The sequence below is a fragment of the Papaver somniferum genome, unplaced genomic scaffold (genome assembly GCF_003573695.1).
Source record: "Papaver somniferum cultivar HN1 unplaced genomic scaffold, ASM357369v1 unplaced-scaffold_33, whole genome shotgun sequence".
Lineage (NCBI taxonomy): Eukaryota > Viridiplantae > Streptophyta > Magnoliopsida > Ranunculales > Papaveraceae > Papaver > Papaver somniferum.
The window spans coordinates 7,886,043-7,958,131 of NW_020644373.1; the positions used below are offsets into that span (position 1 = coordinate 7,886,043).

General features: G+C 32.0%; 3 protein-coding genes across 3 annotated transcripts; all 3 read left to right on the top strand.

The window, feature by feature from the left end:
• Window positions 1-45,740: 45,740 nt before the first annotated feature.
• On the top strand, window positions 45,741-46,781 carry LOC113342068. Its single transcript, XM_026586726.1, has one exon. It carries the CDS (start codon window positions 45,741-45,743, stop codon window positions 46,779-46,781), a length of 1,041 nt encoding a protein of 346 aa, XP_026442511.1.
• Window positions 46,782-47,178: 397 nt separating this feature from the next.
• LOC113342069 lies at window positions 47,179-48,125 on the top strand. The gene is made up of 2 exons (XM_026586727.1): window positions 47,179-47,341; window positions 47,497-48,125. The coding sequence occupies exons 1-2, from the start codon at window positions 47,179-47,181 to the stop codon at window positions 48,123-48,125; spliced, it is 792 nt and encodes a 263-aa protein (XP_026442512.1).
• Window positions 48,126-50,083, top strand: LOC113342071. The gene is made up of 4 exons (XM_026586728.1): window positions 48,126-48,425; window positions 48,570-48,686; window positions 48,775-48,952; window positions 49,005-50,083. Exons 1-4 carry the CDS (start codon window positions 48,126-48,128, stop codon window positions 50,081-50,083), a joined length of 1,674 nt encoding a protein of 557 aa, XP_026442513.1.
• Window positions 50,084-72,089: the final 22,006 nt, after the last annotated feature.

Sequence of the window (72,089 nt, forward strand, 5' to 3'; positions counted from 1 at the left end):
AGACTAAATTGTAAACTAGATAAACTCATCTTTAACAGAAAAGTTTGAAAAATGTATTGTAATAAGAATTAATATGTTCTAAGGCAATACATCTAGTAAAAATTGCATTTCTATTTACGTTGATTCAAGAAAATATGAAGGAAGTCAAATTTCACAATAGAATAAGGTTGAAAGACAAAGCCAACACATAAGGAAAGAGTTCATAAAATTGTTAAATTTTGTATATGTTAACTGAAAAATTCTACACACTTCGTTATAAGTCGGAAGTTGATTTCTGAGACTAAATTGTAAACTAGATAAATTCATCTTTAACAGAAAAGTTTGACAAATATATTGTAATTACAATTAATATGTTCTAAGGTAATACCTCTAATAAAAATTTCATTTCTATGTACATTGATCAAGAAAATATCAAGGAAGTCAAATTTCACAATAGAAAAAGTTGAAAGACCAAGTAGAACTAATCCAAATCCTAACAAATTTCATCTATCTTGAATCAGATAGAAAGACAAAGCCAATACAAAAATAAAGAGTTCATAAATATGTTGAATTTTATATACGTTAACCCAAAATAGTCTCCACACTTCGTTATAAGTCGGAAGTTGATTTCTGAGACTAAATTGTAAACTAGATAAATTCATCTTTAACAGAAAAGTTTGAAAAATATATTGTAATTACAATTAATATGTTCTAAGGTAATACCTCTAATAAAAATTTCATTTCTATGTACATTGATCCAAGAAAATATCAAGGAAGTCAAATTTCACAATAGAAGAAAGTTGAAAGACCAAGTAGAACTAATCCAAATCCTAATAAATTTCATCTATCTTGAATCAGATAGAAAGACAAAGCCAATACAAAAATAAAGAGTTCATAAATATGTTGAATTTTATATACGTTAACCCAAAATAGTCTACACACTTCGTTATAAGTCGGAAGTTGATTTCTGAGACTAAATTGTAAATTAGATAAATTCATCTTTAACAGAAAAAGTTAGAAAAATATATTGTAATTACAATTAATATGTTCTAAGGTAATACCTCTAATAAAAATTTTATTTCTATGTACGTTGATTCAAGAAAATATGAAGGAAGTCAAATTTCACATTAGAAGGACGAAAGACCATGCAGAACTAATTCAAATCCTAACAAATTTCATCTATATTGAATCAAATAGAAAGACAAAGCCAACATAAAAAGAAAGAGTTCATAAGAATGTTGTTTTTTATATACGTTAACTCAAAAAAGTCTACATATTTCGTTATAAGTCGGAAATTGATTTCTGAGACTAAAATTTGAAACTTGATAAACTCATCTTTAACAGAAAAAGTTTGAAAATGTATTGTAATTACAATTAATATGTTCTAAGGCAATACGTCTAGTAAAAATTGCATTTCTGTGTACGTTGATTCAAGAAAATATGAAGGAAGTCAAATTTCACAATAGAAGAAAGATGAAAGACCATGCAGAACTAATCCAAATCCTAACAAATTTCATCTATCTTGAATCAGATAGAAAGACAAACCCAATACAAAAAGAAAGAGTTCATAAAAATGTTAAATTTTATATACGTTAACTCAAAAAAGTCTACACACTTCGTTATAAGTCGGAAGCTGATTTCTGAGACTAAATTGTAAACTATATAAACTCATCCTTAACAGAAAAAGTTTGAAAAATGTATTGTAATTACAATTAATATGTTCTAAGGCAATACGTCTAGTAAAAATTGCATTTCTATGTACGTTGATTCAAGAAAATATGAAGGAAGTCAAATTTCACAATAGAAGAAAGATGAAAGATCATGCAGAACTAATCCAAATCCTAACAAATACCATCTATCTTGAATCACATAGAAAGACAAAGCCAACATAAAAAGAAAGAGCTCATATAAATGTTGAATTTTATATACGTTAACTCAAAAAAGTCTACACATTTCGTTATAAGTCGGAAATTGATTTCTGAGACTAAAATGTAAACTAGATAAACTCATCTTTAACATAAAAAGTTTGAAAAATGTATAGTAATTACAATTAATATGTTCTAAGGCAATACGACTAGTAAAAATTGCATTTCTATGTACGTTGATTCAAGAAAATATGAAGGAACTCAAATTTCACAATAGAAGAAGGATGAAAGACCATGAAGAACTAAACCAAATCCTAATATATTTCATATATCTTGAATCAAATAGAAAGACAAAGCCAACACAAAAAGAAAGAGTTCATAAAAATGTTGAATTTAATATACGTTAACTCAAAAAAGTCTACACACTTCATTATAATTCGGAAATTGATTTCTGAGACTAAATTGTAAACTAGATAAACTCATGTTTAACAGAAAAAGTATGAAAAATGTATTGTAAGTACAATAATATGTCCTAAGGCAATACGTCTAGTAAAAATTGCATTTCTATGTACGTTGATTCAAGAAAATATGAAGGAAGTCAAATTTCACAATAGAAGAAAGATGAAAGATCATGCAGAACTAATCCAAATCCTAACAAATTTCATAAATCTTGAATCACATAGAAAGACAAAGCCAACATAAAAAGAAAGAGTTCATATAAATGTTGAATTTTATATACGTTAACTCAAAAAAGTCTACACATTTCGTTATAAGTTGGAAATTGATTTCTGAGACTAATTTGTAAACTAGATAAACTCATCTTTAACATAAAAAGTTTGAAAAATGTATAGTAATTACAATTAATATGTTCTAAGGCAATACGACTAGTAAAAATTGCATTTCTATGTACGTTGATTCAAGAAAATATGAAGGAAGCCAAATTTCACAATAGAAGAAGGATGAAAGACCATGCAGAACTAATCCAAATTCTAACAAATTTCATCGATCTTGAATCAAATAGAAATACAAAGCCAACACAAAAAGAACGAGTTCATAAAAATGTTGATTTTATATACTTTAACTCAAAAAAGTCTACACATTTCGTTATAAGTCGGAAGCTGATTTCTGAGACTAAATTGTAAACTATATAAACTCATTTTTAACAGAAAAAGTTTGAAAATTGTATTGTAATTACAATTAATATGTTCTAAGCCAATATGTCTAGTAAAAATTGCATTTCTATGTACGTTGATTCAAGAAAATATGAAGGAAGTCAAATTTCACAATAGAACAAGGATGAAAGACCATGCATAACTAATCCAAATCCTAACAAATTTCATCTATCTTGAATCAAATAGAAAGACAAAAGCTAACACAAGAAGAAAGAGTTCATAAAAATGTTGAATTTTATATATGTTAACTTAAAAAAGTCTACACACTTCTTTATAAGTCGTAAATTGATTTCTGAGACTAAATTGTAAACTAGATAAACTCATCTTTAACAGAAAAGTTTGAAAAATGTATTGTAATCAGAATTAATATGTTCTAAGGCAATACATCTAGTAAATATTGCATTTCTATTTACGTTGATTCAAGAAAATATGAAGGAAGTCAAATTTCACAATAGAATAAGGTTGAAAGACAAAGCCAACACATAAGGAAAGAGTTCATAAAATTGTTAAATTTTGTATATGTTAACTGAAAAAATTCTACACACTTCGTTATAAGTCGGAAGTTGATTTCTGAGACTAAATTGTAAACTAGATAAATTCATCTTTAACAGAAAAGTTTGAAAAATATATTGTAATTACAATTAATATGTTCTAAGGTAATACCTCTAATAAAAATTTCATTTCTATGTACATTGATCCAAGAAAATATCAAGGAAGTCAAATTTCACAATAGAAGAAAGTTGAAAGACCAAGTAGAACTAATCCAAATACTAACAAATTTCATCTATCTTGAATCAGATAGAAAGACAAAGCCAATACAAAAATAAAGAGTTCATAAATATGTTGAATTTTATATACGTTAACCCAAAATAGTCTACACACTTCGTTATAAGTCGGAAGTTGATTTCTGAGACTAAATTGTAAACTAGATAAATTCATCTTTAACAGAAAAGTTTGAAAAATATATTGTAATTACAATTAATATGTTCTAAGGTAATACCTCTAATAAAAATTTCATTTCTATGTACATTGATCCAAGAAAATATCAAGGAAGTCAAATTTCACAATAGAAGAAAGTTGAAAGACCAAGTAGAACTAATCCAAATCCTAACAAATTTCATCTATCTTGATTTTTTTTTTGCTAAGTCAAGAAAATATATTGATAAAAAAGATATTTACAAGATAGGTGAAGGAGAAAAGGGATCAGAGAAACCCCTAAAAAACTCCTAAAACCTATTTAAAACGATAATAAATTACATTTGGAAACTCAATAGAACTTAAAAAAACTGGTCGACCTTCAAAGTGAAAACCAACCCCGTCCTCTAGTAAACAACCACGCTTTGCCATTGCATCAGCTGCAAAATTTGCCTCTCTAAAAGAATGTTCAAAACGAATTGAACCATATAAACCTTTAACTTCCATCCATCTTTGCCTAGCAAACCAAGGAACGTTTTCTTCTTCCAAAGCTTTCAACACACTTGTAGAATCTGATCTAATAACAATGCAAGCATATACCCACTGAACTGCCCACTCCATACCCACAATAATACCATACAATTCAGCCAAATAATTAGAAGTAACTCCCAAACCAATACACATTGCACCTACCACTTCAGAATGTGCATTCCTTGCAACAACACCAGCTCCCGCCACCCCAGGATTACCTCTTGAGGCGCCATCCGTGCACAAAAGCAATTCATTATCATTAGGTGGAAACCAAAAACACTCCTTGGGATCAGTAAACTTCACCTTTCTATGTCGAACCCTAAAAAACTCCAGAATTCTCAAGTCATCCATAGAATTATGCATATAACTCTTCATACGAACTGAATAATCTTGCATCAAACTAAAAACACGTTTTTGAAATAAAGACCAACAAGGGTTCTTCTTTTCATACACTTTTTTGTTCCTAGCGAACCATAATTCTGAACGCACAACCAAATTCACTACCAACCACAAATCCTTAACAATACCACTATGGTTTTTTGCCTTTTGGTAAGAAGTAATGATATCATAATTAGGTTTAATTTTGAAAATACCTTCAATCCACTCCCAAGCTTGACGTGAAAAATTACAGCTCCAAAGAATATGTTGGAGAGACTCCTCCTCAATCTGACACACACTACATTTAGATGCAAGTTGAATTTTAAATCTGCTACGTACCTTATCAAGAGTAGCACACGCACCACGAATAAACTTCCAGTTCTGAGCCGCCAATGAAGGATGCACCACCCTCTTCCATAACAACCCCGCCTCCTTCGAAATATGATATTTCTTCCTAATCAATTCCCTAGCTGACTTGACAGAAAATTTACCTTGTAAATCAGGCATCCAAAAACGCCTATCCACTCCCATATGAATTTTTGGTAAATCCTGTTACACCACACCAGCACTTAAAAGGAGTTGCGAATGAACTCCATGAATCTGCCAATCACCTTGCACAATAATATCACAAACACGAGCTGATCTGTCTAAATCCATGCGATTTAAAACACTAGCTAAGGTTGTATTTCCATAAATCTTGAATCAGATAGAAAGACAAAGCCAATACAAAAATAAAGAGTTCATAAATATGTTGAATTTTATATACGTTAACCCAAAATAGTCTACACACTTCGTTATAAGTCGGAAGTTGATTTCTGAGACTAAATTGTAAACTAGATAAATTCATCTTTAACACAAAAAGTTAGAAAAATATATTGTAATTACAATTAATATGTTCTAAGGTAATACCTCTAATAAAAAATTTATTTCTATGTACGTTGATTCAAGAAAATATGAAGGAAGTTAAATTTCACATTAGAAGAAGGACGAAAGACCATGCAGAACTAATTCAAATCCTAACAAATTTCATCTATATTGAATCAAATAGAAAGACAAATCCAACATAAAAAGAAAGAGTTCATAAGAATGTTGTTTTTTATATACGTTAACTCAAAAAAGTCTACACATTTCGTTATAAGTCGGAAATTGATTTCTGAGACTAAATTGGAAACTTGATAAACTCATCTTTAACAGAAAAAGTTTGAAAATGTATTGTAATTACAATTAATATGTTCTAAGGCAATACGTCTAGTAAAAATTGCATTTCTGTGTACGTTGATTCAAGAAAATATGAAGGAAGTCAAATTTCACAATAGAAGAAAGATGAAAGACCATGCAGAACTAATCCAAATCCTAAAAAATTTCATCTATCTTGAATCAGATAGAAAGACAAACCCAAACAAAAAGAAAGAGTTCATAAAAATGTTGAATTTTATATACGTTAACTCAAAAAAGTCTACACTTCGTTATAAGTCGGAAATTGATTTCTGAGACTAAATTGTAAACTATATAAACTCATCTTTAACAGAAAAAGTTTGAAAAATGTATTGTAATTACAATTAATATGTTCTAAGGCAATACGTCTAGTAAAAATTGCATTTCTATGTACGTTGATTCAAGAAAATATGAAGGAAGTCAAATTTCACAATAGAAGAAGATGAAAGACCATGCAGAACTAATCCAAATCCTAACAAATTTCATCTATCTTGAATCAAATAGAAAGACAAAGCCAACAAAAAGAAAGAGTTCATAAAATGTTGAATTTTATATACGTTAACTCAAAAAGTCTACACACTTCGTTATAAGTCGGAAATTGATTTCTGAGACTAAATTGTAAACTAGATAAACTCATTTTAACAGAAAAAGTTTGAAAAATGTATTGTAATTACAATTAATATGTTCTAAGGCAATACTCTATAAAAATTGCATTTCTATGTACGTTGATTCAAGAAAATATCAAGGAAGTCAAATTTCACAATAGAAGAAGGATGAAAGACCAGCAGAACTAATCCAAATCCTAACAAATTTCATCTATCTTGAATCAATAGAAAGACAAAGCCAACACAAAAAGAAAGAGTTCATAAAAATGTTGAATTTATATACGTTAACTCAAAAAAGTCTACACACTTCGTTATAAGTCGGAAATTGATTTCTGAGACTAAATTGTAAACTAGATAAACTCATTTAACAGAAAAAGTTTGAAAAATATTGTAATTACAATTAATATGTTCTAAGGCAATACTCTAGTAAAAATTGCATTTCTATGTACGTTGATTCAAGAAAATATGAAGGAAGTCAAATTTCACAATAGAAGAAGGATGAAAGACCAGCAGAACTAATCCAAATCCTAACAAATTTCATATCTTGAATCAAATAGAAAGACAAAGCCAACACAAAAAGAAAGAGTTCATAAAAATGTTGAATTTATATACGTTAACTCAAAAAAGTCTACACTTCGTTATAAGTCGGAAATTGATTTCTGAGACTAAATTGTAAACTAGATAAACTCATCTTTAACAGAAAAAGTTTGAAAAATATATTGTAATTACAATTAATATGTTCTAAGGCAATACTCTATAAAAATTGCATTTCTATGTACGTTGATTCAAGAAAAATAAGGAAGTCAAATTTCACAATAGAAAAGGATGAAAGACCATGCAGAACTAATCCAAATCCTAACAAATTTCATCTATCTTGAATCAATAGAAAGACAAAGCCAAACAAAAAGAAAGAGTTCATAAAAATGTTGAATTTTATATACGTTAACTCAAAAAAGTCTACACACTTCGTTATAAGTCGGAAATTGATTTCTGAGACTAAATTGTAAACTAGATAAACTCATCTTAACAGAAAAAGTTTGAAAAATATATTGTAATTACAATTAATATGTTCTAAGGCAATACGTCTAGTAAAAATTGCATTTCTATGTACGTTGATTCAAGAAAATATGAAGGAAGTCAAATTTCACAATAGAAGAAGATGAAAGACCATGCAGAACTAATCCAAATCCTAACAAATTTCATCTATCTTGAATCAATAGAAAGACAAAGCCAACATAAAAAGAAAGAGTTCATAAAATGTTGAATTTTATATACGTTAACTCAAAAAAGTCTACACATTTCGTTATAAGTCGGAAATTGATTTCTGAGACTAAATTGTAAACTAGATAAACTCATCTTTAACAAAAAAGTTTGAAAAATGTATTGTAATTACAATTAATATGTTCTAAGGCAATACGTCTAGTAAAAATTGCATTTCTATGTACGTTGATTCAAGAAAATATGAAGGAAGTCAAATTTCACAATAGAAGAAGGATGAAAGACCATGAAGAACTAATCCAAATCCCAAATTTCATCTATCTTGAATCAAATAGAAAGACAAAGCCAACACAAAAAGAAAGAGTTCATAAAAATGTTGAATTTATATACGTTAACTCAAAAAGTCTACACACTTCGTTATAAGTCGGAAATTGATTTCTGAGACTAAATTGTAAACTAGATAAACTCATCTTTAACAGAAAAAGTTTGAAAAATGTATTGTAATTACAATTAATATGTTCTAAGGCAATACTCTAAAAATTGCATTTCTATGTACGTTGATTCAAGAAAATATGAAGGAAGTCAAATTTCACAATAGAAGAAGGATGAAAGACCATGCAGAACTAATCCAAATCCTAACAAATTTCATCTATCTTGAATCAAATAGAAAGACAAAGCCAACACAAAAAGAAAGAGTTCATAAAAATGTTGAATTTATATACGTTAACTCAAAAAAGTCTACACACTTCGTTATAAGTCGGAAATTGATTTCTGAGACTAAATTGTAAACTAGATAACTCATCTTTAACAGAAAAAGTTTGAAAAATATTTGTAATTACAATTAATATGTTCTAAGGCAATATCTAGTAAAAATTCATTTCTATGTACGTTGATTCAAGAAAATATGAAGGAAGTCAAATTTCACAGAAAAAAGATGAAAGACCATGCAGAACTAATCCAAATCCTAACAAATTTCATCTATCTTGAATCAAATAGAAAGACAAAGCCAACAAAAAGAAAGAGTTCATAAAAATGTTGAATTTTATATACGTTAACTCAAAAAAGTCTACACATTTCGTTATAAGTCGGAAATTGATTTCTGAGACTAAATTGTAAACTAGATAAACTCATCTTTAACAGAAAAAGTTTGAAAAATGTATTGTAATTACAATTAATATGTTCTAAGGCAATACGTCTAGTAAAAATTGCATTTCTATGTACGTTGATTCAAGAAAATATGAAGGAAGTCAAATTTCACAATAGAAGAAGGATGAAAGACCATGCAGAACTAATCCAAATCCTAAAAATTTCATCTATCTTGAATCAAATAGAAAGACAAAGCCAACACAAAAAAAGAGTTCATAAAAATGTTGAATTTATATACGTTAACTCAAAAAAGTCTACACACTTCGTTATAAGTCGGAAATTGATTTCTGAGACTAAATTGTAAACTAGATAAACTCATCTTTAACAGAAAAAGTTTGAAAAATATTGTAATTACAATTAATATGTTCTAAGGCAATACTCTATAAAAATTGCATTTCTATGTACGTTGATTCAAGAAAATATGAAGGAAGTCAAATTTCACAATAGAAGAAGGATGAAAGACCAGCAGAACTAATCCAAATCCTAACAAATTTCATCTATCTTGAATCAAATAGAAAGACAAAGCCAAACAAAAAGAAAGAGTTCATAAAAATGTTGAATTTATATACGTTAACTCAAAAAAGTCTACACACTTCGTTATAAGTCGGAAATTGATTTCTGAGACTAAATTGTAAACTAGATAAACTCATCTTTAACAGAAAAAGTTTGAAAAATTATTGTAATTACAATTAATATGTTCTAAGGCAATACTCTAGTAAAAATTGCATTTCTATGTACGTTGATTCAAGAAAATATGAAGGAAGTCAAATTTCACAATAGAAAAGGATGAAAGACCATGCAGAACTAATCCAAATCCTAACAAATTTCATCTATCTTGAATCAATAGAAAGACAAAGCCAACATAAAAAGAAAGAGTTCATAAAAATGTTGAATTTTATATACGTTAACTCAAAAAAGTCTACACATTTCGTTATAAGTCGGAAATTGATTTCTGAGACTAAATTGTAAACTAGATAAACTCATCTTTAACAGAAAAAGTTTGAAAAATGTATTGTAATTACAATTAATATGTTCTAAGGCAATACGTCTAGTAAAAATTGCATTTCTATGTACGTTGATTCAAGAAAATATGAAGGAAGTCAAATTTCACAATAGAAGAAGGATGAAAGACCATGCAGAACTAATCCAAATCCTAACAAATTTCATCTATCTTGAATCAAATAGAAAGACAAAGCCAACACAAAAAGAAAGAGTTCATAAAATGTTGAATTTATATACGTTAACTCAAAAAGTCTACACATTTCGTTATAAGTCGGAAATTGATTTCTGAGACTAAATTGAAACTAGATAAACTCATCTTTAACAGAAAAAGTTTAAAAATGTATTGTAATTACAATTAATATGTTCTAAGGCAATACGTCTAGTAAAAATTGCATTTCTATGTACGTTGATTCAAGAAAATATGAAGGAAGTCAAATTTCACAATAGAAGAAGGATGAAAGACCATGCAGAACTAATCCAAATCCTAAATTTCATCTATCTTGAATCAAATAGAAAGACAAAGCAACACAAAAAGAAAGAGTTCATAAAAATGTTGAATTTATATACGTTAACTCAAAAAAGTCTACACACTTCGTTATAAGTCGGAAATTGATTTCTGAGACTAAATTGTAAACTAGATAAACTCATCTTTAACAGAAAAAGTTTGAAAAAATTGTAATTACAATTAATATGTTCTAAGGCAATACGTCTAGTAAAAATTGCATTTCTATGTACGTTGATTCAAGAAAATATGAAGGAAGTCAAATTTCACAATAGAAGAAGGATGAAAGACCATGCAGAACTAATCCAAATCCTAACAAATTTCATCTATCTTGAATCAAATAGAAAGACAAAGCCAACACAAAAAAAAAAGAGTTCATAAAAATGTTGAATTTATATACGTTAACTCAAAAAAGTCTACACACTTCGTTATAAGTCGGAAATTGATTTCTGAGACTAAATTGTAAACTAGATAAACTCATCTTTAACAGAAAAAGTTTGAAAAATGTATTGTAATTACAATTAATATGTTCTAAGGCAATACGTCTAGTAAAAATTGCATTTCTATGTACGTTGATTCAAGAAAATATGAAGGAAGTCAAATTTCACAATAGAAGAAGGATGAAAGACCATGCAGAACTAATCCAAATCCTAAAAATTTCATCTATCTTGAATCAAATAGAAAGACAAAGCCAACACAAAAAGAAAGAGTTCATAAAAATGTTTAATATACGTTAACTCAAAAAAGTCTACACTTCGTTATAAGTCGGAAATTGATTTCTGAGACTAAATTGTAAACTATAAACTCATCTTTAACAGAAAAAGTTTAAAAATGTAATTACAATTAATATGTTCTAAGGCAATACGTCTAGTAAAAATTGCATTTCTATGTACGTTGATTCAAGAAAATATGAAGGAAGTCAAATTTCACAATAGAAGAAGGATGAAAGACCATGCAGAACTAATCCAAATCCTAACAAATTTCATCTATCTTGAATCAAATAGAAAGACAAAGCCAACAAAAAGAAAGAGTTCATAAAAATGTTGAATTTATATACGTTAACTCAAAAAAGTCTACACATTTCGTTATAAGTCGGAAATTGATTTCTGAGACTAAATTGTAAACTAGATAAACTCATCTTTAACAGAAAAAGTTTGAAAAATGTATTGTAATTACAATTAATATGTTCTAAGGCAATACGTCTAGTAAAAATTGCATTTCTATGTACGTTGATTCAAGAAAATATGAAGGAAGTCAAATTTCACAATAGAAGAAGATGAAAGACCATGCAGAACTAATCCAAATCCTAACAAATTTCATCTATCTTGAATCAAATAGAAAGACAAAGCCAACATAAAAAGAAAGAGTTCATAAAATGTTGAATTTTATATACGTTAACTCAAAAAAGTCACACATTTCGTTATAAGTCGGAAATTGATTTCTGAGACTAAATTGTAAACTAGATAAACTCATCTTTAACAAAAAAGTTTGAAAAATGTATGTAATTACAATTAATATGTTCTAAGGCAATACGTCTAGTAAAAATTGCATTTCTATGTACGTTGATTCAAGAAAATATGAAGGAAGTCAAATTTCACAATAGAAGAAGGATGAAAGACCATGCAGAACTAATCCAAATCCTAAATTTCATATCTTGAATCAAATAGAAAGACAAAGCCAACAAAAAGAAAGAGTTCATAAAAATGTTGAATTTATATACGTTAACTCAAAAAAGTCTACACACTTCGTTATAAGTCGGAAATTGATTTCTGAGACTAAATTGTAAACTAGATAAACTCATCTTTAACAGAAAAAGTTTGAAAAATATTGTAATTACAATTAATATGTTCTAAGGCAATACTCTAGTAAAAATTGCATTTCTATGTACGTTGATTCAAGAAAATATGAAGGAAGTCAAATTTCACAATAGAAGAAGGATGAAAGACCATGCAGAACTAATCCAAATCCTAACAAATTTCATATCTTGAATCAAATAGAAAGACAAAGCCAACACAAAAAGAAAGAGTTCATAAAAATGTTGAATTTATATACGTTAACTCAAAAAAGTCTACACACTTTTTATAAGTCGGAAATTGATTTCTGAGACTAAATTGTAAACTAGATAAACTCATCTTTAACAGAAAAAGTTTGAAAAATGTATTGTAATTACAATTAATATGTTCTAAGGCAATACGTCTAGTAAAAATTGCATTTCTATGTACGTTGATTCAAGAAAATAGAAGGAAGTCAAATTTCACAATAGAAGAAGGATGAAAGACCATGCAGAACTAATCCAAATCCTAACAAATTTCATCTATCTTGAATCAAATAGAAAGACAAAGCCAACACAAAAAGAAAGAGTTCATAAATGTTTAATATACGTTAACTCAAAAAAGTCTACACTTCGTTATAAGTCGGAAATTGATTTCTGAGACTAAATTGTAAACTAGATAAACTCATCTTTAACAGAAAAAGTTTGAAAAATAGTAATTACAATTAATATGTTCTAAGGCAATACGATGGTAAAAATTCATTTCTATGTACGTTGATTCAAGAAAATATGAAGGAAGTCAAATTTCACAATAGAAGAAGGAAAGACCATGCAGAACTAATCCAAATCCTAACAATTTCATCTATCTTGAATCAAATAGAAAGACAAAGCCAACATAAAAAGAAAGAGTTCTAAGAATGTTGTAAGTTTATATACGTTAACTCAAAAAGTCTACACATTTCGTTATAAGTCGGAAATTGATTTCTGAGACTAAATTGTGAACTAGATAAACTCATCCTTAACAGAAAAAGTTTGAAAAATGTATTGTAATTACAATTAATATGTTCTAAGGCAATACGTGTAGTAAAAATTGCATTTCTATGTACGTTGATTCAAGAAAATATGAAGGAAGTCAAATTTCACAATAGAAGAAGGACGAAAGACCATGCAGAACTAATCCAAATGCTAACAAATTTTATCTATCTTGAATCAATTAGAAAGACAAATTATTTTTTTTTTCTAAGTCAAGAAAATATATTGATAAAAAAGATATTTACAAGATAGGTGAAGGAGAAAAGGGATCAGAGAAACCCCTAAAAAACTCCTAAAACCTATTTAAAACGATAATAAATTACATTTGGAAACTCAATAGAACTTAAAAAAACTTGTCGACCATCAAAGTGAAAACCAACCCCATCCTCTAATAAACAACCACGCTTTGCCATTGCATCAGCTGCAAAATTTGCCTTCTAAAAGAATATTCAAAACGAGTTGAACCATATAAACCTTTAACTTCCATCCATCTTTGCCTAGCAAACCAAGGAACGTTATCTTCTTCCAAAGCCTTCAAAACACTTGTAGAATCTGATCTAATAACAATGCAAGCATATCACCACTGAACTGCCCACTCCATACCCACAATAATACCATACAATTCAGCCAAATAATTAGAAGTAACTCCCAAACCAATACACATTGCACCTACCACTTCACAATTTGCATTCCTTGCAACAACACCAGCTCCCTCCACCCCTGGATTACCTCTTGAGGCGCCATCCGTGCACAAAAGCAATTCATTATCATTAGGAGGAAACCAAAAACACTCCTTGGGATCAGTAAACTTCACATTTCTATGCCGAACCCTAAAAAACTCCAGAATTATCAAGTCATCCATAGAATTATGCATATAACTCTTCATACGAACTGAATAATCTTGCATCAAACTAAAAACACGTTTTTGAAATAAAGACCAACAAGGGTTCTTCTTTTCATACACTTTTTTGTTCCTAGTGAACCATAATTCTGAACAATACCACTATGATTTTTATACAGACAAAGCCAACATAAAAAGAAAGAGTTCATAAGAATGTTGAATTTTATATACGTTAACTCAAAAAAGTCTATACATTTCCTAGTAATACTTCTTTCTTTCATGCCAATATTAGAACTCGTAGGAGCAACAATATGATTTCTGAATTGGTAGATGGTCATGGGAATGTTCTAACAGATTTTGAACAAATTCGAGACCATGTTGTGTCTTTTTATGAGAATAAATTTAATGGCCCAGACCTGCCTTTAGAGGAAGATCTGTTTGAGTATGAGCACAACATTATTTCTGTTGAAGACAGTCAAAGAATGGATGCAATTCCGACACTTGATGAAATTAAAGAGGCGGTTTTTAGTCTTGGAGCTGACAGTGCGCCTGGCCCTGATGGTTTCTCTGGTTGTTTCTATGGACATTGCTGGGAGATAATTCAGCAAGATCTCTATAATGCTATCATTTATTGCTGGACAGAGAAGGTTATTCCTCAAGGTACTAATTCTAGTCTCTTTATTTTAATTGCCAAGGTAAAAGGAGCAAACACTCTTAATAATTTTAGGCCTATTGGTCTTAGTAATTTTTTCTTTAAAATTTTCACTAAGATCCTAGCTACTAGACTTGGTAGTGTTCTTGATAATCTTGTTTCAGAAGAGCAAGTTGCTTTTATGAAGGGGCGTAACATTCATGAAAACATAAGTGTTGCTTCAGAGATGGTTAATGATCTTAAGACAAAACGTAAGGATGGCAATGTTGGTCTCAAGCTTGATATTACTCAAGCTTTTGATACGGTTAGCTGGTCTTTTGTCTTGGAGGTCTTTCGGAGGTATGGTTTTTCTGACAATTGGTGCTCTTGGATTCTTTCAATTCTGAACTCGGCGCGTATTTCTATTCTTCTAAATGGTAACCCAGAAGGATTCTTCAAGATTAATAGAGGTCTAAGACAAGGTGACCCCTTATCTCCTCTGATTTTTGTCCTAATTGAAGATGTGCTCAGTAGAAATCTTACCAAGCTTTTTCTAGAAAAGAAGATGACTCCTATGCTCTCTAAAAGAGGTATTTCTCCCACTCATCTCTTCTTTGCTGATGACATTATGATCTTTTGTAAGGGTAACATGAAGAGCTTGAATAACCTTCTTGTTTTGCTTGGTAAATATCAAGCGGCCTCTGGTCAATCTTTTTGTCGTCATAAAAGTAAGGTATATTATGGTGGAGGTTCGTTGAGTAGATGCAGAACTATAACTGATTTACTTGATATGAGTGTTACTACTTTCCCTGATAGATACTTGGGTGTGCAAATTATGCCTGGTGCAGTTCGATATCGTCACATAAGCAACGTTATTGATAAAATCAAAAACCAACTTGCTGTTTGGAAAGGTAAACTTCTTTCTTTTCAAGATAGAATTGTTCTAATTAACTCATTGATTGCTAGTTACACCATTCACAACATGGCTGTCTATAAATGGCCTAAGAAGTTCATTCAACAAGCTGAAAGAGTGATTCGTAACTTTCTTTGGTCTGGTGATGCGGAGATAGCTAGAAAATTTGTTGGTGGTTTTCCTAAAGTTTCTTGTCCTTTGAAAGAAGGTGGCTTAGGTATTACGAGCATGGAAACCACCAATAGAGCTATGATTATGGTTGTGGTGGAGTATTCGTTCTTCTCAAAAAAAAATGGGCGCGTTTCTTATGGGCGAAATATACTTATACTTGTGGGAGATTGAAGCGTTATGGTGTTAAATCCTCTATTTTTCCAGGGATTAAAACAGTTCAAAATCTGGTTGATAAAAACACTAAAGTTTTTCTTGGGGATGGAAGATCAACATCTCTTTATTATGATGTTTGGTATGGTACTAAAAGCATTGATGATATATTAGGAAACTATGAACTGGATTTTTCTATCAAGGTGAGTGATATTCTTATTGATAATGCTTTGCATCTTCATGGAGTTCACGGTCAGGTGTTGATGAGTGCTGGTGTTGAAGCCTTTAATCTTCCAGTTTTACGTGGAGGAGCTGACTGCAGGGTCTGGATGCATGATTTACATGGGGTTTTCACGATTAAATCAGCCAAGGAGCTTATTAGGAAGAAGTATACAGTTTTGGAAGATTTTGGCTTGCTTTGGAGGAAGTCTAATCATCCTAAACTTTCTGCACAAAACTGGAAGCTCTGCCGAGAAGCTTGCGCAACTTCTGACAAGATCAGAAGTAGGTTTAAAGTGGAATTGGACAATAGATGTTACTTGTGTAAATGTGAAGAGGAATCCTTATATCATATTTTGTGGTCTTGTTCTTATGCAACACAAGTTTGGCAGTGGATTGCAGGTATTTTCTCTCTTCAACCTCATTTTAATATGTTGATGCTTACAGAGTTTCAAAAGGAAGAAGTAGAATTATCAAAGATCTTTGGCTGTTATCAATCCTAGTTGTTCGAGCTAATCTGTGGCATGCTAGAAATCTGGAGTATTTTGAAAACAAAAGCATAAGCATTCATTTTTTCAAGCAAAGAGTTTTTCATCAGATTCATGAATACTCTATGCGTTTGAAGAGTTTTATGTATAACACTGCTGAAGACTTGGAAATTCTGAACTACTTCCGTGTTAAGCATAGGAAAGTGAAGAATATTCAACCTATTGAGTGTTTTTGGTACCCTCCAAATAGAGATGAACTTCTTTTGTGTTGTGATGGTGCTGTGAAAGGGAATCCGGGGATTGCTGGGGCTGGAGTTGTACCCGAGATCATGACAGCAACTTCATTGGTGCTATGAGCATTGGTCTAGGTTGCACAAATAATTTCTTGGCTGAGTTATATGGTGTGATTGTGGGTTTGGAATGGGCCCAAAAGTGGGAGATTATAAAGGTGTTGGTGCGCTCAGATTCAGTTGGAGCTATTATGGCTTTTTCTCATAATAATATTCCATGGTTTGCAAAACAGCGTTGGAGAAGTATTCAGGAGACTTATGACTCTATTAGATTCATGCACACATACCGTGAAGCAAATTTTGCAGCAGACTCTATGGCAAAAAGAGGATGTTTACTTGGTAATGGTGAAGGGATGAACTATGATGAGAGACCTTATTTTGTTACTTCTTTAGAATATCCAAATGTTCCATATTATAGATTTAATTAGTTTGCGAGTTTTTGGGGATTCTTAACCTCTTTTCTTGTAAACTTCTTGTAAATTTTTGATATTCATTAATACAATTTTGGACTTACCAAAAAAAAGGAAATTGATTTCTGAGACTAAATTGGAAATTAGATAAACTCATCTTTAACAGAAAAAGTTTGAAAAATGTATTGTAATTACAATTAATATGTTTTAAGGTAATACCTCTAATAAAAATTTCATTTCTATGTACGTTGATTCAAGAAAATATCAAGGAAGTCAAATTTCACAATAGAAAAAAGATAAATGATCATGCAGAACTAATCCAAATCCTAACAAATTTCATCTATCTTGAATCATATAGAAAGACAAAGCCAACATAAAAAGAAAGAGTTCATAAAAATGTTGAATTTTATATACGTTAACTCAAAAAAGTCTACACATTTCGTTATAAGTCGGAAATTGATTTCTGAGACTAAATGGTGAACTAGATAAAGTCATCTTTAACAGAAAAAGTTTGAAAAATGTATTGTAATTACAATTAATATGTTCTAAGGCAATACGTGTAGTAAAAATTGCATTTCTATGTACGTTGATTCAAGAAAATATTAAGGAAGTCAAATTTCACAATAGAAGAAGGACGAAAGACCATGCAGAACTAATCCATATGCTAACAAATTTCATCTATCTTGAATCAATTAGAAAGACAAAGCCAACATAAAAAGAAAGAGTTCATAAGAATGTTGAATTTTATATACGTTAACTCAAAAAAGTCTACACACTTCGTTATAAGTCGGAAATTGATTTCTGAGACTAAATTGTAAACTAGATAAACTCATCTTTAACAGAAAAAGTTTGAAAATAGTAATTACAATTAATATGTTCTAAGGCAATACGACTAGTAAAAATTCCATTTCTATGTACTTTGATACAAGAAAATATGAAGGAAGCCAAATTTCACAATAGAATAAGGATGAAAGACCATGCAGAACTAATCCAAATTCTAACAAATTACATCGATCATGAATCAAATAGAAAGACAAAGCCAACACAAAAAGAAAGAGTTCATAAAAATGTTGAATTTAATATACGTTAACTCAAAAAAGTCTACACACTTTGTTATAAGTCGGAAATTTATTTCTGAGACTCAATTGTAAACTAGATAAACTCATCTTTAACAAAAAATGTTTGAAAAATGTATTGTAATTATAATTAATATGTTCCGAGGCAATACGTCCAGTAAAAATTGCATTTCTATGTACGTTGATTCAAGAAAATATGACGAAAGTCAAATTTCACAAATAGGAAGGATGAAAGACCATGCTGAACTAATCCAAATCCTAACAAATTTCATCTATCTTGAATCAAATAGAAAGGCAAAGCCAACACAAAAAGAAAGAGTTCATAAAAATGTTGAATTTAATATACGTTAACTCAAAAAAGTCTACACACTTCGTTATAAGTCGGAAATTTATTTCTGAGACTAAATTGTAAACTAGATAAACTCATCTTTAACAGAAAAAGTTTGAAAATAGTAATTACAATTAATATGTTCTAAGGCAATACGACTAGTAAAAATTGCATTTCTATGTACGTTGATTCAAGAAAATATAAAGGAAGCCAAATTTCACAATAGAAGAAGGATGAAAGACCATGCAGAACTAATCCAAATCCTAACAAATTTCATCGATCTTGAATCAAATAGAAATACAAAGCCAACACAAAAACAAAAAGTTCATAAAAATGTTGAATTTAATATACGTTAACTCAAAAAAGTCTACACACTTCGTTATAAGTCGGAAATTTATTTCTGAGACTAAATTGTGAACTAGATAAAGTCATCTTTAACAGAAAAAGTTTGAGAAATGTATTGTAATTACAATTAATATGTTCTAAGGCAATACGTGTAGTAAAAATTGCATTTCTATGTACGTTGATTCAAGAAAATATGAAGGAAGTCAAATTTCACAATAGAAGAAGGATGAAAGACCATGCAGAACTAATCCAAATCCTAACAAATTTCATCTATCTTGAATCAAATAGAAAGACAAAGCCAACACAAAACTAAAGAGTTCATAAAAGTGTTAAATTTTATATACGTTATCTCAAAAAAGTCTACACATTTCGTTATAAGTCGGAAATTTATTTCTGAGACTAAATTGTAAACTAGATAAACTCATCTTTAACAGAAAAAGTTTGAAAAATATAAAGCAAAAAAATTTCTCTCTCCTAACTTTGCTCTGGCGACTTTGCTTGGGTTTTATTAGGGTTTTTTTTTCACATTTTCTCCATTTTTGATCATATTTGGATGACTGGAAATGGGAGAACAACATGATCATGGTCCAAGTATGTCTCATAGGATGTCTACATCCTTTGCAGACATGGTGAAGGGTAAACAATCGCTGAATACTTCCATAATTGATATTACCACTTTACCAAACCCTAGTTTTCTAGATGATAAACCAGTCATGGAAATACCGTTAGATTTTTACCAAGAGGGGTGTGCGGCTTGGAATCACAGTCTTATTGCAAGATTGGTGTTTAGGAATTTGGTATTCTCTGAAGTTAAAAAATCTCTATTAGATCAATGGAAGTTAGGTCCGGGAAGAGTCAAGTTCACGCCTTTAACAAAAGGTTTTTTCATCATCAAGTTTTCAACAGAGGAGGATATGATAAAAGTCCGTGATGGAGAAACTTGGAAAATAGGTCAACAAGAACTTAGGCTTCAAGACTGGTTTCCATGGTTTGATCCCGACAACAAAGAGTTCATAAAAATATTGAATTTAATATACGTTAACTCAAAAAAGTTTACACACTTTGTTATAAGTCGGAAATTTATTTCAGAGAGTAATCTGTAAACTAGATAAACTCATCTTTAACAGAAAAAGTTTGAAAAATGTATTGTAATCACAATTAATATGTTCTAAGGCAATACGTCTAGTAAAAATTGCATTTTTTTGTACGTTGATTCAAGAAAATATGAAGGAAGTCAAATTTCACAATAGAAGAAGGTTGAAAGAACAAGCAAAACTAATCCAAATCCTGACAAATTTCATCTATCTTGAATCAGATAGAAAGACAAAGCCAACACAAAAGGAAAGAGTTCGTAAAAATGTTAAATTTTATATATGTTAACTCAAAAAAGTCTACACACTTCGTTATAAGTCGGAAATTTATTTCTGAGACTAAATTGTAAACTAGATAAACTCATCTTTAACAAAAAAAAGTTTGAAAAATGTATAGTAATTACAATTAATATTTTCCGAGGCAATACGTCCAGTAAAAATTGCTTTACGTTGATTCAAGAAAATATGAGGAAAGTCAAATTTCACAATTAGGAAGGATGAAAGACCATGCAGAACTAATCCAAATCCTAACAAATTTCATCTATCTTGAATCCAATAGAAAGACAAAGCTAACACAAAAAGAAAGAGTTCATAAAAATGTTAAATTTTATATACGTTAACTCAAAAAAGTCTACGCACTTCGTTATACATCGGAAATTTATTTCTGAGACTAATCTGTAAACTAGATAAACTCATCTGTAACAGAAAAAGTTTGACAAATATATTGTAATTACAATTAATATGTTCTAATGCAATACATCCAGTAAAATTTTTATTTCTATGTACGTTGATTCAAGAAAATATGAAGGAAGTCAAATTTCACAATAGAAGAAGGATGAAAGACCATGCCGAACTAATCCAAATCTTAATATATTTCATCTATCTTGAATCAAATAGAAAGACAAATCCAACACAAAAAGAAAGAGTTCATAAAAATGTTGAATTTAATATACGTTAACTCAAAAAAGTCTACACACTTCGTTATAAGTCGGAAATTTTTTCCTGAGACTAAATTGTAAACTAGATAAACTCATCTTTAAAAAAAAGATTGAAAAATATATTGTAATTACAATTAATATGTTCTAAGGCAATACGTACAGTAAAAATTGCATTTCTATGTACGTTGATTTAAGAAAATATGAAGAAAGTCAAATTTCACAATTAGGAAGGATGAAAGACCATGCAGAACTAATCCAAATCCCTAAAAATTTCATCTATCTTGAATCAAATAGAAACACAAAGCCAACTCAAAAAGAAAGAGTTCATAAAAATGTTAAATTTTATATACGTTAACTCAAAAAAGTCTACACACTTCGTTATAAGTCGGAAATTTATTTCTGAGACTAATCTGTAAACTAGATAAACTCATCTTTAACAGAAAAAGTTTGACAAATGTATTGTAATTACAATTGATATGTTCTAAGGCAATACGTCCAGTAAAATTATTATTTCTATGTACGTTGATTCAAGAAATATGAAGGAAGTCAAATTTCACAATAGAAGAAGGATGAAAGACCATGCAGAACTAATCCAAATCCTAATATAGTTCATCTATCTTGAATCAAATAGAAAGACAAAGCCAACACAAAAAGAAAGAGTTCATAAAAGTTTTGAATTTAATATACGTTAACTCAAAAAAGTCTACACACTTCGTTATAAGTCGGAAATTGATTTCTGAGACTAAATTGTAAACTAGATAAACTCATCTTTAACAGAAAAAGTTTGAAAATAGTAATTACAATTAATATGTTCTAAGGCAATACGACTAGTAAAAATTGCATTTCTATGTACGTTGATTCAAGAAAATATGAAGGCAGCCAAATTTCACAATAGAAGAAGGATGAAACACCATGCAGAACTAATACAAATCCTAACAAATTTCATCTATCTTAAATCAAATAGAAAGACAAAGCCAACACAAAAAGAAAGATTTCATAAAAATGTTAAATTTTATATACGTTAACTCAAAAAAGTCTACACACTTCGTTATAAGTCGGAAATTTATTTCTGAGACTAAATTGTAAACTAGATAAACTCATCTTTAACAGAAAAAGTTTGAAAAATATAAAGCAAAAAAATTTCTCTCTCCTAACTTTGCTCTGGCGACTTTGCTTGGGTTTTATTAGGGTTTTTTTTTCACATTTTCTCCATTTTTGATCATATTTGGATGACTGGAAATGGGAGAACAACATGATTATGGTCCAAGTATGTCTCATAGGATGTCTACTACATCCTTTGCAGACATGGTGAAGGGTAAACAATCGCTGAATACTTCCATAATTGATATTACCACTTTACCAAACCCTAGTTTTCTAGATGATAAACCAGTCATGGAAATACCGTTATATTTTTACCAAGAGGGGTGTGCGGCTTGGAATCACAGTCTTATTGCAAGATTGGTGTTTAGGAATTTGGTATTCTCTGAAGTTAAAAAATCTCTATTAGATCAATGGAAGTTAGGTCCGGGAAGAGTCAAGTTCACGCCTTTAACAAAAGGTTTTTTCATCATCAAGTTTTCAACAGAGGAGGATATGATAAAAGTCCGTGATGGAGAAACTTGGAAAATAGGTCAACAAGAACTTAGGCTTCAAGACTGGTTTCCATGGTTTGATCCCGACAACAAAGAGTTCATAAAAATATTGAATTTAATATACGTTAACTCAAAAAAGTTTACACACTTTGTTATAAGTCGGAAATTTATTTCAGAGAGTAATCTGTAAACTAGATAAACTCATCTTTAACAGAAAAAGTTTGAAAAATGTATTGTAATCACAATTAATATGTTCTAAGGCAATACGTCTAGTAAAAATTGCATTTTTTTGTACGTTGATTCAAGAAAATATGAAGGAAGTCAAATTTCACAATAGAAGAAGGTTGAAAGAACAAGCAAAACTAATCCAAATCCTGACAAATTTCATCTATCTTGAATCAGATAGAAAGACAAAGCCAACACAAAAGGAAAGAGTTCGTAAAAATGTTAAATTTTATATATGTTAACTCAAAAAAGTCTACACACTTCGTTATAAGTCGGAAATTTATTTCTGAGACTAAATTGTAAACTAGATAAACTCATCTTTAACAAAAAAAAGTTTGAAAAATGTATAGTAATTACAATTAATATTTTCCGAGGCAATACGTCCAGTAAAAATTGCTTTACGTTGATTCAAGAAAATATGAGGAAAGTCAAATTTCACAATTAGGAAGGATGAAAGACCATGCAGAACTAATCCAAATCCTAACAAATTTCATCTATCTTGAATCCAATAGAAAGACAAAGCTAACACAAAAAGAAAGAGTTCATAAAAATGTTAAAATTTATATACGTTAACTCAAAAAAGTCTACGCACTTCGTTATACATCGGAAATTTATTTCTGAGACTAATCTGTAAACTAGATAAACTCATCTGTAACAGAAAAAGTTTGACAAATATATTGTAATTACAATTAATATGTTCTAATGCAATACATCCAGTAAAATTTTTATTTCTATGTACGTTGATTCAAGAAAATATGAAGGAAGTCAAATTTCACAATAGAAGAAGGATGAAAGACCATGCCGAACTAATCCAAATCTTAATATATTTCATCTATCTTGAATCAAATAGAAAGACAAAGCTAAAACAAAAAGAAAGCGTTCATAAAAATGTTGAATTTAATATACGTTAACTCAAAAAAGTCTACACACTTCGTTATAAGTCGGAAATTTATTTCTGAGACTAAATTGTAAACTAGATAAACTCATCTTTAAAAAAAATGATTGAAAAATATATTGTAATTACAATTAATATGTTCTAAGGCAATACGTCCAGTAAAAATTGCATTTCTATGTACGTTGATTTAAGAAAATATGAAGAAAGTCAAATTTCACAATTAGGAAGGATGAAAGACCATGCAGAACTAATCCAAATCCTAACAAATTTCATCTATCTTGAATCAAATAGAAACACAAAGCCAACTCAAAAAGAAAGAGTTCATAAAAATGTTAAATTTTATATACGTTAACTCAAAAAAGTCTACACACTTCGTTATAAGTCGGAAATTTATTTCTGAGACTAATCTGTAAACTAGATAAACTCATCTTTAACAGAAAAAGTTTGACAAATGTATTGTAATTACAATTGATATGTTCTAAGGCAATACGTCCAGTAAAATTATTATTTCTATGTACGTTGATTCAAGAAATATGAAGGAAGCCAAATTTCACAATAGAAGAAGGATGAAAGACCATGCAGAACTAATCCAAATCCTAATATATTTCATCTATCTTGAATCAAATATAAAGACAAAGCCAACACAAAAAGAAAGAGTTCATAAAATTGTTGAATTTAATATACGTTAACTCAAAAAAGTCTACACACTTCGTTATAAGTCGGAAATTGATTTCTGAGACTAAATTGTAAACTAGATAAACTCATCTTTAACAGAAAAAGTTTGAAAATAGTAATTACAATTAATATGTTCTAAGGCAATACGACTAGTAAAAATTGCATTTCTATGTACGTTGATTCAAGAAAATATGAAGGCAGCCAAATTTCACAATAGAAGAAGGATGAAACACCATGCAGAACTAATACAAATCCTAACAAATTTCATCTATCTTAAATCAAATAGAAAGACAAAGCCAACACAAAAAGAAAGATTTCATAAAAATGTTAAATTTTATATACGTTAACTCAAAAAAGTCTACACACTTCGTTATAAGTCGGAAATTTATTTCTGAGACTAAATTGTAAACTAGATAAACTCATCTTTAACAGAAAAAGTTTGAAAAATATAAAGCAAAAAAATTTCTCTCTCCTAACTTTGCTCTGGCGACTTTGCTTGGGTTTTATTAGGGTTTTTTTTTCACATTTTCTCCATTTTTGATCATATTTGGATGACTGGAAATGGGAGAACAACATGATTATGGTCCAAGTATGTCTCATAGGATGTCTACTACATCCTTTGCAGACATGGTGAAGGGTAAACAATCGCTGAATACTTCCATAATTGATATTACCACTTTACCAAACCCTAGTTTTCTAGATGATAAACCAGTCATGGAAATACCGTTATATTTTTACCAAGAGGGGTGTGCGGCTTGGAATCACAGTCTTATTGCAAGATTGGTGTTTAGGAATTTGGTATTCTCTGAAGTTAAAAAATCTCTATTAGATCAATGGAAGTTAGGTCCGGGAAGAGTCAAGTTCACGCCTTTAACAAAAGGTTTTTTCATCATCAAGTTTTCAACAGAGGAGGATATGATAAAAGTCCGTGATGGAGAAACTTGGAAAATAGGTCAACAAGAACTTAGGCTTCAAGACTGGTTTCCATGGTTTGATCCCGACAACAAAGAGTTCATAAAAATATTGAATTTAATATACGTTAACTCAAAAAAGTTTACACACTTTGTTATAAGTCGGAAATTTATTTCAGAGAGTAATCTGTAAACTAGATAAACTCATCTTTAACAGAAAAAGTTTGAAAAATGTATTGTAATCACAATTAATATGTTCTAAGGCAATACGTCTAGTAAAAATTGCATTTTTTTGTACGTTGATTCAAGAAAATATGAAGGAAGTCAAATTTCACAATAGAAGAAGGTTGAAAGAACAAGCAAAACTAATCCAAATCCTGACAAATTTCATCTATCTTGAATCAGATAGAAAGACAAAGCCAACACAAAAGGAAAGAGTTCGTAAAAATGTTAAATTTTATATATGTTAACTCAAAAAAGTCTACACACTTCGTTATAAGTCGGAAATTTATTTCTGAGACTAAATTGTAAACTAGATAAACTCATCTTTAACAAAAAAAAGTTTGAAAAATGTATAGTAATTACAATTAATATTTTCCGAGGCAATACGTCGTCCAGTAAAAATTGCTTTACGTTGATTCAAGAAATATGAGGAAAGTCAAATTTCACAATTAGGAAGGATGAAAGACCATGCAGAACTAATCCAAATCCTAACAAATTTCATCTATCTTGAATCCAATAGAAAGACAAAGCTAACACAAAAAGAAAGAGTTCATAAAAATGTTAAATTTTATATACGTTAACTCAAAAAGTCTACGCACTTCGTTATACATCGGAAATTTATTTCTGAGACTAATCTGTAAACTAGATAAACTCATCTGTAACAGAAAAGTTTGACAAATATATTGTAATTACAATTAATATGTTCTAATGCAATACATCCAGTAAAATTTTTATTTCTATGTACGTTGATTCAAGAAAATATGAAGGAAGTCAAATTTCACAATAGAAGAAGGATGAAAGACCATGCCGAACTAATCCAAATCTTAATATATTTCATCTATCTTGAATCAAATAGAAAGACAAATCCAACACAAAAAGAAAGAGTTCATAAAAATGTTGAATTTAATATACGTTAACTCAAAAAAGTCTACACACTTCGTTATAAGTCGGAAATTTTTTCCTGAGACTAAATTGTAAACTAGATAAACTCATCTTTAAAAAAAAGATTGAAAATATATTGTAATTACAATTAATATGTTCTAAGGCAATACGTACAGTAAAAATTGCATTTCTATGTACGTTGATTTAAGAAAATATGAAGAAAGTCAAATTTCACAATTAGGAAGGATGAAAGACCATGCAGAACTAATCCAAATCCCTAAAAATTTCATCTATCTTGAATCAAATAGAAACACAAAGCCAACTCAAAAAGAAAGAGTTCATAAAATGTTAAATTTATATACGTTAACTCAAAAAAGTCTACACACTTCGTTATAAGTCGGAAATTTATTTCTGAGACTAATCTGTAAACTAGATAAACTCATCTTTAACAGAAAAAGTTTGACAAATGTATTGTAATTACAATTGATATGTTCTAAGGCAATACGTCCAGTAAAATTATTATTTCTATGTACGTTGATTCAAGAAATATGAAGGAAGTCAAATTTCACAATAGAAGAAGGATGAAAGACCATGCAGAACTAATCCAAATCCTAATATAGTTCATCTATCTTGAATCAAATAGAAAGACAAAGCCAACACAAAAAGAAAGAGTTCATAAAGTTTTGAATTTAATATACGTTAACTCAAAAAAGTCTACACACTTCGTTATAAGTCGGAAATTGATTTCTGAGACTAAATTGTAAACTAGATAAACTCATCTTTAACAGAAAAAGTTTGAAAATAGTAATTACAATTAATATGTTCTAAGGCAATACGACTAGTAAAAATTGCATTTCTATGTACGTTGATTCAAGAAAATATGAAGGCAGCCAAATTTCACAATAGAAGAAGGATGAAAACACCATGCAGAACTAATACAAATCCTAACAAATTTCATCTATCTTAAATCAAATAGAAAGACAAAGCCAACACAAAAAGAAAGATTTCATAAAAATGTTAAATTTATATACGTTAACTCAAAAAAGTCTACACACTTCGTTATGTCGGAAATTTATTTCTGAGACTAAATTGTAAACTAGATAAACTCATCTTTAACAGAAAAAGTTTGAAAAATATAAAGCAAAAAAATTTCTCTCTCCTAACTTTGCTCTGGCGACTTTGCTTGGGTTTTATTAGGGTTTTTTTTTCACATTTTCTCCATTTTTGATCATATTTGGATGACTGGAAATGGGAGAACAACATGATTATGGTCCAAGTATGTCTCATAGGATGTCACTACATCCTTTGCAGACATGGTGAAGGGTAAACAATCGCTGAATACTTCCATAATTGATATTACCACTTTACCAAACCCTAGTTTTCTAGATGATAAACCAGTCATGGAAATACCGTTAGATTTTTACCAAGAGGGGTGTGCGGCTTGGAATCACAGTCTTATTGCAAGATTGGTGTTTAGGAATTTGGTATTCTCTGAAGTTAAAAAATCTCTATTAGATCAATGGAAGTTAGGTCCGGGAAGAGTCAAGTTCACGCCTTTAACAAAAGGTTTTTTCATCATCAAGTTTTCAACAGAGGAGGATATGATAAAAGTCCGTGATGGAGAAACTTGGAAAATAGGTCAACAAGAACTTAGGCTTCAAGACTGGTTTCCATGGTTTGATCCCGACAACAAAGAGTTCATAAAAATATTGAATTTAATATACGTTAACTCAAAAAAGTTTACACACTTTGTTATAAGTCGGAAATTTATTTCAGAGAGTAATCTGTAAACTAGATAAACTCATCTTTAACAGAAAAAGTTTGAAAAATGTATTGTAATCACAATTAATATGTTCTAAGGCAATACGTCTAGTAAAAATTGCATTTTTTTGTACGTTGATTCAAGAAAATATGAAGGAAGTCAAATTTCACAATAGAAGAAGGTTGAAAGAACAAGCAAAACTAATCCAAATCCTGACAAATTTCATCTATCTTGAATCAGATAGAAAGACAAAGCCAACACAAAGGAAAGAGTTCGTAAAAATGTTAAATTTTATATATGTTAACTCAAAAAAGTCTACACACTTCGTTATAAGTCGGAAATTTATTTCTGAGACTAAATTGTAAACTAGATAAACTCATCTTTAACAAAAAAAAGTTTGAAAAATGTATAGTAATTACAATTAATATTTTCCGAGGCAATACGTCCAGTAAAAATTGCTTTACGTTGATTCAAGAAAAATGAGGAAAGTCAAATTTCACAATTAGGAAGGATGAAAGACCATGCAGAACTAATCCAAATCCTAACAAATTTCATCTATCTTGAATCCAATAGAAAGACAAAGCTAACACAAAAAGAAAGAGTTCATAAAAATGTTAAATTTTATATACGTTAACTCAAAAAAGTCTACGCACTTCGTTATACATCGGAAATTTATTTCTGAGACTAATCTGTAAACTAGATAAACTCATCTGTAACAGAAAAGTTTGACAATATATTGTAATTACAATTAATATGTTCTAATGCAATACATCCAGTAAAATTTTTATTTCTATGTACGTTGATTCAAGAAAATATGAAGGAAGTCAAATTTCACAATAGAAGAAGGATGAAAGACCATGCCGAACTAATCCAAATCTTAATATATTTCATCTATCTTGAATCAAATAGAAAGACAAATCCAACACAAAAGAAAGAGTTCATAAAAATGTTGAATTTAATATACGTTAACTCAAAAAAGTCTACACACTTCGTTATAAGTCGGAAATTTTTTCCTGAGACTAAATTGTAAACTAGATAACTCATCTTTAAAAAAAAGATTGAAAAATATATTGTAATTACAATTAATATGTTCTAAGGCAATACGTCAGTAAAAATTGCATTTCTATGTACGTTGATTTAAGAAAATATGAAGAAAGTCAAATTTCACAATTAGGAAGGATGAAAGACCATGCAGAACTAATCCAAATCCCTAAAAATTTCATCTATCTTGAATCAAATAGAAACACAAAGCCAACTCAAAAAGAAAGAGTTCATAAAAATGTTAAATTTTATATACGTTAACTCAAAAAAGTCTACACACTTCGTTATAAGTCGGAAATTTATTTCTGAGACTAATCTGTAAACTAGATAAACTCATCTTTAACAGAAAAAGTTTGACAAATGTATTGTAATTACAATTGATATGTTCTAAGGCAATACGTCCAGTAAAATTATTATTTCTATGTACGTTGATTCAAGAAATGAAGGAAGTCAAATTTCACAATAGAAGAAGGATGAAAGACCATGCAGAACTAATCCAAATCCTAATATAGTTCATCTATCTTGAATCAAATAGAAAGACAAAGCCAACACAAAAAGAAAGAGTTCATAAAAGTTTTGAATTTAATATACGTTAACTCAAAAAAGTCTACACACTTCGTTATAAGTCGGAAATTGATTTCTGAGACTAAATTGTAAACTAGATAAACTCATCTTTAACAGAAAAAGTTTGAAAATAGTAATTACAATTAATATGTTCTAAGGCAATACGACTAGTAAAAATTGCATTTCTATGTACGTTGATTCAAGAAAATATGAAGGCAGCCAAATTTCACAATAGAAGAAGGATGAAAACCCATGCAGAACTAATACAAATCCTAACAAATTTCATCTATCTTAAATCAAATAGAAAGACAAAGCCAACACAAAAAGAAAGATTTCATAAAAATGTTAAATTTTATATACGTTAACTCAAAAAAGTCTACACACTTCGTTATAAGTCGGAAATTTATTTCTGAGACTAAATTGTAAACTAGATAAACTCATCTTTAATAGAAAAAGTTTGAAAAATATAAAGCAAAAAAATTTCTCTCTCCTAACTTTGCTCTGGCGACTTTGCTTGGGTTTTATTAGGGTTTTTTTTTCACATTTTCTCCATTTTTGATCATATTTGGATGACTGGAAATGGGAGAACAACATGATCATGGTCCAAGTATGTCTCATAGGATGTCTACATCCTTTGCAGACATGGTGAAGGGTAAACAATCGCTGAATACTTCCATAATTGATATTACCACTTTACCAAACCCTAGTTTTCTAGATGATAAACCAGTCATGGAAATACCGTTAGATTTTACCAAGAGGGGTTGCGGCTTGGAATCACAGTCTTATTGCAAGATTGGTGTTTAGGAATTTGGTATTCTCTGAAGTTAAAAAATCTCTATTAGATCAATGGAAGTTAGGTCCGGGAAGAGTCAAGTTCACGCCTTTAACAAAGGTTTTTTCATCATCAAGTTTTCACAGAGGAGGATATGATAAAAGTCCGTGATGGAGAAACTTGGAAAATAGGTCAACAAGAACTTAGGCTTCAAGACTGGTTTCCATGGTTTGATCCCGACAACAAAGAGTTCATAAAAATATTGAATTTAATATACGTTAACTCAAAAAAGTTTACAACTTTGTTATAAGTCGGAAATTTATTTCAGAGAGTAATCTGTAAACTAGATAAACTCATCTTTAACAGAAAAAGTTTGAAAATGTATTGTAATCACAATTAATAGTTCTAAGGCAATACGTCTAGTAAAAATTGCATTTTTTGTACGTTGATTCAAGAAAATATGAAGGAAGTCAAATTTCACAATAGAAGAAGGTTGAAAGAACAAGCAAAACTAATCCAAATCCTGACAAATTTCATCTATCTTGAATCAGATAGAAGACAAAGCCAACACAAAAGGAAAGAGTTCGTAAAAATGTTAAATTTTATATATGTTAACTCAAAAAAGTCTACACACTTCGTTATAAGTCGGAAATTTATTTCTGAGACTAAATGTAAACTAGATAAACTCATCTTTAACAAAAAAAAGTTTGAAAAATGTATAGTAATTACAATTAATATTTTCCGAGGCAATACGTCCAGTAAAAATTGCTTTACGTTGATTCAAGAAAATATGAGGAAAGTCAAATTTCACAATTAGGAAGGATGAAAGACCATGCAGAACTAATCCAAATCCTAACAAATTTCATCTATCTTGAATCCAATAGAAAGACAAAGCTAACACAAAAAGAAAGAGTTCATAAAAATGTTAAATTTTATATACGTTAACTCAAAAAAGTCTACGCACTTCGTTATACATCGGAAATTTATTTCTGAGACTAATCTGTAAACTAGATAAACTCATCTGTAACAGAAAAAGTTTGACAAATATATTGTAATTACAATTAATATGTTCTAATGCAATACATCCAGTAAAATTTTTATTTCTATGTACGTTGATTCAAGAAAATATGAAGGAAGTCAAATTTCACAATAGAAGAAGGATGAAAGACCATGCCGAACTAATCCAAATCTTAATATATTTCATCTATCTTGAATCAAATAGAAAGACAAATCCAACACAAAAAGAAAGAGTTCATAAAAATGTTGAATTTAATATACGTTAACTCAAAAAAGTCTACACACTTCGTTATAAGTCGGAAATTTTTTCCTGAGACTAAATTGTAAACTAGATAAACTCATCTTTAAAAAAAAGATTGAAAAATATATTGTAATTACAATTAATATGTTCTAAGGCAATACGTCCAGTAAAAATTGCATTTCTATGTACGTTGATTTAAGAAAATATGAAGGAAGTCAAATTTCACAATTAGGAAGGATGAAAGACCATGCAGAACTAATCCAAATCCCTAAAAATTTCATCTATCTTGAATCAAATAGAAACACAAAGCCAACTCAAAAAGAAAGAGTTCATAAAAATGTTAAATTTTATATATGTTAACTCAAAAAAGTCTACACACTTCGTTATAAGTCGGAAATTTATTTCTGAGACTAATCTGTAAACTAGATAAACTCATCTTTAACAGAAAAAGTTTGACAAATGTATTGTAATTACAATTGATATGTTCTAAGGCAATAAGTCCAGTAAAATTATTATTTCTATGTACGTTGATTCAAGAAATATGAAGGAAGTCAAATTTCACAATAGAAGAAGGATGAAAGACCATGCAGAACTAATCCAAATCCTAATATAGTTCATCTATCTTGAATCAAATAGAAAGACAAAGCCAACACAAAAAGAAAGAGTTCATAAAAGTTTTGAATTTAATATACGTTAACTCAAAAAAGTCTACACACTTCGTTATAAGTCGGAAATTGATTTCTGAGACTAAATTGTAAACTAGATAAACTCATCTTTAACAGAAAAATTTTGAAAATAGTAATTACAATTAATATGTTCTAAGGCAATACGACTAGTAAAAATTGCATTTCTATGTACGTTGATTCAAGAAAATATGAAGGCAGCCAAATTTCACAATAGAAGAAGGATAAAACACCATGCAGAACTAATCCAAATCCTAACAAATTTCATCGATCTTGAATCAAATAGAAAGACAAATCCAACACAAAAAGAAAGAGTTCATAAAAATATTTATTTAATATACGTTAACTCAAAAAAGTTTACACACTTTGTTATAAGTCGGAAATTTATATCTGAGAGTAATCTGTAAACTAGATAAACTCATCTTTAACAGAAAAAGTTTGAAAAATGTATTGTAATCACAATTAATATGTTCTAAGGCAATACGTCTAGTAAAAATTGCATTTTTCTGTACGTTGATTCAAGAAAATATGAAGGAAGTCAAATTTCACAATAGAAGAAGGTTGAAAGACCAAGCAAAACTAATCCAAATCCGTAAAAATTTCATCTATCTTGAACCAGATAGAAAGACAAAGCCAACCCAAAAGGAAAGAGTTCATAAAAATGTTAAATTTTATATATGTTAACTCAAAAAAGTCTACACACTTCGTTATAAGTCGGAAATTTATTTCTGAGACTAAATTATAAACTAGATAAACTCATCTTTAACAAAAAAAAGTTTGAAAAATGTATTGTAATTACAATTAATATTTTCCGAGGAAATACGTCCAGTAAAAATTGCATTTCTATGTACGCTGATTCAAGAAAATATGAGGAAAGTCAAATTTCAAAATTAGGAAGGATGAAAGACCATGCAGAAATAATCCAAATCCTAACAAATTTCATCTATCTTGAATCCAATAGAAAGACAAAGCTAACACAAAAACAAAGAGTTCATAAAAATGTTAAATTTTATATACGTTAACTCAAAAAAGTCTACACACTTCGTTATAAGTCGGAAATTGATTTCTGAGACTAAATTGTAATATAGATAAACTCATCTTTAACAGAAAAAGTTTGAAAATAGTAATTACAATTAATATGTTCTAAGGCAATACGACTAGTAAAAATTGCATTTCTATGTACGTTGATTCAAGAAAATATGAAGGCAGCCAAATTTCACAATAGAAGAAGGATGAAAGACCATGCAGAATTAATCCAAATCCTAACAAATTTCATCGATCTTGAATCAAATAAAAAGACAAATCCAACACAAAAAGAAAGACTTCATAAAAATATTGAATTTAATATACGTTAACTCAAAAAAGTTTACACACTTTGTTATAAGTCGGAAATTTATTTCTGAGACTAATCTGTAAACTAGACAAACTCATCTTTAACAGAAAAAGTTTGAAAAATGTATTGTAATCACAATTAATATGTTCTAAGGCAATACGTCTAGTAAAAATTGCATTTTTCTGTACGTTGATTCAAGAAAATATGAAGGAAGTCAAATTTCACAATAGAAGAAGGTTGAAAGACCATGCAAAACTAATCCAAATCCTGACAAATTTCATCTATCTTGAATCAGATAGAAAGACAAAGCCAACACAAAAGGAAAGACTTCATAAAAATGTTAAATTTTATATATGTTAACTCAAAAAAGTCTACACACTTCGTTATAAGTCGGAAATTTATTTCTGAGACTAAATTGTAAACTACATAAACTCATCTTTAGCAAAAAAAAGTTTGAAAAATGTATTGTAACTACAATTAATATGTTCCGAGGCAATACGTCCAGTCAAAATTGAATTTCTATGTACGTTGATTCAAGAAAATATGACGAAAGTCAAATTTCACAATTAGGAAGGATGAATGACCATGCAGAACTAATCCAAATCCTAACAAATTTCATCTATCTTGAATCAAACAGAAAGTCAAAGCCAACACAAAAAGAAAGAGTTCATAAAAATGTTAAATTTTATATATGTTAACTCAAAAAAGTTTACACACTTCGTTATACATCGGAAATTTATTTCTGAGACTAATCTGTAAATTAGATAAACTCATCTTTAACTCAAAAAAGTTTATACACTTCGTTATACATCGGAAATTTATTTCTGAGACTAATCTGTAAAGTAGATAAACTCATCTGTAACAGAAAAAGTTTGACAAATGTATTGTAATTACAATTAATATGTTCTAAAGAAATACATCCAGTAAATTTTTTATTTCTATGTACGTTGATTCAAGAAAATATGAAGGAAGTCAAATTTCACAATAAAAGAAGGATGAAAGACCATGCAGAACTAATCCAAATCCTGACAAATTTCATCTATCTTGAATCAGATAGAAAGACAAAGCCAACACAAAAGGAAAGACTTCATAAAAATGTTAAATTTTATATATGTTAACTCAAAAAAGTCTACACACTTCGTTATAAGTCGGAAATTTATTTCTGAGACTAAATTGTAAACTAGATAAACTCATCTTTAACAAAAAAAAGTTTGAAAAATATATTGTAACTACAATTAATATGTTCCGAGGCAATACGTCCAGTCAAAATTGAATTTCTATGTACGTTGATTCAAGAAAATATGACGAAAGTCAAATTTCACAATAAAAGAAGGATGAAAGACCATGCAGAACTAATCCAAATCTTAATATATTTCAACTATCTTGAATCAAATAGAAAGACAAAGCCAACACAAAAAGAAAGAGTTCATAAAAATGTTGAATTTAATATTCGTTAACTCAAAAAAGTCTACACACTTCGTTATAAGTCGGAAATTTATTTCTGAGACTAAATTGTAAACTAGATAAACTCATCTTTAACTCAAAAAAGTTTATACACTTCGTTATACATCGGAAATTTATTTCTGAGACTAATCTGTAAATTAGATAAACTCATCTGTAACAGAAAAAGTTTGACAAATGTATTGTAATTACAATTAATATGTTCTAAAGAAATACATCCAGTAAATTTTTTATTTCTATGTACGTTGATTCAAGAAAATATGAAGGAAGTCAAATTTCACAATAAAAGAAGGATGAAAGACCATGCAGAACTAATCCAATTCTTAATATATTTCATCTATCTTGAATCAAATAGAAAGACAAAGCCAACACAAAAAGAAAGAGTTCATAAAAATGTTGAATTTAATATTCGTTAACTCAAAAAAGTCTACACACTTCGTTATAAGTCGGAAATTTATTTCTGAGACTAAATTGTAAACTAGATAAACTCATCTTTAACAAAAAAAAGTTTGAAAAATGTATTGTAATTACAATTAATATGTTCTAAGGCAATACGTCCAGTAAAAATTGCATTTCTATGTACGTTGATTCAAGAAAATATGAAGAAAGTCAAATTTCACAATTAGCGAATCTAAAAAACAAAAGAGATTCCTAAAAGAATATATCTTACAGCCAATGGTAAGGAGTTCTGGCAATATGTGGAAGTTCAAGATATGGAGAATGTTAAGTTTTGTTCTCATTGCAAATTTATGGGTCATAAATTTGAGAACTGTCAGGCAGCTCGTAAGATATTAGGGAATTCGGTTATGGATGGGAAACGTGTTTTGAATGATACAGCAGATAGCAATCCAAAAAACAAAAAAAGGTGGCAAGTTAAAAAACCTCAAACTGACGATATTATTTCCCGTGCAAACCATGCAGATAACGTCAGTAAAGAAGTTCAAAGAAATATGGTGAGTAATGGTAATGATAATGAGGTTATTGATCAGGCTGGGAAGGAGATCATTGATCTAGTTCATGAGAATGCTGAAGCTAAGAAGTTGGAGGAGCAACTAGATAAAGCCTTTATTGTTTATCGTGAGGAAAAACTCAATTTGATCAGGTGTAAGAATGCTATTGCATCAAAAGCAGACGTTGTTATACGTAAAGTTGCAAGTTCTGGGAGTTTGGATTCATTGTCTGGGACTAAGAATGATATAGCTCCAGTTCCAAACCAAAACTCTGATTCCGTGTCTAAGCAAAATTTGGAAGGCACGTCAGTTGTGGATTTGGAAGGAATATCCGTAAATCCTAATATGGCAGGAAACGTGTTTAGTTCTAAATCTGGAAATTCCGTGTCAGTGAACAAGTCTGAAAATATGTCTGTGTCTAAGCAAACTCAAGTGGATAGACAATCCGTGTACAACAAGGATTTGGAGTTTGCTGATCGTACAGATTTGCCCGTATCCAAGCAAACAACAGCAACTCATATTCAGGCCGTGGCTGATTTGGATACTTCTTCAAAGCCTGAATCTATGACCAAGAGTAAGTCCAAGCAAACCGATCTTCAGGCCGTGACTGCTTCTATTTCTAAACAAGGATCATCTAAAGAGGATTGGAAAACAGTAAAGAGTAAGAGATCTCCAAACAAAGGTACTCCTTTTAAATTTAAATCTTTTGAAACTACTTCTGTGGATGAGATTTTTCAAACAGAATTAGTGGTAAATAACAAGTATGGTGCCCTAGAATTTGAGTTAGGCCTTGCTAACGTTTCTAGTGAGGTTTTGGTGGAGGAGGAACAAGATGATTCTAGTGACTCGGCCAATAGTATGGGTTCGAAAGATTGGGGTGAAGTTGATGCAGATATTCTAGCCAGGAAGCAAGCTAGAAAAGTAGCCAAGCAAGCTGCCAAGATCATGGCTATGAATTTAAAGTATAATGAGGACAGTCCAAGCCGTGAGCATAACAAGGATATTCAAGCAGGTTTGGAGGAAAATGTTTTTGATATGGGTAATATTTTGTCTAGGGAGGAATTAGAGGAAGCAAGTACTATTCAGATTGATGAAGTGTGTGCTAAATTCATTAGAGATCCAGCCTTTAGACAAGATTATTTCAAGGAAAAAAAGGAGCAAATGGATAGAATGTCAACTAAGAAGAAAGCTCAATCTCCTATTAAGCTTGTTCCAGGTGGTAATTATGCTTTAGAAGAAAATGAAGAGGATTATGGCTATGATGATTATGAAGATGAATAAAAGGATCCCTATGATTTAACTCAAATAATTGATGATCTCATTCCCAAGAAGAAGAATTTTAGAGTTGGACGACGAAAACGTTTTTAATTTCCTAGTTCTCTTCTTTATGCTAATTTTTAATGTTTAGGAGCTTATTTTATGAGTTTTTAGAGTTTTTTTTCTCCCCTTTGGTTTATGGGGGTGGGGAGGTCTAGAACCTCCCATTTTGTAATTCTTCTAATTACGTTTTTTTGCTTTAATAAACCATTTTGACCTAGCAAAAAAAAACAAATTTCACAATTAGGAAGGATGAAAGACCATGCAGAACTAATCCAAATCCTAACAAATTTCATCTATCTTGAATCAAATAGAAAGACAAAGCCAACACAAAAAGAAAGAGTTCATAAAATTTTATATACGTTAACTCAAAAAAGTCTACACACTTCGTTATAAGTCGGAAATTTATTTCTGAGACTAATTTGTAAACTAGATAAACTCATCTTTAACAGAAAAAGTTTGACAAATGTATTGTAATTACAATTAATATGTTCTAAGGCAATACGTCCAGTAAAATTTTATTTCTATGTACGTTGATTCAAGAAAATATGAAGGAAGTCAAATTTCACAATAGAAGAAGGATGAAAGACCATGCAGAACTAATCCAAATCCTAACAAATTTCATCTATCTTGAATCAAATAGAAAGAAAAAACCAACACAAAAATAAAGAGTTCATAAAAGTGTTAAATTTTATATACGTTAACTCAAAAAAGTCTACACACTTCGTTATAAGTCGGAAATTTATTTCTGAGACTAAATTGTAAACTAGATAAACTCATATTTAACAGAAAAAGTTTGAAGAATGTATTGTTATTACAATTAGTATGTTCTAAGGCAATACTTTTTTCTTGATAAATCAAAATTTGTATTAATAGATAACAAAATTTACAAAGTAGAATTTACAAGAAAAGAGGTCACAGCAACCCCAAAAACTTGTAAACTACTTGAAACGATAATATGAAACATTTGGATATTCAACTGAATTTAAAAAAGGTGGCCTTCCATCATAATGCACTCCCACTTCATAAGCAAGTAGACAACCACGCTTAGCCATTTTATCCGCTGCAAAATTCGCCTCCCTAAAAGTGTGAATGAACCTTATAGACGCATAATGTCTACAAATTGCCATCCATCTGCTCATTGAAAACCAAGGGATAGAAGAAATTTTGAAAGCTTCTACCACACCAAAAGAATCTGACCGTACACAAATACGCTCAAAACCCCATTGCATAGCCCACTCCAAACCAACAATAATTCCATAAAGTTCAGCCAAACAATTTGAGGTAACTCCAAGGCCGATACTTATAGCTCCAAGAACTGAACAATTAGCGTCTCTAGCCACCACTCTCGCTCCTGAAATGTCTGGATTACCTCGTGTCGCGCCATCACAACGGATCTGGTGCTCATTATCATCTGGAGGCTGCCAAAAAACTTCCACCGATTGCTGATGTTTGACATTCCTATGGACCACTCGAAAATAATCAAGAAGCAAAACATCTTCAGCACAATTTCACATATATCCCCGAAGCCGGACTGAATAGTCTTGAATCAGCTTCACCACCTCTTGAAAAATAAACTCCAGCTTGGTTGTTGACGTTGAAAGACTGCCCTATTACATGCTGCCCATAGCTCAGACCCGATGACAAGATTGGCAAGCCTCCACATGTCACGAATCATGGTACTTCTTCCTTGAGATGCTTTACAAGACACCACAAGATTATCATTAGGCGTTAAATTAAAAATATCTGCTATCCAGTTCAAATTTTTTTTGCTAGGTCAAAAAGGTTTATTAAGCAAAAAACATAATTACAAGAATTACAAAATTGGAGCACAATTCTCCCTACCCCCATAAACCGAAGGGGACAAAATAACGATTAAAATAACAAAAGTAATAACCACAAAAAAAGAAAATTAAAAGAAGCTACCTATATCTACAGCCAACTCCTTTCAATTTACCTGCTACCAACTCTATACGATTTGCTCTTAGAAAAAATTCCATCCATAATATCCGTATCAAAAGCATAATTTGCCAAGACATCTTCATCTTCATCCACATAAAACTCTCCGTCTTCATCCTCAGAGGCAAAGTTACCAGGAACAAGCTTAATAGGAGATAACTTACTAGGAGACAACTTACTAGGAGAGTTTTTCTTTGAAATTTGCTCCCTCTTTTCTTTGAAATATTCTCGTCTAAAAGCTGGACATCTAATGAACTGAGCACGCACATCTTCCAACTGAATATTGCTTGCCACCTCTAATTCTTCCTTAGACAAAATATTATTCTTATCAAAAACCGTATCAACCAACCCCGCTTGAATTTCCATGTTAGTGTCATGGCTCGGAGATTCCTCAATAGACTTGCTGGGAGAAGATTCTAAACTTGAATCAGATTAGCAGCCTGTTTGGCAACTTTCCTAGCTTTTTTCCTTGCTAAAATGTCAGCATCAACCTCACCCCAAGTTTTAGAGCCCATACTAACATCTGAATCACTAGATTCTACTTGATCCTCCTCCTCCTCCTCAATAATAACATTATCAATGCCTAACTCAGATTCTAGAACATCAAATTTGTTTTTAACCACAACTTCAGTTTGCATCAACTCATCCGCAAAAGGAGTATAATCCTTCTCAAAAGGAGTAAAAGAGAAAGTACCTTTGCTAGGGGGTTTCTTTCCTTTCACTTCAGTCCATTCGTCTTTAGAAAAACTCTGTGCAGCCATGTCTTCCTGATTTTTACGTAAAGCTATATCTTTCTGAGCTGCAATAGTATTTTTACAATGAATAAACTTCATCTGAGCCTCACGCAACTCAGCAGCAGATTTAGCAAGCTCCTTTTCCAACTGATTAGCATTAATAACGTCAGTAGGAGTGTTTTTAAGTTTTATCAAATCAACCACGGACTGACCTGCATGGCCTGCATTGATAGAATCTGTACGTGCATTATCTTCTTTAGCTGTAGTTCCAACAGCTTCAGAAGTTTCTTTGTTCACGGACTGGAGTTTAGCATTGTTCATGACTCTTATTTGGGTTTCCAACTCAGACACGGACTGAGCTTTAGAGTTCTGGTTTGTCCCGGACTTTGCATGGTCTGCATGAGCAGATTGTGTACGTGCAGCAAGCGCTTCCTTGGCTGCAATTGCGTTTTGCAATCTAAGCTGAGCCTTATCCTCCTTCTCAGCTGAAGCACCAACCATATTATCCTCCTTATTTTCCAGATTCAAAGACTTCTCCTCTTCCTCATTAGTTTTAGCTGATTTTGCTTGCCAAACTTGGATTGTAGGTTTATGAACAATCTGTTTTTCCTTACCAGCAGTCTTCATGCTATTCTTCTTTTTGCATTCACCATCAACATGCCCAATAATATTGCAAGATAAACAGAATTTAGGTGAATTTGGTATATCAACATATTGCCAAAAATTTTTACCTCCTGCAGTGATAGAGATGCGGTCAGGAATACACTTTGCGAAGTCTATATCTACCAAAACAGCTGCGAAGTGACCATATTCCATATTTAGGGTTCTTTGATCCACCACAATTGGTGTTCCAAGGATTTTCCCAATAGAAAGTAATGATTTCTCAGTCCATATCTCAATAGGAGACCAAGAAAACGTACCCAAACAGCTGCATGGGACGTTCTTTGTTTATCAGGATTAAAACCTGGGTACCAATCAATCAACCTCAGAATTTGTTGATTGACAAACCACTTTTCAGCACGAATATTCTCCTTGTCCAATTCTGAAGATAACATAATAACAAAGAATCCTTTGCTCATAGGTATAAACTTACACCTATTCTTAAGTTTCCATTGATTTTCAAGGATTTTTTGAACCTCAACAAACTTTAAACCTGTAGCATCCATCCTAGCTATGAAGCTATATTGAAAAGGCTTGCACCCTTCCTGATAATAACCATTAGGAATGACAAGAGCTGGCTCACCCTCAACAAGAGTAGGGTTTGGTAACAAGGAAATATAAACTGAAGTTGGATTTAGGGTTTTACGTTCCCTAACTTTTTCAGCAAAAGAAACTGTTTTAGCATGGTTCTGATTTGAGCTACTAGGAATGTTAACCAAAGAATGAATCATCATGAATCAACGTATTGATTCTGATAATCCAAATACGTAAAGCTTGAAACCCTAAACGTGAAAAAATTTGGTTTTTCAAAATCGCCAAAAAGAGAAAAAATCAGACATTCTCTTTCCTCAATTAAAACAGACCTTAATAATAATCTTCATTATCCAGTTCCAAGCACGGCCAGCAAAGCTGCAATGGAAAAGGACATGGTCTAGAGATTCTTCCGCAACTCCACATAAGCTACAACGACTTGCAAGATGAATTTTAAATCTAGATTAGATTATATCATACGTTGCACAAGCATTACGCATGAATTTCCAGTTTTGGGCAGCCAATGTAGGGTGAACTTCCTTCCTCCATAAAATAGAAGCGCCATCGAACTTGGGATATTTCTGACGGATTAATTCTTTCACAGAACTAATAGTGAAAGAACCTTTGTAATCTGGCATCCAGATGCGTACATCTTCACCAACCATGGGTGTAGGAAAAAGGTTAACGTCTATACCTACAGCTTCCTTACGGTCTAAATGTTCCACAGGGATATTCCACTGCCCATCAACCAAAACAGTACTAACCAACACATTTCTATCCAGTGTATAGTCATTAAGAATTGCAGCGATACTCGTATTTGAAAACCAAGCATCATAATAAAGAGAAGTATCTCTACCATCACCCAACAAAACTTTAGTGTTAGATTCCACTATCTTGTACAATCTTCAAATACCCGGAAGAATAGAAGACTTCAAACCATTTACCTTGATACACCCATTTCTGCCAAAGAATTTAGCACGAAGAAAACCTGCCCATTTTTTCTTCGAAGAACGAATTTTCCACCAAAGTTTCATAAGCATGGCATCGTTCATTGTAGCCATACGAGTTAAGCCCAAACCCCTTTCCTCAAAAGGGCAACAGACTTTATCATAAGCAATAACCATAGCACGACTAACATTAGAATCTCCCGACCAAATAAAATTCCTAATTGCTCTTTCACACTGTAAAATGAATTTACGTGGCCATTTATATATAGCCATATTGTGAATAGAGTAACTAGCAAGAAAAGACTTGACAAGCACCAACCGATCATGGAAGGATAGCAAAAAACCTTTCCAACCAGCAAGTTGCGATTTGATCTTCTCCACTACACCCAAAATGTGATGATATCGAACAGTACCCGGCATAATTTGAACTCCCAAATAACGATCAGGAAAAGTGGCTACAGTCATACCCCAAATGGTTAGCAAGATAATTCATTCTAGTTAAAGAATCACCACCATAATAAATCTTGCTCTTCTGTCAACAAACAGTTTGACCAGAAGCTCTTTGATACTTACCAACAAATCCACCAGATTGTTGAGTCTCTTAAGGTTTCCTTTACAGAAAATCATAATGTCATCAGCAAAAAAGAGATGAGTAGGAGAAATACCACCTCTAGTTACCATATGAGACATCTTTTTCTCATGAAAAAGCTTTGTAATATTTCTTCTAAGAACATCTTCAATCAAGACAAAAATCAAAGGAGAAAGAGGATCTCCTTGACGCAAACCTCTATTAATTTTGAAATAACCCTCCGGACTGCCATTCAAAAGAATAGAGATTCTAGCAGAATTCAAAATATTAAGAATCCAAGAGCACCAATGTTCATAGAAACCATATCTCCGAAAAACTTCCAACACAAAAGACCAACTCACCGTGTCAAATGCCTGGGAAATATCAAGCTTAAGACCAATGTTGCCATCCTTGCGCTTGATGTGGAGTTCATTAACCATTTCAAAAGCCAAACTGATGTTTTTCATGGATATTCCGACCCTTCATAAAGGCTACCTGTTCCTCAGAAACAAGCTTATCCAAAACACTACCAACTCTAGTAGCAAGGATCTTAGTAAAAATTTTAAAGAAAAAATTACTAAGACCAATAGGTCGAAAATTACGAAGAGTATTTGCACCTCTTACCTTTGGAAGCAAGATGATAAGACTTGAATTCACCCCATTTGGAATCTGACCAGTATTCCAACAAAAAATAATTGCCTTAATCAAATATTCATTAATCATATCCCAGGAATGACGATAGAAACAACCAGAAAAACCATCCAGCCCTGGAGCACTATCAGCTCCAAGATCAAAAACTGCTTGTTTAATTTCGTCAGGAGTAGGAATTCTGTCCATAGAAAGACTTTCTTCCTCTGAGATACCAACATGCTCATAATCAAATAAACTAGCATCCAAATCAGACTCATGGCCATTAAATTTGTCCTCATAGAACTGCACCACATGGTCACGCAACTGATCATAGTCTGAAATAGTATGGCCATCACTATCTGTTAATTCTGAAATAGTATTAGAACTCCGACGAATGCGAATACTATTATGGAAAAAAGTAGTGTTTCTTGAACCTTCCACAAGCCACTGATTCCTTGCCTTTTGCTTAAGCATAGAGTTATGTTGAAGCCGAGTCTCACTAAGCCTAGCCATAGCATCCTTCATAATATTAAGTTTGGAAACATCATTAGGATCTTTATCCGAGCAAAGAGCCGCAGATTCAAACCTCAGTTGGTCTTCCAAATTTCAGACCGAGTAACAAGCACAGCAATCAACCACAAGTCTTTAACAATTGGACTTTTTCCTTCGGCAGACTTGTAAGCAATTATGAAATCTTGGTGAGGCCGTAAACCAAAAATTTCAGCTATCCACGTCCTGGCACTCTGAGCAAAAGTACACGACCAAAGGATATGGTCTAAGGACTCCTCCGCAGACCTGCACAAACAACATCTGTTAGAAAGAGAGATCTTGATACCGCTTTGGACTTTGTCGAGAGTCGCACAGATTCCCTTCATTATTTTCCATTTTTGTGCCACAAGCATTGGGTGAACTGCTTTGCGCCAGAGTAAAGCAACTCCAGGAAGAACAAGATATTTTTGACGAATAATCTCCCTAGAAGAACTTACAGAGAAAACCCCCTTCAAATCCGGCATCCAAAAAAAAAAAAAAATCTGGTCCATGACGCAACCTGGGAAGAGTAGCGAGATTAACTCTAGCCCGTAACAAACTGTCACCGGTTGAATTATTGATAAACCAATCCCCAACCACAATCATTTCGCTCACTTTTGCTGACCTATCCAAGTTTTGATCTCTTAAAATATCAGCGATAGAAACGGTACCAACCAGATATCAAAATAAAGAGACATGGATCTCCCATCACTAATCAAAGATTTAGTATTTTGAGCAACCATTCTATCAACCCAACGAACACCAGGCAGAATAGTAGATTTTATCCCATAATCCTTCACTCTACCGTCCCTACAAGTGTATTTAGCTTCTAAGAACCGAACCCATTTCTTATGTGATCTTTTGATATTCCACCAGAGTTTAGCAACCAAAGATTCATGACACTCAATCTGGTACGACCAAGTGCCCCTTCAAAAAGAGGAGAACAGACTTTATCAAACCAACAACAAATGCCCTGGATATTCCGGAATCCCCAGACCAAATAAAATTCCGAATCACCCTTTCGCATTGTTGAATGAACTTTAGAGGCCATTTATAAACCGCCATATTATGGATGGAATAACTAGCAATGACAGTTTTAACAAGCACCACTCTATCGCCCCTGGCATGATTTGCACTCCCAAATAACGATCAGGAAAAGAAGCAAGACTCATACCAAGAAAATCAACAATAGTTCTCCGTCTACTCAAAGACTCCCCATCATAATAAATTTTACTTTTTTTCCTGCAAGAAGGGAAACCTGCTGTGGTGCTTCCTGAATCGTTCTATTTGGAAGGATGTGATATTGGAAATTTAGCCTTATTGGGCGTTTAGATTTAAAAGGAGTTAACTTTCAAGATGTGAAGACCAACCTTGGGGAACAATGGCAGTTAGGTCAGGGACGTGTCCAATTTGTTCCAATGAACAGGGGTTTCTTTATAATCAAGTTGCAATCACAAGCTGATAAAGACAAGTTGTTGAATGTTGAAGGATGGTTTTTCGATCATCAAAAGCTAAACCTAATTGAATGGTTTCCAGGTTTTGACGCTGACAAACAAAGGACCTCACATGCTTCCATGTGGGTCAAGTTTCCAGGCTTGCCGCTAGAGTTTTGGATTGAAAAAACGCTACTTGCCATGGAAAAATCGTTGGGTACTCCAATAGTGGTAGATAAGCGTACTCTTGAACATGAATATGGACACTTTTCTTCAGTCTTGGTTGACATAAACTTTGCTGAAATGGCTACAGATTCTATTCATGTTACTGTAGGGGGTTTGGACTTCTGGCAGCCGGTGGAGATTCAAAAGAAGTCAAAATTTTGCACAAAGTGTAAGATTATTGGGCATAATGATCAGGAATGCAAGAAACAAACATCAAACTCTTCTGTTCAGGCACCTGCACAACAAAAGAGTAATGTTAATCAATCTCATACTTCTGGAGATATGGCTAACAACAATGCCAATCAAGTTAACAATGTTTCTGGTGAGTGGAAAGTTTCTAAACGTAGGAAGGGTAAGAATGCGCCTAAAAATCCAGTTTCCCCTGAAGTTGTAGTTACTAAGGTGGTGGAGGCTAATAATTTGGAGTATACTGCTCAGATGGTGAAAGCTAAGCAGTTGGAGGTTGAATATACTAAGTCCAAAGCTTCTTTTGAATCTGCCTTTGTTGAATTGGCGAGAACTAAACAAGTTCAGGATTCAAACTCAGTTTTAGTGCATAGTGGAAAAGTGGGTGAAACTAGGCCACTGAGTGCTAAGTCAGGTGTGGTTGGAAATATGATTCCTAACCCTGATAGGACTCTTGTTATCCCTGCGACTCCTTTTTGTGATCAATTGTTAGCTGGAGAATTTGTTTTGCAAAATAAATTTGACGCTCTCAATTCAATCCCAGTTGCGGAAAGCTCTGTGATGCGCAGTTTAGAGATAACCAGGAAGCTAGGAGAGCGCGGATTACTGCTTTAACTCGAGTTGCAGCCAGGGTTCGTCGACAGGATTCAGTTTTCGAAATCTCTTCATCTACGGATTTGGATACAAACAATTTAAGTAACCTTGTTATAAAAGGAAATTCACCAGGTTTGAATACCGGTGTTTCTCCACAGCTAGTTAACTCCTCCAATCCCAGTTTATAATGCGTGTTCTTTTTTGGAACATCAATGGATTTTCTCGTGATGAGTCACGAGACAAATTGAAAGAGTTACTTAGAGATTTTAAACCTGACGTATTCTGTCTTGCTGAGCCTAAGGTACATTGTACTCTTAATTTTTTGCAGGGATTACATGTTGAGGGTTATAAAAAAGAAGTTATACATAATTTTGTTGGTTCGTCTAAAGGGAATATATGGATTTGATGGTACGTTGATATGACTACTCCGGTGGTTATTAATTCTAGTAGACAGGCTATTTCTATTGAAACGGAAGGTGTTCTTATATCTTTTGTTCATGCTAGTTGTTTTCAAGTTACACGAAGAAGCTTATGGCAGCAGCTTTCTTCAGTTGATAATAATACTCCCCGGTTGGTCATGGGTGATTTTAATTGTGTGCTTCATAATGATGAAAAGAAAGGGGGTTGTGAACCACGTACTTCAACTATTAATGAATTCAGTGATTGGCTAGATGACAATAACCTTTTTGAAGCTGATTCTTTGGGTTCTAATACACTTGGGACAATGGTCAATCAGGTGTTCATAGAATTATTTGCAAGTTGGATTGGGTTGTCATTAATGAAGCATGGCTTACGAAGTTTGAGAATTGGCGGTGTAAAGCTCTTCCTCGTGAAGTTTCTGATCATTCTACGCTTATAGGATATTCTTTTGTAAATTCAAGACCTAAAAGAGCTCCTTTTAGAGTTCAAAAAATGTGGTTCACTCATCCCGATTTCATGCTTATGATTATGGAGAGTTGGAATGCTCATGTTTCTGGTTCCCCTGCTTATATCTACCCCTTCAAGCTTAAGAGATTAAAGGCTGACATGAAGGAGTGGAATTTACGGGTTTTTGGTAATATTAATGCTAGACTCAAACATGCTAAATTAATAATGGAAGTTGCTCTTCGTATTTCTGATGAGGACCCGGAAGACGTAACTAAGCTGAATTTTGCTGAGGAGGCTTTGGTTACACTTCAGGAAATCCGTATGCGTCAATCCATTATGTTGAAGCAAAAATCTCGTAATAAGTGGCTTACTGACGGTGCAAGTAATACTTCTTTCTTTCATGCCAATATTCCAACTCGCAGGAGCAGCAATATGATTTTGGAATTGGTAGATGATGATGGGAATATTCTCTCTAATTGTGACCAGATTAGAGATTAGATGGTGTCTTATTTTGAGTCTAAATTTAATGGGGAAGAGCTTCCAATTGACGAGCATGACATTATCTCTACGGAGGAAAGTCAAAGAATGGACGCGATTCCTACTTATGATGAAATAAAGGCTATTGTTTATGACCTTGATGCTGATAGTTCTCCAGGACCTAATGGTTTCTCTAGATGTTTTTATAGATATTGTTGGGACGTGATTCAACGAGACTTATACAATGCTATTATTTATTGTTGGCAACAACAAAGGATTCCTAATGGGGTAAATTCTAGTCTTCTGATTTTATTGGCCAAGGTAAGGGGTGCTAATACTCTTCGTAACTTTCGGCCTATTGGTCTTAGTAATTTTTTCTTTAAAATTTTTACTAAGATCCTAGCTACAAGACTTGGAAGTGTTCTTGATAAGCTGGTTTGAGAGGAGCAAGTTGCTTTTATGAAGGTTAGAAATATTCATGAGAACATCAGTGTGGCGTCGGAGATGGTGAATGATCTGAAAACTAAGCGGAAAGATGGCAATGTGTGCCTACAGCTAGACATTACTCAATCTTTTGATAGGGTTAGTTGGTCTTTTGTCTTAGAGGTGTTTCGAAGGTATGGTTTTCCCCAAAGCTGATGTTCTTGGATTTATTCGATTCTCAGTTCAGCCCGTATTTCTATCCTCCTCAATGGTAGTCCAGATGGTTTTTTTTAAGATTAATAGAGGTCCGCGTCAAGGTGATCCTTTGTCTCCTCTTATCTTCGTGCTGATTGAAGATGTTCTTCATATAAACCTCACCAAGCTCTTTCTTGAGAAGAAAATGACGCCAATGCTTTCGAAAAAAGGTATTTCTCCTACTCATCTTTTTTTCTGATGACATAATGATATTTTGCAAAGGTATCTTGAAGAGTTTGCATAATATTCTTACGTTGCTTGGTAAATATCAATCGGCCTCGGGTCAAACAGTATGTCGTCAAAAAAACAAGGTTTTTTATGGAGGTGGAACCTTGAGTCGTTGTAGAACTATCACGGATTTACTTGGTATGGAAGTCTCTACTTTCCCAGACAAATATTTAGGTGTTCAAATTATGCCTGGAGCTGTTAAATATCGTCATATAAGTAATGTTATTGATAAAATCAAGAAGCAACTTTCAGTTTGGAAAGGAAAAATGCTTTGTTTTCAAGACCGTGTGGTTCTTATTAACTCTATGATCGCTAGCTATGACATTCACAATATGGCTGTTTACAAATGGCGAAGGAAGTTCATTATGCAATGCGAGTGGGTTATACGCAATTTTCTTTGGTCCGGGGATTCGGAAGTTGCGAGGAAGTTTGTGGTTGGTTTTGACAAAGTTTGCAGCCCTGTGAAGGAAGGTGGTTTGAGTATTACTAGTATGGCAGTTACAAATAGGGCTCTTCTCATGAAATTTTGGTATAGTATTCGTTCTTCTAATAAGAAGTGGGCGCGTTTCTTATGGGCGAAATATACTACACAGACTGGTAGAATTAAGCAATATGGTGTGAACTCTTCTATCTTGCCTGGTGTTAGATTGGTTCATAATATTGTGGATAGAAATACGAAAGTGCTTCTTGGTGATGGGCGAGCCACTTCTCTTTATTATGATGTTTGGAATGGTAATGAATGTATTGCTGATATTCTTGGTGATAATGAGCTGGATAGTACTGTCATGGTAAGTACTTTTCTTTCTAACAATGAATGGCAGCTGCAAGGCGATCATATTCAGAATTTGCTTCGTGCGGGAGTGGATTTGAATAACTTACCAACGCCACAAGGAGGAGATGATCATAGAGTCTGGATGCCGGAGATGAGAGGTAACTTTACTGTCAGTTCAGCAAAACAGCTAATAAGGAAGAAGTATAATGTCTTGGACGTGTATGGGCTGTTGTGGAGGAAGGTTATACATCCAAACTTAGCTGCACAAAATCAGGATCAGATGCAGGGTCAATCTTTCTAATAAGTGTTACCTTTGCAAGTCCGATGAAGAGTCCTTGGAGCATATTTTATGGAGTTGTTCCTTTGCAACTCAAAATTGGCAATGGATCTCAGGTATTTTTTCCTTGCAGGCTAACTATAATTTGATTGATTCTTATAAATCCTCTAAAGGAAGGAGCCGTATTATAAAGGATCTTTGGCTTTTTGTCACTTATGGTGATTCGAGCTGAACTTTGGCATGCTAGAAATCTGGCATATTTTCAAAACAAGACAATTAATGTAAGCTTTTTCAAGTAGCGGGTGTTCCATTTAATTCATGAATATTCAGTCCGTACAAAGAGTTTTATGCACAACTCCACTGCGGACTTGTATGTTCTGATTTTTTTTCCGTGTAAGGCATCAACAAGTGAAGTTTTTTCAACCTGTTGAGTGCTTTTGGACTCCTCCAAATAGGGACGAGTTGTTATTATCTTGTGACGGTGCGGCCAAGGGTAACCCATGAATCGCATGGGATGGAGTTGTGGCTCGAGATGCAGATTGTAATTTTATTGGCGCAATGAGTATTGGACTTGGTAGAAAAAACAATTTCCTTGCTGAACTTTATGGTATCACTGTGGGACTAGAGTGGGCGCTCAAATGGGTTGTTAAGAAGATTCTGGTGCGTTCAGATTCTATGGGGGGATGTAATGGCCTTCACTAATTCTAATATGCCATGGTTTGCAAGGCAGCGGTGGAGGAAAATTCAAGAAAGCTATGATTCTATTCGTTTTGTTCATACTTATCGGGAAGCTAATTTTGCAGCTGATGCAATGGCCAAAAGAGGTTACTTGCTAAGGAATGGTGAAGGCCTGAATTATAATGAGAGACCTTATTTTCTAAATTCATTAGAATACCCTAATGTCTCGTACTTCAGATTTAAGTAGTTTGTATGTTTTTTGGGTCTACGGACCTCTTTTCTTGTAAACTATATGTAAATATTTTGCTATTCATCAATACAATTTTGGACTTACCAAAAAAAAATCCCAAAAGCTCCTTCACTGCATTGATTTGGTAACGTCCAAAGGGTCCTCATCAGAAGACCGGATAGCAGACTCCAAACGCAACTGAGATTGCTTTAGACGAATGTTCACATTTCCAGAAACATTGAGATTCCAATCTTTCAACGCCTGTTTAAGCCTCTTCAACTTGAAAGGAAAAATGAAAGACGGATTACCCACTACTGGCGCATTCCAACTGTCATTTACAAGTCTTAAAAAATCAGGGTGAGTGAACCACATTTTTTGAATCCTAAATGGAGCACGTTTAGGACGCAAATTAATAAAAGGATAACCTATAAGAGGAGAGAGATAAGAAACTTCCCTTGGAAGAGCTTTACACCGCCAATTCTCATACTTATCAAACCAATCCTCATTGGTAATAGCTCGATCAAGCTTACTGATAATTCTACGAGTTCCATACTAACCATTTGCCCAAGTAAAATTACTTCCCAAGGAATCAGCCTCAAATAAATTATTATCGTCCATCCAATCACCGAACTCACTAAATACCGAAAGGCGTGGTTTCGCTCCACCTTTTTTCTCTTCATTGCGCAGAACGCAATTAAAATCACCTATCATGAGCCACGGAATACTTACATCAGGTTCATCAAGTTGTTGCCACAATCTACATCTGGTGACCTGAATAGAACTAGCATGTACAAAAGAGATAAGCACCCCTTCGTAGTAATAGTAATTTCCTGGCGACTCATATTAACAACAACAGGTTTAGTAATTTCATGGCGAAGTGTGTAGACTCACATTAAGCACCCCTTTAGCAAAACCCGGGATATTTAGTCTTGATATGGACCTAGAAGAGCAAAGCACCTTAGGTTCAGCAATACAAAAAATCACAGGCTTAAATTCTCTAACCAACTCATTAAGTTTATCTTGCGCAATATCCCTTGCCACACCATTCATAAATATGTTGAATTTTTTATACGTTAACTCAAAAAAGTCTACACACTTCGTTATAAGTCGGATATTGATTTCTGAAACTAAATTGTAAACTAGATAAACTCATCTTTAACAGAGCAAGTTTGAAAAATGTATTGTAATCACAAATAATATGTTCTAAGGAATGACGTCTAGTACAAATTGCATTTCTATGTACGTTGATTCAAGAAAATATGAAGGAAGTCAAATTTCACAATAGAAGAAGGATGAAAGACCAGGAAACTAATCCAAATCCTAACAAATTTCATCTATCTTGAATCAAATAGAAAGACAAAGCCAACACAAAAATAAAGAGTTCATAAAAATGTTGAATTTTTTATACGTTAACTCAAAAAAGTCTACACACTTCGTTATAAGTCGTAAATTGATTTCTGAGACTAAATTGTAAACTAGATAAACTCATCTTTCACAGAAAAAGTTTGAAAAATATATTGTAATCACAATTTATATGTTATAAGGCAATACATCTAGTAAAAATTGCATTTCTATGTACGTTGATTCAAGAAAATATGAAGGAAGTCAAATTTCACAATAGAAGAAAGATGAAAGACCAAGCAGAACTAATCCAAATCCTAACAAATTTTATCTATCTTGAATCAAATAGAAAGACAAAGACAACACAAAAATAAAGAGTTCATAAAAATGTTGAATTTTTATATACGTTAACTCAAAAAAGTCTACACACTTCGCTATAAGTCGGAAATTGATTTCTGAGACTAAATTGTAAACTAGATAAACTCATCTTTAACAGAAAAAGTTTGAAAAATGTATTGTAATTACAATTAATATGTTCTAAGGCAATACGTCTAGTAAACATTGTATTTCTATGTACGTTGATTCAAGAAAATATGAAGGAAGTAAAATTTCACAATAAAAGAAGGATAAAAGACCATGCAGAACTAATCCAAATCCTAACAAATTTCATGTATCTTGAATGAAATAGAAATACAAAACCAACGCATAAATAAAGTGTTCATAAAAATGTTGAATTTTATATACGTTAACTCAAAAAAGTCTACACACTTCGTTATAAGTCTGAAATTGATTTTCGAAACTAAATTGTAAATTAGATAAACTCATATTTAACAGAAAAAGTTTGAAAAATGTATTGTAATCACAAATAATATGTTCTAAGGCATTACGTCTAGTAAAAATTGCATTTCTATGTACATTGGTTCAAGAAAATATGAAGGAAGTCAAATTTCACAATAGAAGAAGGATGAAAGACCAGGCAGAACTAATTCAAATTCTTACAAATTTCATCTATTTGAATCAAATTGAAAGACAAAGCCAAGACAAAAATAAAGAGTTCATAAAAATGTTGAATTTTTTATACGTTAACTCAAAAAAGTCTACACACTTCGTTATAAGTCGGAAGTTAATTTCTGAGACTAAATTGTAAACTAGATAAACTTATCTTTAACAGAAAAAGTTTAAAAAATTATTGTAATCACAATTAATATGTTCTAAGGCAGTACGTCTAGTAAAAATTACATTTCTATGTATGTTGATTCGAGAACATATGAAAGAAGTCAAATTTCACAATAGAAGAAAGACGAAAGACCAAGCAGAACGAATCCAAATCCTAACAAATTCCAACTATCTTGAATCAAATCGAAAGACAAAGCCAACATAAAAAGAAAGAGGTTATAAAAATGTTGAATTTTATTTACATTTTTTATGAACTCTTTATTTTTGTGTTGTCTTTGTCTTTCTATTTGATTCAACATAGGTGAAATTTGTTAGGAATTAGATTAGTTCTGCTTGGTCTTTCATCCTTAATATATTTTGAAATTTGATTTCCTTCATATTTTCTTGAATCAACGTACATACAAATGCAATTTTTACTAGACGTATTTCCTTAGAACATATTAATTGTGATTACAAAACATTTTTCAAACTTTTTCTATAAAAAATGAGTTTATCTAGTTTACAATTTAGTCTCCGTAATCAACTTACGACTTATAACGAAGTGTGTAGACTTTTTTGAGTTAACGTATATAAAATTCAACATTTTTATGAACTCTTTCTTTTGGTGTTGGCTTTGTCTTTCTATTTGATTCAAGATAGATCAAATTTGTTAGGATTTGGATTAGTTATGCATGGTCTTTCATCCTTCTTCTATTGTGAAATTTGACTTCCTTCATATTTTCTTGAATCAACGTACATAGAAATGCAATTTTTACTAGACGTATTGCCTTAGAACATATTAATTGTAATTACAATACATTTTTCAAACTTTTTCTGTTAAAGATAAGTCTATCTAGTTTACAATTTAGTCTCAGAAATCAATTTCCGACTTATAACGAAGTGTGTAGACTTTTTTGAGTTAACGTATATAAAATTCAACATTTTTATGAACTCTTTCTTTTGGTGTTGGCTTTGTATTTCTATTTGATTCAAGATAGATGAAATTTGTTAGGATTTGGATTAGTTCTGCATGGTCTTTCATCCTTCTTCTATTGTGAAATTTTTACTAGACGTATTGCCTTAGAACATGTTAATTGTAATTACAATACATTTTTCAAACTTTTTCTGTTAAAGATGAGTCTATCTAGTTTACAATTTAGTCTCAGAAATCAATTTCCGACTTATAACGAAGTGTGTATACTTTTTTAAGTTAACGTATATAAAATTCAACATTTTTATGAACTCTTTCTTTTTGTGTTGGCTTTGTCTTTCTATTTGATTCAAGATAGATGAAATTTGTTAGGATTTGGATTAGTTCTGCATGGTCTTTCATCCTTCTTCTATTGTGAAATTTGACTTCCTTCAAATTTTCTTGAATCAACGTACATAGAAATGCAATTTTTTCTAGACGTATTTCCTTAGAATATATTAATTGTAATTACAATACATTTTTTAAACTTTTTATGTTAAAGATGAGTCTATCCAATTTACAATTTAGTCTCAGAAATCAATTTCCGACTTATAACGTAGTGTGTAGACTTTTTTAAGTTAACGTACATAAAATTCAACATTTTTATGAACTCTTTATTTTTGTGTTGGCTTTGTTTTTCTGTTTGATTCAAGATAAATGAAATTTGTTAGGATTTGGATTAGTTCTGCTTGGTCTTTCGTCCTTCTTCTATTGTGAAATTTGACTTCCTTCATATATTCTTGAATCAACGTACATAGAAATGCAATTTTTACTAGACGTACTGCCTTATAACTTATTAATTGTGATTACATTACATTTTTCAAACTTTTTCTGTTAAAGATGAGTTTATCTAGTTTACAATTTAGTCTCAGAAATCAACTATCTAATTCCTAACAAATTTCACCTATCTTGAATCAAATAGAAAGACAAAGACAACACAAAAATAAAGAGTTCATAAAAAGAAAGAGTTCATAAAAAATGTATTTAAAATTCAACATTTTTATGAACTCTTTCTTTTCGTGTTGGCTTGGTCTTTCTATTTGATTCAAGATAGATGAAATTTGTTAGGATTTGGATTAGTCCTGCTTGGTCTTTCATCCTTCTTCTATTGTGAAAATTGACTTCCTTCATATTTTCTTGATTCAACGTAAATAGAAATACAATTTTTACTAGACGTATTGCCTTAGAACGTATTTATTGTGATTACAATACATTTTTTAAACTTTTTTTGTTAAACATGAGTTTATCTAGTTTACAATTTAGTCTCAGAAATCAAAATCCGGCATATAACGAAGTTTGTAGACCTTTTTGAGTTAACGTATATAAAATTCAACATTCTTATGAATTCTTTCTTTTTGTGATTGCTTCGTCTTTCTATCTGATTCAAGATAGATGAAACTTGTTAGGATTTGGATTAGTACTGCTTGGTCTTTCATCATTCTTCTATTGTAAAATTGGACTTCCTTCATATTTTCTTGAATCAACCTACATAGAAATACAATTTTTACTAGACGTATTGCCTTAGAACATATTAATTGTAATTACAATACATTTTTCAAACTTTTTCTGTTAAAGATGAGTTTATCTAGTTTACAATTTAGTCTCGGAAATCAATTTCCGACTTATAACGAAGTGTGTAGACTTTTTGAGTTAACGTATATAAAAATTCAACATCTTTATGAACTTTTTATTTTTGTGTTGGCTTTGTCTTTCTATTTGATTCAAGATAGATGAAATTTGTTAGGATTTGGATTAGTTCTGCTTGGTCTGTCATCCTTCTTCTATTGTGAAATTTGACTTCCTTTATATTTTCTTGAATCAACGTACATAGAAATGCAATTTTTACTAGATGTATTTTCTTAGAACGTATTAATTTTGATTACAATACATTTTTCAAACTTTTTCTATAAAAAATGAGTTTATCTAGTTTACAATTTAGTCTCAGTAATCAACTTCCGACTTATAACGAAGTGTGTAGACTTTTTTGAGTTAACGTATATAAAATTCAACATTTTTATGAACACTTTATTTTTGTGTTGGATTTGTATTTCTTTTTGATTCAAGATAAATGAAATTTGTTAGGATTTGGATTAGTTCTGCTTGGTATTTCGTCCTTCTTCTATTGTGAAATTTGACTTCCTTCATATATTCTTGAATCAACGTACATAGAAATGCAATTTTTACTAGACGTACTGCCTTATAACATATTAATTGTGATTACAATACATTTTTCAAACCTTTTCTGTTAAAGATGAGGTTATCTAGTTTACATTTTTTTTTTGATAAGTAGTTTATCTAGTTTACAATTTAGTCTCAGAAATCAATTTCCGACTTATAACGGAGTGCGTAGACTTTTTTGAGTTAACCTATAAAAAATTCAACATTTTTATGAACTCTTTATTTTTGTGTTGGCTTTGTCTTTCTATTTGATTCAAGATAGATGAAATTTGTTAGGATTTGGATTAGTTCTGCCTGGTCTTTCATCTTTCTTCTATTGTGAAGTTTGACTTCCTTCATATTAATCAACGTACATAGAAATGCAATTTGTACTAGACGTAATTCCTTAGAACTTATTATTTCAGAAATCAATTTCCGACTTATAACGAAGTGTGTAGACTTTTTTGAGTTAACGTATAAAAAATTCAACATTTTTATGAATGGTGTGGCAAGGGATATTGCCCAAGATAAAATTAAAGAGTTGGTTAGAGAATTTAAGCCTGTGATTTTTTTTTTTATTGCTGAACCTAAGGTGCTTTGCTCTTCTAGGTTCATATCAAGACTAAATATCCTGGGTTTTGCTAGTGATGTAATCCATAATTCCACGAATTCTTCTCTTGGAAATATTTGGATTTTGGTCTTCTGATTTTGCTAAACCTATTGTTGTTAATATGAGTCGCCAGGCAATTACTATTACTACAGAAGGGGTGCTTATCTCTTTTGTACATGCTAGTTCCATTCAGGTCACCAGACGTAGATTGTGGCAACAACTTGATGAACCTGATGTAACTATTCCGTGGCTCGTGATGGGTGATTTTAATTGCGTTCTGCGCAATGAAGATAAATAAGGTGGAGTGGAACCACGCCTTTCGGTATTTAGTGAGTTCGGCGATTGGATGGACGATAATAATTTATTTGAGGATGATTCCTTGGGAAGTAATTTTACTTGGGCAAATGGTTAGTCTGGAACTCGTAGAATTATCAGTAAGCTTGATCGAGCTATTATCAATGAGGATTGGTTTGATAAGTATGAGAATTGGTGGTGTAAAGATCTTCCAAGGGAAGTTTCTTATCGCTCTCCTCTTATAGGTTATCCTTTTATTAATTTGCGTCCTAAATGTGCTCCATTTAGGATTCAAAAAATGTGGTTCACTCACCCTGATTTTTTAAGACTTGTAAATGACAGTTGGAATGCGCCAGTAGTGGGTAATCTGGCTTTCATTTTTCCTTTCAAGTTGAAGAGGCTTAAAAAGGCGTTGAAAGATTGGAATCTCAATGTTTTTGGAAATGTGAACATTCGTCAAAAGCAATTTCAGTTGCGTTTGGAGTCTGCTATCCGGTCTTCTGATGAGGACCCTTTGGACGTTACCAAAATCAATGCAGTGAAGGAGCTTTTGGGATTATTTTTTTTGGTAAGTCCAAAATTGTATTGATGAATAGCAAAATATTTACAAATAGTTTACAAGAAAAGAGGTCCGTAGACCCCAAAAACTTACAAACTACTTAAATCTAAAGTAAGAGACATTAGGGTATTCTAATGAATTTAGAAAATAAGGTCTCTCATCATAATTCAGGCCTTCACCATTCCTTAGCAATTAACCTCTTTTGGCCATTGCATCAGCTGCAAAATTAGCTTCCCGATAAGTAAGAACCAAACGAATAGAATCATAGCTTTCTTGAATTTTCCACCACCGCTGCCTTGCAAACCATGGCATATTAGAATTAGTAAAGGCCATTACAGCCCCCATAGATTCTGAATGCACCAGAATCTTCCTAACAACCCATTTGAGAGCCTACTCTAGTCCCACAGTGATACCATAAAGTTCAGCAAGGAAATTGTTTGTTCTACCAAGTCCAATACTCATTGCGCCAATAAAATTACAATCTACTTCTCGAGCCACAACTCCAGCCCATGCGATTCCTGGGTTACCCTTGGCCGCACCGTCACAACATAATAACAGCTCGTCCCTATTTGGAGGAGTCCAAAAGCACTCAACAGGTTGAAAAAACTTCACTTGTCGATGCCTTACACGGAAAATATTCAGAACATACAAGTCCGCAGTGGAGTTGTGCTTAAAACTCTTTGTACGGACTGAATATTCATGAATTAAATGGACCACCCGCTACTTGAAAAAGCTTACATTAATTGTCTTGTTTTGAAAATACGCCAGATTTCTAGCATGCCACAATTCAGCGCGAATCACCATAAGTGCCAAAAGCCAAAGATCCTTTATAATACGGCTCCTTCCTTTAGAGGATTTATAAGAATCAATCAAATTATAGTTAGCCTGCTTATATGGCGATATTTAACAGCTCCAGGCATAGTTTGAACACCTAAATATCTTTCCCGGAAAGTAGAGACTTCCATACCAAGTAAATCCGTGATAGTTCTACAACGACTCAAGGTTCCACCTCCATAAAAAACCTTATTTTTTGACGACATACTGTTTGACCCGAGGCCGATTGATATTTACCAAGCAACGTAAGAAGATTATGCAAACTCTTCAAGTTACCTTTGCAAAATATCATTATGTTATCAGCGAAACAAAGATGAGTAGGAGAAATACCTTTTTTCGAAAGCATTGGCGTCATTTTATTCTCAAGAAAGAGCTTGGTGAGGTTTCTACTAAGAACATCTTCAATCAGCACGAAGATAAGAGGAGACAAAGGATCACCTTGACGCAGGCCTCTATTAATCTTGAAAAAACCTTCTGGACTACCATTGAGGAGGATATAAATACGGGCTGAACTGAGAATCGAATAAATCCAAGAATACCAGCTTTGGGGACAACCATACCTTCGAAACACCTCTAAGACAAAAGACTAACTAACCATGTCAAAAGCTTGAGTAATGTCTAGCTTTAGGCCCACATTGCCATCTTTCCACTTAGTTTTCAGATTATTCACCATCTCCGACGCCACACTGATGTTCTCATGAATATTTCTAACCTTCATAAAAGCAACTTGCTCCTCTGAAACCAGCTTATCAAGAACACTTCCAAGTCTTGTAGCTAGGATCTTATTAAAAATTTTAAACAAAAAATTACTAAGACCAATAGGCCGAAAGTTACGAAGAGTATTAGCACCCCTTACCTTGGCCAATAAAATTAGAAGACTAGAATTTACCCCATTAGGAATCCTTTGTTGTTGCCAACAATAAATAATATCATTGTATAAGTCTTGTTGAATCACGTCCCAACAATGTCTATAAAAACATCTAGAGAAACCATCAGGTCCTGGAGAACTATCAGCATCAAGGTCATAAACAACAGCCTTTATTTCATCATAAGTAGGAATCACATCCATTCTTTGACTTTCCTCCGTAGAGATAATATCATGCTCATCAATTGGTAGCTCTTCCCCATTAAATTTAGACTTAAAATAAGACACTGTGTAATCTCTAATCTGGTCACAATTAGATAGAATATTCCCATCATCATCTAACAATTCCGAAATCATCTTGCTGCTCCTGCGAGTTGGAATATTGGCATGAAAGAAAGAAGTATTACTCGCGCCATCAGTAAGCCACTTATTACGAGATTTTTGCTTCAACATAATGGATTAACGCATACGGATTTCCTGAAGTGTAACCGAAGCCTCCTTAGCAAAATTCAGCTTAGTTACGTCTTCTGGATCCTCATCAGAAATACGAAGAGCAACTTCCATTGTTAATTTAGCATGTTTGAGTCTAGCATTAATATTACCAAAAACACGTAAATTCCACTCCTTCATGTCAGCGTTTAATCTCTTATGCTTGAAGGGGTAGATATAAGCAGGGGAACCAGAAACATGAGCATTCCAACTCTCCATAATCATAAGCATGAAATCGGGATGAGTGAACCACATTTTTTGAACTCTAAAAGGAGCTCTTTTAGGTCTTGAATTTACAAAAGAATATCCTATAAGCGTAGAATGATCAGAAACTTCACGAGGAAGAGCTTTACACCGCCAATTCTCAAACTTCGTAAGCCATGCTTCATTAATGACAACCCAATCCAACTTGCAAATAATTCTATGAACACCTGATTGACCATTGTCCCAAGTGTATTAGAACCCAAAGAATCAGCTTCAAAAAGGTTATTGTCATCTAGCCAATCACTGAATTCATTAATAGCTGAAGTACATGGTTCACAACCCCCTTTCTTTTCATCATTATGAAGCACACAATTAAAATCACCCATGACCAACCGGGGAGTATTATTATCAACTGAAGAAAGCTGCTGCCATAAGCTTCTTCGTGTAACTTAAAAACAACTAGCATGAACAAAAGATATAAGTACACCTTCCATTTCAATAGAAATAGCCTGTCTACAAGAATTAATAACCACCGGAGTAGTCATATCAACGTACCAGCAAATCCATAAATTCCCTTTAGACGAACCAACAAAATTATGTATAACTTCTTTTTTATAACCCTCAACATGTAATCCCTGCAAAAAATTAAGAGTACAATGTACCTTAGGCTCAGCAAGACAGAACACGTCAGGTTTAAAATCTCTATGTAACTCTTTCAATTTATCTTGTGACTCATCACGAGAAAATCCATTGATGTTCCAAAAAAGAACACGCATTATAAACTGGGATTGGAGGAGTTAACTAGCTGTGGAGAAACACCAGTACTCAAACCTGGTGAATTTACTCTTATAACAAGGTTACTTAAATTGTTTGTATCCAAATCCGTAGCTGAAGAGATTTCGAAAACTGAATCATGTCGAGGAACCCTGGCTGCAACTCGAGTTAAAACAGTAATCCATGTTCTCCTAGCTTCCTGGTCAGCTCAAACTGCGCATCACAAGAGCTTTCCGCAACTTGGATTGAGTTGAGAGCGTCAAATTTATTTTGCAAAACAAATTCTCTAGCTAACAATTGATCACAAAGAGGAGTCGCAGGGATAACAAGAGTCCTATCAGGGTTAGGAATCATATTTCCAACCACACCTGACTTAGCACTCGGTGGCCTAGTTTCTCCCACTTTGCCACTATGCACTAAAACTGAGTTTGAATCCTGCACTTGTTTAGTTCTCGCCAATTCAACAAAGGAAGATTCAAAAGCAGCTTTGGAATTAGTATATTCAACCTCCAACTGCTTAGCTTTCACCATCTGAGCAGTATACTCCAAATTATTAGCCTCCACCACCTTAGTAACTACAGCTTCTGGGGAAACTTGATTTTTAGGCGCATTCTTACCCTTCTTACGTTTAGCAACTTGCCACTCACCAGAAACATTGTTAACTTGATTGGCATTGTTGTTAGCCCTATCTCCAGAAGTATGAGACTGATTAGCATTACTCTTTTGTTGCGCAGGTGCCTGAACAGAAGAGTTTGGTGTTTGTTTCTTTCATTCCTGATCATTATGCCCAATAATCTTACACTTTGTGCAAAAGTTTGGCTTCTTTTGAATCTCCACCGGCTGCCAGAAGTCCAAACCCCCTACAGTAACATGAATAGAATCTGTAGCCGTTTCAGCAAAGTGTGTGTCAACCAGGACTGAAGCAAAGTGTCCATATTCATGTTCAAGAGTACGCTTATCTACCACTGTTGGAGTACCCAACGATTTTGCCATGGCAAGTAGCGTTTTTTCAATCCAAAACTCTAGCGGCAAGCCTGGAAACTTGACCCACATGGAAGCATGTGAGGTCCTTTGTTTGTCAGGGTCAAAACCTGGAAACTATTCAATTAGGTTTAGCTTTTGATGATCGAAAAATCATGCTTCAACATTCAACAACTTGTCTTTATCAGCTTGTGATTGCAACTTGATTGTAAAGAAACCCATGTTCATTGGAACAAACTAGACACGTCCCTGACCTAACTGCCATTGTTCCTCAAGGTTGGTCTTCACATCTTGAAAGTTAACTCCTTTTAAATCTAAACTCCCAATAAGGCTAAATTTTCAAATATCACATCCTTCCAAATAGAACGATTCAAGAAGCACCACAACAGGTTTCCCTTCTTTCACAGTTGGAATATGTAGCGAACTTAGGTCTATTGAGGTTGTTGGCAACTGTTGTTTTCCCTTAACTTGATCAGCATAAGTGAGAGTTCTCAACTGAGTTTTTGAGAACTATCACCCATCTTGAATCACCAAAGTGATGATCCAAGATGAAGCGCGTGAATTTTTTTTTGAAAAAGTGCAAAACCCTAAAATCGCCAAAGCAAAATTAGGAGAGAGAAAAAAGAAAAAAATGATTATTTGACCAAGCAACAAAATATTATGCTGCCAAAAAGCAAGGAACAAATGGATTTTGGAGGGAGCTAGTAACTCTAGTTTTCTGCATAACAGCATTCGCATTCGTAGAGGTAATAACACTATTTCCGAGCTTGTGGATGATGCTGGTAATACTATCACAGATGGGGATCAATTGTGCCAACATGTTGTTTCTTATTATGAGAACAAGTTTAATGGTGTGGAAATGCCGGTTGAAGATCAGATTTTTGATTACGATCATTTGTCTATTACTTTGGAGGAACAACAACGTATGGACAGTTTGCCTGCGGTGGAGGAGATTCAAAAGGATGTTTTTGATTTAGGGGCTCACAGTGCTCCGGGTCCTGATGGTTTCTCGGGTTGTTTCTATAGGCATTGTTGGGAGATTATCCAACATGATTTATTTGTAGCAATTCTTTTTTTGCTGGAAACATAAATGTACTCCTAGTGGGGCTAATTCGAGTCTTATTATTCTCCTGGCAAAGGTTAGAGGAGATAATTCTCTTCGGAATTTTAGACCTATTGGCCTTAGTAATTTCTTTTTCAAGACCTTTACTAAAATTTTAACTACCATACTGGGAAGTGTTTTAGAAAAACTTGTCTATGAGGAACAAGTGGCTTTCATGAAAGAGAAATATTCACGAAAATATTAGCTTGGCCTCTGAGATGGTTAATGAGCTTCATATTAAAAGCAAGGATGGCGATTTGGGAATGAAATTGGATATTTCTCAGGATTTTGATACTGTTAGTTGGTTTTTTTGTTTTGGAGGTGCTCCGCAGGTATGGTTTCTGAGGATTGGTGTACATGGATCCATTCTATCTTACAATCTGCTCGTATTTCTGTTCTTTTAAATTTTCGTCCGGAAGGGTTCTTCAAAATTAATAGTGGTTTACGTCAAGGTGATACCCTTTCTTCCTTGATTTTTGTTTTGATTGAAGATGTCCTTAGCATGAACATTTATAAGCTTTTTAAGGAGAAGAAAATGTCACCAATGGTTACGAGAAATGGTATTTCCCCTACTCATTTATTTTTTGCTGATGATATTATGATTTTTTGTAAAGGAAATATGAAAAGTGTGAGAAATCTGGTTTCTTTACTATAGCACTATCATTGTGTTTCTGGGAAAACCGTTTGCAGGCAAAAATGTAAAATTTATTATGATGGGGGGTCTTTGAGTAGACGGAAACTATTGTTGATTTTCTTGGTATGAGTCTTGCTTCTTTTCCTGATCGTTATTTGGGAGTGCAAATCATGCCAGGGGCGGTGAGATATAGACATATATGTACTGTCATTGATAAAATAAAAAATCAATTAGCTGTCTGGAAAGGTAAAATGCTTCCATTCCAGGATAGAGTGGTGCTTGTTAAAACTGTCATTGCTAGTTATTCCATCCATAATATGGCGGTTTATAAATGGCCTCTAAAGTTCATTCAACAATGCGAAAGGGTGATTCGGAATTTTATTTGGTCTGGTGATTTCGGAATATCCAGGGATTTTGTTGTTGGTTTTGATAAAGTCTGTTCTCCTCTTTCTGAAAGGGGACTTGGTCTTACCAGATTGAGTGTCATGAATAAGGCTTTGGTTGCTAAACTCTGGTGGAATATCAAAAGATCACATAAGAAATGGGTTCGTTTCTTAGAAGCTAAATACACTTGTAGGGACGGTAGAGTGAAGGATTATGGGATAAAATCTACTATTCTGCCTGGTGTTCGTTGGGTTGATAGAATGGTTGCTCAAAATACTAAATCTTTGATTAGTGATGGGAGATCCACGTCTCTTTATTTTGATATCTGGTTGGTACCGTTTCTGTCGCTGATATTTAGGAGATCAGAACTTGGATAGGTCATCAAAAGTGAGCAAAATAATTGTGGATGGGGATTGGTTTATCAATAATACTCACGGTGACAATTTGTTACGGGCAAGAGTTAATCTCGCTACTCTTCCCAGGTTGTGTCATGGTCCAGATGTTTTCTTTTGGATGCCGGATTTGAAGGGAGTTTTCTCTGTAAGTTCTGCTAGGGAGATTATTCGTCAAAAATATCCTGTTCTTCTTGGAGTTGCTTTACTCTGGCGCAAGGCAGTTCACCCAATGCTTGCGGCACAAAAATGGAAAATAATGAGGGGAGCATGTACGACTCTCGGCAAAGTCCAAAGCGGTTTCAAGATCTCTCTTTCTAACAGATGTTGTTTGTGCAGGTCTGCGGAGGAGTCCTTAGACCATATCCTTTGGTCATGTACTTTTGCTCAGAGTGCCAGGACGTGGATAGCTGAAATTTTTGGTTTACGGCCTCACCAATATTTCGTAATTGCTTACAAGTCTGCCGAAGGAAAAAGTCCAATTGTTAAAGACTTGTGGTTGATTGTTGTGCTTGTTACTCGGTCTGAACTTTGGAATATTAGAAACAAAATTGTTTTTGAAAAGAAGATGATCAGCTGGAGTTTCTTTAGGAAGCGCATTTTCACTCTTATTCATGATTATTCTTCGAGATTAAAGAGTTTCATGTTCAATTTTGTTGAGGAGTTACAGATTCTGAATTTTTTTAAGGTACATCATAGACAAGTCAATCATACAGTTCCGGTGGAATTTCTAGGTGCCTCCGGAAAGGGGAGAGATTATGCTATGTTGTGATGGAGAAACTCGTGGTAATGGAGCCGGTATAGATGGAGCAGGTGTTGTAGTCCGTGATGAAGAGTGTAACGTTCTTGGAGCAATGAGCATTGGCCTGGGCATTACAAATAGTTTTCTAGCGGAATTATATGGAATTATTGTTGGATTCGAATGGGATGTCAAGTGGGGAATCAGACGTGTGCTGATTTGGTAGGATTCTGTTAGTGCTATTTATGCTTTGGAAAATATGGCTCTGCCTTGGTTTGTTATTCAACGTTGGGAAGATGTTCGAAAATTATATGATTCAATCTGTTTTAAACATACATATCGTGAAACCAAGATAGGTGAAATTTGTTAGGAATTAGATTAGTTCTGCTTGGTCTTTCATCCTTCTTCTATTGTGAAATTGGACTTCCTTCATATTTTCTTGAATCAACGTACATAGAAATGCAATTTTTACTAGACGTATTGCCTTAGAACATATTAATTGTAATTACAATACATTTTTCAAACTTTTTCTGTTAAAGATGAGTCTATCTAGTTTACAATTTAGTCTCAGAAATCAATTTCCGACTTATAACGAAATGTGTAGACTTTTTTGAGTTAACGTATATAAAATTCAACATTTTTATGAACTCTTTCTTTTTGTGTTGGCTTTGTCTTTCAATTTGATTCAAGATAGATGAAATTTGTTAGGATTTGGATTAGTTCTGCATGGTCTTTCATCCTTCTTCTATTGTGAAATTTGACTTCCTTCATATTTTCTTGAATCAACGTACATAGAAATGCAATTTTTACTAGATGTATTGCCTTAGAACATATTAATTGTAATTACAATACATTTTTCAAACTTTTTCTGTTAAAGGTGAGTCTATCTAGTTTACAATTTAGTCTCAGAAATCAATTTCCGACTTATAACGAAGTGTGTAGACTTTTTTAAGTTAACGTATATAAAGTTCAACATTTTTATGAACTCTTTCTTTTTGTGTTGGCTTTGTCTTTCTATTTAATTCAAGATAGATGAAATTTGTTAGGATTTGGATTAGTTCTGCATGGTCTTTCATCCTTCTTCTATTGTGAAATTTGACTTCCTTCATATTTTCTTGAATCAACGTACATAGAAATGCAATTTTTACTAAACGTATTGCCTTAGAACATATTAATTGTAATTACAATACATTTTTCAAACTTTTTCTGTTAAAGATGAGTTTATCTAGCTTACAATTTAGTCTCAGAAATCAATTTCCGACTTATAACGAAATGTGTAGACTTTTTTGAGTTAACGTATATAAAATTCAGCATTTTAATGAACTTTTTCTTTTTATATTGGCTTTGTCTTTCTATTTGATTCAAGATAGATGAAATTTGTTAGGATTTGGATTAGTTCTGCATGGTCTTTCATCTTTCTTCTATTGTGAAATTTGACTTCCTTCATATTTTCTTGAATCAACGTACATAGAAATGCAATTTTTACTAGACATATTGCCTTAGAACATATTAATTGTAATTACAATACATTTTTCAAACTTTTTCTGTTAAAGATGAGTTTATCTAGTTTACAATTTAGTCTCAGAAATCAATTTTCGACTTATAACGAAATGTGTAGACTTTATTGAGTTAAAGTATATAAAATTCAACATTTTTATGAACACTTTCTTTTTGTGTTGGCTTTGTCTTTCTATTTGATTCAAGATAGATGAAATTTGTTAGGATTTGGATTAGTTCTGCATGGTCTTTCATCCTTCTTCTATTGTGAAATTTGACTTCCTTCATATTTTCTTGAATCAACGTACATAGAAATGCAATTTTTACTAGATGTATTGCCTTAGAACATATTAATTGTAATTACAATACATTTTTCAAACTTTTTCTGTTAAAGATGAGTCTATCTAGTTTACAATTTAGTCTCAGAAATAAATTTTCGACTTATAACGTATATAAAATTCAACATTTATATGAACTCTTTCTTTTTGTGTTGGCTTTGTCTTTCTATTTGATTCAAGATAGATGAAATTTGTTAGGATTTGGATTAGTTCTGCATGGACTTTCATCCTTCTTCTATTGTGAAATTTGACTTCCTTCGTATTTTCTTGAATCGACGTACATAGAAATGCAATTTTTACTAGACGTATTGCCTTAGAACATATTAGTTGTAATTAAAATACATTTTTCAAATTTTTTCTGTTAAAGATGAGTATATCTAGTTTACAATTTAGTCTCAGAAATCAACTTCCGACTTATAATGAAGTGTGTAGACTTTTTTGAGTTAACGTATATAAAATTCAACATTTTTATGAACTCTTTCTTTTGGTGTTGGCTTTGTCTTTCTATTTGATTCAAGATAGATGAAATTTGTTAGGATTTGGATTAGTTCTGCATGGTCTTTCATCCTTCTTCTATTGTGAAATTTGACTTCCTTCATATTTTCTTGAACCAACGTACATAGAAATGCAATTTTTACTAGACGTATTGCCTTAGAACATATTAATTGTAATTACAATACATTTTTCAAACGTTTTCTATTTAAGATGAGTCTATCTAGTTTACAATTTAGTCTCAGAAATCAATTTTCGACTTATAACGAAATGTGTAGACTTTTTTGAGTTAACGTATATAAAATTCAACATTTTTATGAACTCTTTCTTTTTGTGTTGGCTTTGTCTTTCTATTTGATTCAAGATAGATGAAATTTGTTAGGATTTGGATTAGTTCTGCATGGACTTTCATCCTTCTTCTATTGTGAAATTTGACTTCCTTCGTATTTTCTTGAATCAACGTACATAGAAATGCAATTTTTACTAGACGTATTGCCTTAGAACATATTAATTGTAATTACAATACATTTTTCAAATTTTTTCTGTTAAAGATGAGTCTATCTAGTTTACAATTTAGTCTCAGAAATCAATTTCCGACTTATAACGAAGTGTGTAGACTTTTTTGAGTTAACGTATATAAAATTCAACATTTTTATGAACTCTTACTTTTGGTGTTGGCTTTGTCTTTCTATTTGATTCAAGATAGATGAAATTTGTTAGGATTTGGATTAGTTCTGCATGGACTTTCATCCTTCTTCTATTGTGAAATTTGACTTCCTTCGTATTTTCTTGAATCGACGTACATAGAAATGCAATTTTTACTAGACGTATTACCTTAGAACATATTAATTGTAATTAAAATACATTTTTCAAATTTTTTCTGTTAAAGATGAGTATATCTAGTTTACAATTTATTCTCAGAAATCAACTTCCGACTTATAATGAAGTGTGTAGACTTTTTTGAGTTAACGTATATAAAATTCAACATTTTTATGAACTCTTTCTTTTGGTGTTGGCTTTGTCTTTCTATTTGATTTAAGATAGATGAAATTTTTTAGGATTTGGATTAGTTCTGCATGGTCTTTCATCCTTCTTCTATTGTGAAATTTGACTTCCTTCATATTTTCTTGAACCAACGTATATAGAAATGCAATTTTTACTAGACGTATTGCCTTAGAACATAATAATTGTAATTACAATACATTTTTCAAACTTTTTCTGTTAAAGATGAGTCTATCTAGTTTACAATTTAGTCTCAGAAATCAATTTCCGACTTATAACGAAGTGTGTAGACTTTTTTAAGTTAACGTATATAAAGTTCAACATTTTTATGTACTCTTTCTTTTTGTGTTGGCTTTGTCTTTCTATTTGATTCAAGATAGATGAAATTTGTTAGGATTTGGATTAGTTCTGCATGGTCTTTCATCCTTCTTCTATTGTGAAATATGACTTCCTTCATATTTTCTTGAATTTTTTTTTTTGCTAAGTCAAGAAAATATATTGATTAAAAAAAATATATATTTACAAGATATCATTTTTTTTTCTTGAATCAACGTACATAGAAATGCAATTTTTACTAGACGTATTGCCTTAGAACATATTAATTGTAATTACAATACATTTTCAAACTTTTTCTATTAAAGATGAGTTTATATAGTTTACAATTTAGTCTCAGAAATCAATTTCCGACTTATAACGAAATGTGTAGACTTTTTTGAGTTAACATATATAAAATTCAACATTTTTATGAACTCTTTCTTTTTGTGTTGGCTTTGTCTTTCTATTTGATTCAAGATAGATGAAATTTGTTAGGATTTGGATTAGTTTTGCATGGTCTTTCATCCTTTTCTATTGTGAAATTTGACTTCCTTCATATTTTCTTGAATCAACGTACATAGAAATGCAATTTTTACTAGACGTATTGCCTTAGAACATATTAATTGTAATTACAATACATTTTTCAAACTTTTTCTGTTAAAGATGAGTTTATCTAGTTTACAATTTAGTCTCAAAAATCAATTTCCGACTTATAACGAAATGTGTAGACTTTTTTGAGTTAACGTATATAAAATTCAACATTCTTATGAACTGTTTCTTTTTGTGTTGGCTTTGTGTTTCTATTTGATTCAAGATAGATGAAATTTGTTAGGATTTGGATTAGTTCTGCTTGGTCTTTCATCCTTCTTCTATTGTGAAATTTGACTTCCTTCATATTTTCTTGAATCAACGTACATAGAAATGCAATTTTTAGTAGACGTAATGCCTTAGAACATATTATTTGTGATTACAATACATTTTTCAAACTTTTTCAGTTAAAGATGAGTAATCAATTTCTGACTTATAACGAAGTGTGTAGACTATTTTGAGTTAACGTATATTAAATTCAACATTTTTATGAACTCTTTCTTTTTGTGTTGGCTTTGTCTTTCTATTTGATTCAAGATAGATGAAATTTGTTAGGATTTGGATTAGTTTTGCATGGTCTTTCAACCTTCTTCTATTGTGAAATTTGACTTCCTTCGTATTTTCTTGAATCAACGTACAATTAAGACATTGACGGGTACAAATCTTCCTTGGTTTGTCTAGCACAGATGGAGAAGAATACAAAACAATTATGACTCTATTCGTTTTGTTTATACTTATCGTGAGGCTAATTTTGCAGCAGACAAGATGGCTAAAAGGGGATGTTATCTTCGTAATGGTGAAGGTTTAAATTATGATGAAAGGCCTGATTTCCTTTTGTCATTAGAATTTCCTAATGTTGTTTATTTCAGATTCAAGTAGTTTGTAAGTTTTTGGGGTCTTATGACCTCTTTTCTTATGAACACTTTGTACATATTGGTTATTCATTAATACAACATGGATTTAGCAAAAAAAAATGAATCAACGTACATAGAAATGCAATTTTTAGTAGACGTAATGCCTTAGAACATATTATTTGTGATTACAATACATTTTTCAAACTTTTTCAGTTAAAGATGAGTTTATCTAGTTTACAATTTAGTCTCTGAAATTCCGCCTTATAACGAAGTGTGTAGACTTTTTTGAGTTAACGTATATTAAATTCAACATTATTATGAACTCTTTCTTTTTGTGTTGGCTTTGTCTTTCTATTTGATTCAAGATAGATGAAATTTGTTAGGATTTGGATTAGTTTTGCATGGTCTTTCATCCTTTTCTATTGTGAAATTTGACTTCCTTCATATTTTCTTGAATCAACGTACATAGAAATGCAATTTTTACTAGACGTATTCCCTTAGAACATATTAATTGTAATTACAATACATTTTTCAAACTTTTTCTGTTAAAGATGAGTTTATCTAGTTTACAATTTAGTCTCAGAAATCAATTTCCGACTTATAACGAAATGTGTAGACTTTTTTGAGTTAACGTATATAAAATTCAGCATTTTATTGAACTCTTTCTTTTTATATTGGCTTTGTCTTTCTATTTGATTCAAGATAGATGAAATTTCTTAGGATTTGGATTAGTTCTGCATTGTCTTTCATCTTTCTTCTATTGTGAAATTTGACTTCCTTCATATTTTCTTGAATCAACGTACATAGAAATGCAATTTTTACTAGACGTATTGCCTTAGAACATATTAATTGTAATTACAATACATTTTTCAAACTTTTTCTGTTAAAGATGAGTTTATCTAGTTTACAATTTAGTCTGAGAAATCAATTTCCGACTTTTAACGAAATGTGTAGACTTTTTTGAGTTAACGTATATAAAATTCAACATTCTTATGAACTCTTTCTTTTTGTGTTGGCTTTGTCTTTCTATTTGATTCAAGATAGATGAAATTTGTTAGGATTTGGATTAGTTCTGCATGGTCTTTCATCCTTCTTCTATTGTGAAATTTGACTTCCTTCATATTTTCTTGAATCAACGTACATAGAAATGCAATTTTTACTAGATGTATTGCCTTAGAACATATTGATTGTAATTACAATACATTTTTCAAACTTTTTCTGTTAAAGATGAGTTTATCTAGTTTACAATTTAGTCTCAGAAATCAATTTCCGACTTATAAGGAAGTGTGTAGACTTTTTTGAGTTAACGTATATTAAATTCAACATTTTTATGAACTCTTTCTTTTTGTGTTGGCTTTGTCTTTCTATTTGATTCAAGATAGATGAAATTTGTTAGGATTTGGATTAGTTCTGCATGGTCTTTCATCCTTCTTCTATTGTGTAATTTGACTTCCTTCATATTTTCTTCAATCAACGTAAATAGAATTGCAATTTTTACTAGACGTATTGCCTTAGAACATATTGATTGTAATTACAATACATTTTTCAAACTT

What these genes read in the sequence shown, in the direction of transcription:
- LOC113342069 (XM_026586727.1), top strand. Translation starts at nt 47,179, where the DNA reads ATGACTACTCCGGTGGTTATTAATTCTAGTAGACAGGCTATTTCTATT. An exon ending in TACTCCCCGGTTGGTCATGG is followed by an intron (nt 47,342 to 47,496) that starts GTGATTTTAATT and finishes ATGGTCAATCAG; the next exon opens with GTGTTCATAGAATTATTTGC.
- LOC113342071 (XM_026586728.1), top strand. Translation starts at nt 48,126, where the DNA reads ATGGTGTCTTATTTTGAGTCTAAATTTAATGGGGAAGAGCTTCCAATT. An exon ending in TTCTGATTTTATTGGCCAAG is followed by an intron (nt 48,426 to 48,569) that starts GTAAGGGGTGCT and finishes GCTTTTATGAAG; the next exon opens with GTTAGAAATATTCATGAGAA. An exon ending in TTACTCAATCTTTTGATAGG is followed by an intron (nt 48,687 to 48,774) that starts GTTAGTTGGTCT and finishes TTCTCAGTTCAG; the next exon opens with CCCGTATTTCTATCCTCCTC.
- LOC113342068 (XM_026586726.1), top strand. Translation starts at nt 45,741, where the DNA reads ATGAACAGGGGTTTCTTTATAATCAAGTTGCAATCACAAGCTGATAAA.